Source organism: Psammomys obesus, unplaced genomic scaffold (genome assembly GCF_907164565.1).
Source record: "Psammomys obesus unplaced genomic scaffold, mPsaObe1.curated_primary_1811, whole genome shotgun sequence".
Classification (NCBI taxonomy): domain Eukaryota; kingdom Metazoa; phylum Chordata; class Mammalia; order Rodentia; family Muridae; genus Psammomys; species Psammomys obesus.
Genome location: NW_026593286.1, coordinates 12,800,924 through 12,873,012, shown reverse-complemented (window position 1 = coordinate 12,873,012; position 72,089 = coordinate 12,800,924). Strand labels below are relative to the sequence as shown.

At 38.9% G+C, this 72,089-nt stretch overlaps 1 long non-coding RNA gene across 1 annotated transcript; it reads left to right on the top strand.

Moving 5' to 3' along the window:
* The first annotated feature begins 22,245 nt into the window (after positions 1–22,245).
* On the top strand, positions 22,246–48,033 carry LOC129683572 (uncharacterized). The gene is made up of 3 exons (XR_008721177.1): positions 22,246–22,306; positions 25,303–25,475; positions 47,869–48,033. It is a non-coding gene; the product is annotated as an uncharacterized LOC129683572 (long non-coding RNA).
* The last annotated feature ends 24,056 nt before the right edge of the window (positions 48,034–72,089 follow it).

Below are 72,089 nucleotides of genomic sequence, written 5' to 3'. Positions count from 1 at the left end.
TGCATATGGAGGAGGGCAATAAATGGCTCTTAAGAGGGAGTAAAGATTTCTCAAGATAATTTGGCTTTGTCCTTAGAACACTGCAATTGTTCCACATCACTGAAGTTCTAATTAGTCTATCAACCACTGTAACCCCAACTTCTGTCCAGAGACTCCCTTCTTCCATCCTTCTCTCCTTTCTCCCTTTTTCCCTCCCGATGGTAATCACTATCCATGGAATATCCTAACTTTTCACTGCCTCCATTTTCTTTACATTTTGTCTCTCCTCTCCAAGGCACCTTTCTTCTTTCTCTTAGAACTGCACACAATAGTATTCTCCAACTTTGTACCTACTGCTGGAGGTAGGATTTTTTTTTCTTCACCATGAAATCAAAGGACCTTGATGGCAATGTTCTGTGTACCCTTCTGGGCAGAAATGGAATACACAGCCACGAGTTTAAAGAGGCCCAAGGCTTGGCACACTCTATAGCGAAGGGAGCACGGTACAATCTTTAAGGCTGAGTGTGCTGCAAGTGGAAGAATCTTGGAGACAGACCGGTGAAAGTGCCATCTGTGATAAGAATGATGCTGGAACTCAGAAGGTTGAATGAATCCTTGTCTCATGGCCTCTAGGACAGGGTTGTTTGGTTACTTCCTGCAAGGCCAAGATGGAGGGATGCACAGATAGGCCAGTGTTTGAAAAGTACAGGAAGGGACATGATGTTCTAGGCTGCAGAACTTGGTGCATATTTCTGTGGACTTGCTGTTCATCACAATCTCTTTCCGAGAGTAGCTTTTAGGTGTTCTTTTTTCTGTTTTCTCAATTTCCTCCCACTTATGGAGGCAATTTCACTTTTAAGAAATAACCTTGTTTTCCTGTGCCTACATTCATACTATGATCCATTTTCCTAAGAAACTGCTTGCTGGGGGCAGTGGGGTGGGATGCTTCCATTAAATGGTCCTCAGATTTCTTGCTGCCTTCCACATCTATTCCTACCCGTGTTTGCTTGCCTTTAATGTCTGCACACCAACTTTAATTTTGTTGCTTTTTTATGTGAACAAACATTTGGCCAGAATTTACCTTTTAACAATTCTGCATTTGATCCCAGGCTTCCTCGTGCCTTTGAGGGGCACTGGGAAGAGATGCAAAGTGCCAGAGAATGTAACCTTGTGCAACCATCCTGTGAGATCTGGCAAGGTATCCAACAGCCTGTCCCCCCCCCCCCCCCCGAGAAGCCCCTCGGGAGTGTGGACAATCCAAACCAAGACAGATGGAGCTGACGATGGAATTATTAGTGAAGATTAAAGGAATTTTTGTAGGACAGAAAAAAAAAATAGGGAAATGTGTAGACATAAATACATACGTGCAGATCATTTTTTCCATACTTGAGATCAGAGTACATGATATGACACACTCTTAGTCTAATAAGAGAAAGAAATATTGGAAGGCAGGGCTTTTCCAGACAGCAATGTGTGTGTGTGTTTGTGTGTGTGTGTGGGGGGGTTAATTTGGCAAACATTATATAGAAAGGGAAGTAGAAATGACAGGCCATGAATCTGATCAGTGGGCAGGGGGAAGGAGAGGATGGACAGGAAAACTTCTCAAATGCTAATATGTAAAATGATCTCTGACCATGAAGATTTTTATTTCATGGGTCTAAGGTAGTGTCAGGATTTTGAGTTTCTAGCAGGTGATGTTGTCTTTATGAACACAGTTGGACTACTGTTGGTCTTATTCATTTTTGTACTCTAAATACCTAGTAGCAGATGAAAAGGATATTTCCAGGTATTTTGCGTAAGCACAAAGTTACTTAATCTCCTCACTGATATCTTCCATGATCTAGTTCTCAAGCTCCCTCCCCCCATCTTAAGAAAACTTCCCTTTGCAACAAATGGAGACTGTAAGAAAACCACAACCAATTAAAATACAGCATTGTGGAGCCCATTCATACATACACAAGCAAGCTGTGTTTAGGAATACATATGTAAGAAATAATAATTAATGCAAACTGAGGCCAGAAATTTGAGAAAAAGCAGGAGGTATATGGGAAAGTTTGGTTGGAGAAAAAGGGACAGGGGAATGATGTAATCATATTAGAATCTCAAAAAGCAAAAGAAATATTTTTATTTTAAATTTATTTTTTTATTAATTATAGTTTATTTACTTAGTATCTCAACTGTAGCCCCTTCCCTCATCCCCTCCCAATCCTACCCACCTTCCCTCTTCTCCATCCATGACCTCTCCTCACATGGTATATATTCTCATATAAGTGGATATTAGACATATAATATAGGATAATTGTACTAAAATCTGTATACCTAAAGAAGCTAAGCAAGAAGGAGGACCCTGGGTAAGATCATCAATCCTCATTTGGAAAGGCAGATGGGAGAGAACAGGGAACAGGACAGGAGCTTACCACAGAGGGCCTCTGAAAAACTCTACGCTGTGGGGTATCAAAGCAGAGGCTGAGACTCATAGCCAAACTTTGGGCAGAGTGCAGGGAATCTTGTGAAAGAAGGAGTGATAGAAAGACCTGGAGAGGATAGGAGCTCCACAAGGAGAGAGAAAAAAAACAAAACAAAACTGAGCACATCTGAGACTGATACTCCAACCAAGGACCATGCATGGAGATAAACTAGAACCTCTGAACAGATGTAGACCATGTCAGCTCAGTGTCCATATGGGTTCCCTAATAATGGGAAGAGGGACTGTCTCTGACATGAACTCTGTGGTCTGCTCTTTGATCACCTCCCCCTGATGGGGGACCAGCCTTACCAGGCCACAGAGGAAGACAACGCAGCCAGTCCTGATGAGACCTGATAGACTAGGATCAGATGGAGGGGGAGGAAATTTTTTTTAATCTCCTTACTATTATATTAGATGTCAAACACTTAGTGATCCAGAACTATTGGAGATTCTACAGAGAACTGGGTATCCTTGGTGCTCTGAACTCAAATCATGTCAATTCTTTCTTACCAACCTTATGATCTGGATAACCTGGAGGAGTCACTGTGCTGAGAGTGAATGCTGAAACCAGTAGGTCACGTCTGAAGCTCAGTCACAGCTCTTTCTAGCTTACAACTTGAGCAAACCACAGACACTTAATTTACTCTGTGTGGAGAATGACAGAAATTAAATGACTCCCTTGTATGAAATAGCAAAAACATGCCCAGCATATTTTGTAAGCCCAAGCAAGGATTTGACAATGGCAAGCCAGGAAAAGAGCTACTAAGGTCAGACAGAGAGAGGGGCACTGCAGCACTTTTAAACATTATGCATTTTTTTTCCAAAAATGTGCCCCGGAATCTTTTTGTGATTTAAAGTTATCTACTGGATTTGTTCTGTAAGAAAATTGTACTCATTTTTTCCAATGTCCTTCAATCAAACTGACTATATCTGAATTTGAAAAATAAAGTGGATATTTAGAAATGCACCAGACCATTACTGGAGAGATATTTTCAAAGGTAAGATTAAAACTCTAAAAGAACTCCATTTTGAGAACCTAGTCCATTCTGCTGTAGGAGTCTTGTAAGACCCTTCCACATCCCCTACTTCCATCTAGAAGAGATGAAACACACTAAGCTACCTCTTCTAAGCCTTTTACTTCTGGCAAGAGCACATTATATGTTTCCACCCACTGGCTTTTAATGACACACCGAGAACAGTGATTCATCCCAGCCAACATTTTAATATTATTGAAATACCTCCCTTAGTCCCTAACCTAATTTTCAAAGCACGTGAATCTAAGCGAACAAAAGGTATAACAAACTGTCTTTGCTCAATCATTTTTCCATCTCCTCCCCTCTGCTCAAATTCCCTCTGAACTGTAGATATTCAACTAAGACAAACATTGAAGACAAATTCCTAGTTAATTCATCAAGCACCTTGCACAGTCACTTACTAAAACCCCACGTTGTTTACCAAAGAGCCACACTGGGGCTAGTTAATGGGCCTTCCTGGATCCAGTTACACTTTAGCTGTGTGCAAAGAATGGATATTAAAGCCATGTCACCCCAAGTTATGTTCCTAATGAAGCGTGGCCTCATTTGGATGTTTACATCATCTCCCAACCATTCCCCCAGTATGAGGTAAGGAACTACAAGACCCCCAGCGGCTGCTTAGCGGTGCTGGTTCTGTCTTGTCTACCCTTTGAAATAGAAAGTCAGAGGTTTCCAAGGACTGCAGCAAACTCCTTCACCGAGCCACTCAGTACCAAGGCGATTGTCTTTCAGCATCCTGCTGGTGCTCAGCCTGTGACCTGAACTTAAGGGCTTTTTAAAAGAGACACTAATGGGGTTGGGGATTTAGCTCAGTGGTAGAGCACTTGCCTGGCAAATGCAAGGTCCTAGGTTTGGTCTTCAGCTCTGGAAGAAAAAAAAAAAAATTAGCACTCCAATTTTGGCTTCCAGCCCTGCAGATTTTTTTTAATGGCTAAAATAGTTAGAAAGTTAACATTAACAATTAATTTGTGCCGGCCCACGGCCCAAAAAAAGATTTGGAGGTCGGTGAAAGAAAAAAAAAAAAGCTAGATACGAGTAAAACAGTTTAAAGCTCGGCTCTGCAACCACTGAATCCACATTCCACTCCTTCTGTCTTTGGCAAGACAGAGTCATACAATTGTGTGCCACTTTCTTCCTCTGTCCCTCCTTCTGCTTCTTCTTCCTTCTTACTCTCACTCTTGCTCAGAATTCAAGATTCTCTGTCAACATTTTTCGTAGTTTCAAGAAAAGCAATCTAACTATCCACCCATCCATATATATGTGTGTGCGCGTGCGTGCGTGCGTGCGTGCGTGTGTGTGTGTGTGTGTGTTTGTGTGTGTGTGTGTGTGTTAACTCATTGAAATAGATCGCTTTGGAGGCACACAAGTAAAAAAAAAAACAATATTACTGAAGCTTTGAGAGCATTTCTCAAGGAAATTGCGTAGGAGTCTGTCTGACTGCTTTCCTGACTTTTCTTTCTTTTATATTATGTTTCCACTGTGGGAATGTAACAAGAATGCTATCAGTTTGTGCCTAAAATATTTAGAATAGGAATAATGGAAACAAAATAAGGTAGATTTGCTTTTCTTTCTTTGTAAGTCTTAGCAAAGATATTCATCCTATTGGTAAAATATGAACACTAGGTGCTAGCCACTTGCTGTGTATTACATGATTAAATTTTTTTGTGTGTTGATAAACCACATTGAGGTATAATGATTTACAAAATAAACTGCTCATGTTGTAAGTATAAGATGAGATTATGTATACATATATATTATAGACGATATCCCAGATAACATGCAAACCATCCGTATTACCCAAAAGGTCCTCAGAACCTTGATAATTATTTGCTACTTCCTGACCCCTACATCTACCACAAGAACCATTTATGTTGATCTATGTTGTATAATCACTATACCGTAGATTGCTTTGTTTGCTCTAGTATTTCATAAAAATGAAATTGTCTAGTATATTCTCTGTACAATATAGGCTTTTCTAGTTTGGTATGATGCTTGTGAAATACATCCCTTTTGCTCTGTACATCAGTCACTTGAATTTTTTCCTTTTTTACTCACAGAGAACTATTCCATTAGAAGAACAAACCAGTTTGTCTACTCATTTTTGTGTTGCTGGATATTTGAATTGTTTTCCAGGTTAGAACTAGAATGAATAAATTTTTGATTCATGGGTACCTGTAAGCATTTTTGTTGACAAACACTCATTTCTGTTGCATAAGCCCCCAGATCTGGAAGCTCTGGGTTATAGGTAGCACAACCTAACTTTACAAGTAGAGATTGCGGCTCTCCCAGAATGGCTTTAGTGTTCATACTCTTGAAAAGAATGGTAAGCTTTCCAGATGTGTCCCCCCTCCCAATGGTAACTGTAGGTTAAGCATCTTAAGCATCTTAATGCACATTGAGCTTGTAGTTTGTGAGCTGGACCTTTTAATGGTTAATACTGCTGACCGCTTTTGACTATGCTTATTAAACCATTCATGGTGTTATTTTAGGAAGAATTTATTCATAGAACAGATTCTTGAGTTGCAACCATTTTCCCTATGCTCCAGAGAGCTGCGTCTTTTCACTCTAACCCTTGTCTTGCCTTTTTTTCCTAATGATCTTCTGGTTAAGCATGTTTCACCACAAAGCTAATTTTTAAATTGTATTGAGCTCACAGCACGTATTTCCCACCTGCCCCTGCTTTCACCAAGACTGCAGAGATTTTTTTTTTCTAGAAGCTTTGTTTTAGAAGGCTCTTGGAGGATGCTTTTAAAATAAGTTTACTATTTGTCTCTCAGACCTCCAATTTAAGTAGAGTCAGTCATGTTTGGAGTAGAGGCTGAGACTCTGGCTTCCCAGTACATATTCAGTACATATTCATTCATTTTTTTCTGTCAAAATCAATTCATTGTGAGAACTATTTTGTCCTAGTGATAAAATAGTAACATATCCCACATCTTAACAATCCAGTGCCATCTTGAATACCGAAGCTTTAGAGTACATCTTGAACACATGTAGGTGTTTTGTATTTTTATGTTTCAATAAAGCCCGCTGAGATACAAAGTGGGGTATGATCCATTTATGGATCAGTTTAGAGAGAAAGGACATATTGGCGAGACTGTGTGTTCCCATGACCTTGACAGTGCTCACATGGTCCCAGCTTGCTTAGGGAGCACACATCTGTGTCCTTTCTCACATTGAATAAGAACATGTCTAATATTGAATTATTGCGTAAGATGTTAGCTGTGGATATCTCGCGAGTGAAACAAAGTTTTTTTATTCTGATGGGCATTTTTATGAAGTTGATTGATTTTGGTGGTCTCTTAATGAACCAATTCTTGTTTTGAATGATTTTTCTCACTTTGGGTTTTCTGCTTTATTAATCATTACCCTTACATTGATTATTTATTCTTTCTAGTCCACTTTGGGCTTAATTTGCTCTTCTTTGTTTCACTTCTTGAGGTAGAAACTTATTGATCTTAAATAACATGTTTCTCTAGAATAATCAGTTAAAGCTATGTCACAGTATTTGCATTGGAAACATTTATGTTATAGAATTGCTGGAAAAGTGTTTTATAAATGACGATTCCATAACAGTCTCCTTGTCTCCTATCTCACGGTGGGGATTTGGAATAGGTAAGGAGTGCTGTGTCTGGCTGTCTGTGGAAATTTGGATGCACATTCTCACATTTGCAAGGAGAGCACTTTACCCCACTCAGCCGTCTTCTCAATCCATATTCTCACACAATTTTCTCAACTTATACTGAGAGAGAATTGCTAAAATCCCCGCCTGTCATTGTAGACTGACATTATTTCTTCTTTTTTCCTCCTGTGTTTTCAGTCCTTGTCATTATAAAACTACTCATTTAAGGTTGTTAGGTTTTGTCACCTTATCATTATGAATTCACTTTTCTTTTTTCTTCCTTTCTGAAGCTAACTGTAGGCATGATCTATCTTTCTCAACCTCATTTTAACATCTGTATCTCATTTATAGGCCACCTTAAGTAGCTACACATACCAACCTCACCTCACAATCACTTTCTTTTAATTTGAATGCTTATTTTATTTACCTCTAGTATATTATTTACTGTCAGTAATTATTGATATGGTTGGATTTAGATCTATTTCATTGTCATTTGTGGTCCATTTGTTCCATCTGTGTTTTGTTTTATTATTCATTCTCTTTTGTTTTCTTCCATACTTATTTGGCTCAATTTACTGTATTTTAAACCCATGCTGTTCAATTTTAATGGTTAGGGCAGGTATCATTGTACTATTGATACAATAAAATATATTTAGGTTTGCTATTTTTTTCTTTTAAATTTACTTTCAATACATTATAGTTTATTCATTCATCTCCATTACAACCATTATAATGAAACAAATCTATTTTTACTTACTTTTTTTCTGTTCTAGTTTTACATTTTGCTTCAACATATATTTTAAATATCTCTGTGCAATGACTTTCTTTCTTTCTTTCTTTCTTTCTTTTTTTTTTTTGTCTTTCCATGTGGCATGATTTTTTTACAGCATAGAGAATGCTCTTATCTATTTCTTGTCATTCAGGTATATCTCTGACAAATTACATCAGCTCTTTAAAGTCAGGGAACCGTTAAAATTGCTTGGCCCAATACATGAAGATTATTTGGCTATAGGAATCCCTGGTGGATTTTTTTTTATTGTTTTAGAATTGTCATTTTACTGATTTCCTCCCATGCTATCTCTGGTGAGGAGTTGAGTTTAAATGAAGCATGCTTTGTTTTTTAATAATATACCATGTTTTCCTGTTGATTTTGTTTTTCTTTTGTGTTTTGTTTGTTTTGTGTTGGACTATGGTAGAGTTTAGTTGCAGAGTGTTTTAGCTTTTTTTTTTTTTGAATGACTAAGCTTCATTGAGTTCTAGGTCGACATTTTCGCCATATTTAGACAGCTATTTCTTCAGGGATTTTCTTGTGCCATCTCATTATCCTCTCCTTCTGTGGCTCCATTTTTTCATGTGTGATGCAATGTTTAGTTTCTCATGGGTCACGAAGACCTCAATATTTTTGTTTCACTTCCTTTGATCTTTATTTTTCACAATAAAAATTCTATAGATGTTTTAAAGTTAACTGACCTTTTGCTTTGTCCTCTCCAATTTTCCATTAAGTCCATCCTTTGAAAATTCCAGTTCAGATACTGAACTTTGTGCTGTTAGAATTTCATTTAGTTATTTTATTTCCTGATTGTTTATAGAGATTCAAAATTTGTTCTTACGAAAGTTACATTTTCCTGTTGTTAAACAATCTCTGAGTAACTACGTTTGGTTACTGGCATCTTTGCAAATGTGAGTGACAGTGTCGTGTGTTATGAGTTGACTACTTCATTTCTTGAGGGTGAGTCACAGCAGTAGCTGATTGTTCCTCTAATTTTCACCATATTCTGGGATGTTACGGGCATATTACAAGATGTGTGAGTTATGGTTTCCTCCTTGAAAACATTGACTTTTAAATTTCCAAGATGTTAGTTTCTACCTTAAGTTCCTATAATTCTACCAAGGCCAGTTTGTACTTTTAAATTAAATTTGTGTTTTCTAAATGGATCTGATTTCCTCTTCTGACCACTCTTCCAAACTGGAAAGGTTGAGTTCCTTCACCTCCAAGTGCCTCAACTAAAATAAAATCTACAAAGCTGCTTTCTCTTGACCCAATGCCTCCCTCTCCTGCTGGCATTATCAGGCAGGATCTTCTCAGTGGGGCTTTTCCAGGTGGCTGCACTTCAAACTCCAGCATCTGTCTGTGTTCCATCACCTCTTTTCATTATCTTTTTTATAATATGTATCATTATCTGACACACCACATGATTTTTGTTACAAGTTTCATGATACAGGCTAAAAATACAGTGCTGACATCTAAAGCTCAAAAAAAATGTTTTAAGGAAATAGATGATAACTGTACTTGGAGACTGTGATACAGACAAGTTATAGCCCCAAGGAAAGAAACACTCTGCTAGGCTGGGGAGATGGCTCAGTGAGCAAATGTACTTGCTGTACAAGCATCAGGGCCTGGGTTTCGATCCCAGTACCCATGTGGAAAACCAAATGTGACTGGACACAGGCCCGTAGCCCCAGAAGGTGGGGCTGGGGTTGGACACATTGGGACGTGCTGACCGCCAGCCTACCTCCAGGCTCAGTGAGAGACTGACTCAAAGGAGTAAGGTGGAGAGTGTTAGAACAGGACAGCCAAGTGTTCTTCTGGCCTTATGCATACGTAAGTGTGTGGAGATCACACACAGATGCACATGTAACAGGCACAGAGACACGCGTGGAACATTTAGTAAAAACAACAGGTCAAATTCTTTATCTACAATAAAGTTATCTTAAAAAAGAACTGAAAGAAATTAAAACGACTATTCAAAGTATAGTAGGATAAAGGAAAGAAGCAGGAAACAGGTGGGGTGGGCTGGGGTAGAAAACGATTTCCTGGTTCAAGCAATTAAGTGATAAGGATAAACCGGTCCCTCAGCTGAGGTTTGAGAATAGACAGGGTTTTATAGATGCCATTATAGAAAGAGCAGGAGTTGGCAGAAGGCGTACTGAGCAGAAGGAATAATAATGTTGATGCCATATGATGAGGACATGGACCAGCTTCAATATGAGAATGAGACAGTATGAAAAGTGGGGCTGGGCAGAGGACTTGGATAAAGTCTGGAGGTGGCAACAGAAATAGGGATCCCTTGAGAATTATGTCAGAGATATTTGATGATTTTAAAAACCATTAACAGAATTCTTTTGCAAGTCTACCTAAAAGGAACATTACTGAAATGCTCTGTGGATCTGGTGAACTCAGCAAGTGGCTTGCCGCTCTGACTTGCAAGTGTCAAGAGAACCTTCTGTCCAGTGCTTCTCCTGGGAACAGGAACCTAGTGCCAGGACTCAGCCAGACTCAATGTGTTTCTTGTAAAAACAGAACTGAGGTCCTCCTCCACAGGCTCAGGATGCAGAGAGGTTAGTCAGAGTTTCTGGCTCATTACTGACTACTTAATTCTCTCATTAATAATGGAAGGAAATCAGATAAGGAAGATCAAAGACAGATTTATGTTTGCTGGCACAGAATGGGTAAGATGCTTGTACTTGCTGTACAAGCATCAGGGCCTGGGTTTCGATCCCAGTACCCATGTGGAAAACCAAATGTGACTGGACACAGGCCCGTAGCCCCAGAGGGTGGGGCTGGGGTTGGACACATTGGGACGTGCTGACCGCCAGCCTCGTAGTTAAATTTTGTGCACCTATCTCACTATTACTTTAGGATAAATAATTAGCATGAAGGCTATGAACATTTTAAGACACGTGACATTTGTTTCCGAGTGGTCCTCTTTCAGTGACTCTGTGGCTATTTTCAACATCACCCCATGCACAAATCCTGCATGTTGAAAATGTTTATTTACTATGTGAAAATTTTATTTCAATCTTTTTCTTTTTAAAGAGTTTCATTTTATTTTTAATTGTGTATATTTGGGGAGTGTGTGCCTGTATGGGTGCAAGTATTCATAGGAGTCAGAGGCAGGTGTCAGATCCCCTGGAAATGAAGTTATAGGTGATCGGAAGCTGCCTGACATGAGTTCCCAGCAAGAGCATTATGTCCTCCTAACTGATAAACCATTTCTTTAGCCCCTGAGATTTGGTAATTTTAAATGTGTACTTATAACATTTGACTTTTAGTGCTATTGAACACAATTAAATTAGTTCTGGCATACTCATAAAGTGAGATATTATGTTCATTCATTCAGCTATGATTTTGAAGATTATGTGTAATCTAGACTAAGACATTCCACCAGCTTCTAAATGAGACATACTGCAGGCTAACAACAGAATTCCACAGGTGATCTTTATATTATAATCAGCCCATACATAAATTTTATATTTTAGAATTATGTCAGAATATATTGGCATACATGTGTGTTAGTATGACACAGAAGTGGTTCTTATTTCAATATATGAATTTGAACCTCTTAAAATTTAATATTTTTGATGCCACTATACTTGAAATTTTCATTTTATGCAAATACCTACACTAAAATTCTGCTATCGAAAGTGGGGAAAGTCAAGTTAAAAGCAACTTTAATGGAATTATGTAGTTATGTTTATGTTTACAAGAGAGTCAAGGTGCTGGTCTGAAGCCTAACATTACCATTCCTCGCTGTGACATTCTCGCTGTTAGGTTTTATTGTCTTTGACTTTGAAGCCAAAGCTAGAGTGTGAGCAGCTAAGATACGGTGTTTCATATTCTGGCTGGCAGGGGATCAATCGATCAATCGATAGGCTATTGCCACAGAGACAGGCACGACACCATACCATGTGCAATCCCAGCACTGGGGATGGGGAGGAAGAAGGAGTTCTGTGAGTTCCAGGCTAGCCTGAGCTACAAAGTAAGACTCTGTAAAAGCAACAGCAGCAACAGAAGACAAAACAAAAAACACAGGAAGTGACTATATCACTTCAAAGTCTATCATTTCCCTGTCCCCACTGCCTTATCAAACCCAAATGAGCATGGTCAACACAATGTGTGTGTATTCGGCAGATATGTACAACTAAAAGAACCAAAGGAAATGCTTTGGGGCCTCAAACCTGTATTGAGAGTGAGATGCACTCCCCAAAGTCCTCACAATTAAAGTGAAATAAGCAGTTCTTGGTATACTAAGGAGTAAAAGTCTTCCTGTGGTTTAGGTGTCAGGGAGACTGGCCTCATAGAATGAATTTGGCAATGTTCCTTCACTTTCTACTTTGTGGAATAATTTGAGGAGTATTGGTACCAACTCTTCTTTGAAAGTCTAATACAATTCTGCACTAAAACCACCTGGCCCTGGGCATTTTTTGGTTGGGAGACTTTTAATAATTGTTTCTCTTTCCTTAGGGGTTGTAAAACTATTTAGATTGTTAACCTGCTCTTGATTTAGCTTTGGTAAGTGGAATCTATCAAGAAAAGCTCTCATTTCGTTAGATTTTCCAGTTTTATGGAGTACAGGTTTTTGAAGTCAGATCTAATGATTCTTTGGATTTCTCAAGTGTCTATTATTATGTTCCCCTTTTCATCTCTGATTTTGTTAATTTGAATACTCTTTGTCTTTTGGTTAGTTTGCCTAAGGGTTTGTCTATCTTGTTGATTTTCTCAAAGAACCAGCTCTTCATATTACACAGCTTGGTCATCATGTGGGTCCCCTAACAATGGGAGTAGGGGTTGTCTCTGACTCTGTTGCCTGCCTTTGAATCTCTTTCCCCTAGTGGGCTGCCTTGTCAGGCCTCAACGGAGAGGATGCACTTAGTTCTGCTGTGACTTGATGTACCAGAGTGAGTTGGAACCCCTTGTGGGCCTCCCCTTCTCTGAAAAGAAGGGGTGGGAGGATGGGAGCAGGGGAATAAGAGAGCAGGTCTGGAAGGAGAGGAGAAAGAGGTGGAATCAGACATAAATAAATAAGTGGGAAAAAAAGAAAAGAAAAAGAAGCAAAAACCTTTCTAGCCAAGTTTCTTCAGCGTTTCTCAGGGGAAGGCAAATGCTTCAGCTCAGTACGTGTGCAGCTCACGTCATGCTCCATGGCCCGGCAGTTGCTTCCACATCACACTTGGTTCCAGTGGACCAGAAAACTTCCCGAGAGTGCACATACAAAGAACGTGCATCTACAGTAGGACAGTTCCTGTCTGTGCCACAAATGGTAGGATACTGGTGTAAGAGATAAACAAAAACCTCCCCATCACATGATCAGCTCGAGGGTCAACTTTTTCAGATAAACAGTTTAGATTAGCTCTTGTAAACTTGACGGAAACAAAAATTATATGGGAAGAGAAAGCCTCAGTTGAGGTACCACCTCCATCACATTGGCTGGTGGGTATGTCTCTGGGGTATTTTCTTGATTAATTATTTATATATATATATATATATATATATATATATATATATATATATATATATATATATATATATAGGCCCAGCCTACTACGGTGTTGTATAAGCCAGAGGAAACAAGTACATGAGACTCTTCCATGTCTCTGCTTCTGTTCCTACCTCCAGGTTCCTGCCTTGATGGACTACAATGACTAGACCAAATAAATTCTTTCCTCCTTCAAGTTGCTTTTGGTCCAAGTTGCCTTTATCACAGTGTTTTAGTTAGGAATATGATTACTGTGATCAAGCACCATGAGCAAAGAAACTCTGGGAGGAAAGGATTTATTTGGCTTACACTTCCACAGCACTGTTTATCACTGGAAGAAGTCAAGGCCGGAACTCCAACAGGGCAGAATCCCAGAAGCAGCAGCTGATACGGAGGCTGTGGAGGGGTGCTGCTTACTGGCTTGCTTCCATGGCTTTGCTCAGCCTGTTTTCTTGTAGAACCCACGACCATCAGCCCAGGGATGGCACCACCCATTATTGGCTGAGCCCTCCCCCATCAATCACTAATTAAGAAAATGCTTTACAGCTGGGTCTCATGGAGGCATTTTCCTCAATTGAAGTTTTCCTCCTCTCAGATGGCTCTGGCTTGTGTCAAGTTTTCATAAAACTTGCTAAGGTGCACAACAATAGGGAAGCCACAATAGGACAGTATTCTCTATACTGATGTTACATTTATTTCTAAGCTACATCCTTACTACATACCAGACATCCTCTTCATATTCAACTTGGTCTGCAAAACTAATCATTCAGCTTCATCCACTAAAGAGGCAGGATGTTGTTTACACTGACAATAATTCAACCTAATATAATCTCTGTCAGAACAACAGTTATTAAATGGTTATACCTGTAGGACAATAATTAGGCTGGGAAATGACTTCCTAACTGACATTGCTGTTAATAAGAATTAAGGAGTGTGGTTTCCTTTCAAGGCAAAATGTCTTAATGTTATACACAGCAATTGTGAAAGAGTGGGCAGAGACAATAATGTATCACGACTCCTGCAAGATTATCAGAGCTCTTTTTTTTTCCAATGAGAGAAGAAATATGTATATAGAATCGAGATATGATACTTCATTTTCACCTAGTAACTGTGATTAATATGCTAAGGCAAAGAAGCGTCAAGACTCAGGAACAACACATGATTCTATTGTGATATCATGGTAACAATTCGGAAATAAATTCTTGTATATTCTAATAAGTCAGTAAGTGGAAGATGTGAGAAAAATGCTCCATGAATAGCTCTTGGGCTTTGAAAAAGCATTTTATAACAGGCAAAGTTTTTTTTCCTGAGGTCAAAACAGATGAAAGCAGAAGGCATTCTGAGTATCCTCAGAAAGGCCAGGTACTCACTATTTTTAGAAGAACCTAATTCCGTCATCACAGCGACAGCTGAACAAGTTGACTCAAGAAATCTTATTTTCACATTTATCTACTTTTCTTGAAGGAACCTGGCATACAAAAATGATGTGACCTGCCTTTGAAAGGCTTTCTTAATAATAATAGCTATTAATACACCTGAGGCTTGGCGTTCAGGGTCTATTTAATATTAGCTGGGAACTAAATGTGCTTTTCCTCGTTGTCAATGGATGGGCGGCTATGGAGGGAGTGGAAAAACATCAGTCTCAAACCCCAGCTGTTGTCAATCTTGAGAAGCATTAATGTTTTAAAGACTTTCTTCCCAGGACAGTATTGATTGGCCGTGAGATGATTGTGACATCAATAGTCATCTCAACGCAATCTTTCACACTGAACTTTCACACCCGCATAATTTGTACGGCAACCTGGGTCTGTGTATCTGTATAAGAACTCAAGAGCATCCTACATGATGAATGCTGTTCAATATTTCTTCACTATTTTCCACTCTAGGTGAAGTCGTGGTTCTAGATTTCAAGCCAATTGATTCATTGACTGGATCTGGGGAGAATTTTGCTTGCATGTCTTAGATCTAAGATGTTTTGGAATCTTAAGTCTGTTAAGGAATGGATGGGGCACATCCTTTAACGGTGTGAAATATGTTTCAAGGTAAACAGAGTCTTTTGGGTTCCCTTCTGATAACTACTGGAAAATTTAGGAAGCAAAAATAAATAGTCACAAAATAGCTGCTAATACTGGGTACGCAGTGGTCAGTATAATCTAGTCTCTAACAGGGTTCATGGAGGTCTATGTTGGGCAAAATTGAGCTTGAGGAAGTATTGTGAAAGGGCTCTTCATTTACTGCTGATATTCTTTCAGTCCCGTAGTAGTGGTCATGTCTAGGGATATAACCAATATTTCACAATGCTACCTAATGTTCATGACTACAGAAATTCCTGTGCTTCCCTGGAACTTACATGAACTTATCCATGAACTTACACCCTTCCAAGGCTCACTTGAGCTACTGCATTCATAGTGGTCGTAAATCTATAACCTAAAAAGAATGCTGATTGTGATAACTACTCTTAGTTGTGAATTTGGCTGGATTGAGGCATGCCCAGAAAACTAGTAATGAACACTCTACCAGGCCCACAAAAGTATTTCCAGATTGGCATGCAGATCAGTCAGAGGAATATGACCCACCCTGAATGCAAGTGGACTAGGCACTGGGATGCAACAAGATGGGATAGAAAATGGAAGTTCAGGTTTGCACAGCAGAATTGCAGCTTCTTCATGAATTTATAACAGGGTTTGCCCAGACCTTGAGTTTCTGTGCTGGCTAGGTTTCTGTCCAGGTGATACAAGCTAAAGTCATCTGAAAGAAGGGAATCTCAACTGAGAAAAATCCCCTCATGAGATTGGGCTGTAGTCAAACTGTAGGGCATTTTCTTAATTGGTGATTGATGTGGGAGGGCCCAGGCCATTGTGGGTGGAGCCACTCCTGGGCTGGTGCCCCTGGGTCTATAAGAAAGCAGGCTAAGCAAATCATGTAGAACAAGCCAAGAAACAGCATTCCTCTGTGGCCTTTGCTCCAGCTCCTGAGTCTAGGTTTCTGCCCTGTTTGAATTGCTGCCTTGGCTTCCTTAGATGGGCTGTGATTCGGGATATGTAAACTAAATAAACTCTTTCCTCTCCATCTTGCTTTTGGTCATGGTGTTTCATCACAGAAATTATAACCCTAAATGAGATTGCCTCTGAGTGGGCTATATTTTTGACCCCTTTTGCTCCAGGGCTCCCAGTTTCTTCAGCTTTTGAGTATGCAGATGGCCACTGTGGAGTCATTCAGCCACGGAGTATGAAAGTCAGTCTGGTAAAACATCCCTTACAATCATATTTACACCGTGTTGGCCCTGTTCCTCCAGGTCTCCTGACTAAAAGACTGCAAGTGTGAGAATCACTCTGCAGACATTCACACAAATGCACCTCCAGAACGGAACCCCTGTCTTGTCACCCAATGCCCTAAGTTCATGTGCTTTGAGTGGTTGTTAGTACACAATCATTCATCTCTGGGGCTTGTATACACATGTAACTACTTCTCAGGAAGTAATATAAAACAGACACGTTGCCCTCAACACCACTTAAACGAAGAGATGATTTACATTTTTAAAATTATTGCTGGGCTTTTAATTTTATCTTTATTTTCCCCAAAATGCATATACTTTTAAAAGTAGTTTAAGGTGCACAGCAAAACTGGTAAGAGGTGACAGAGAATTCCTGTCAGATAGGTCTCATGTTCCTTCCATCCTGCTTCTTCTAATAATAGCATAGTATGGGATTGTAATCATAACACATTATCAAAACCAGGAACCTGATATTAGTACATCCTTAATTAAGGTGAAAACCTCATTTCACCAGTTTTTGTAATTTATTATTTTGGGTAGCGATATATAATACATGAATATTGTACATATAGATACAGGTAACCTGAACAGTGCCTCAGGGTACAGAGTCACCTCACGTCTCTCCATACCACGCACACCTCCGTTCTCAGTACTCACACTGCACCCCCCCGAGCCCCACACTTGGAAGCCACTGATCTCTTCCCCATCATTATAATTTGGTTTCTCTGAGAATTTTTTTATAAATTAACATTATAATAAATAGTATAATATTGTACACTTTAAAAGTTGCCAAGTGTGATATCCTTGAGATTCTTTCAAGTGCTGTGTACATTAATAGTCCATCCTTTGTAAAAGTGAGTAGCATTTCATTCTGTGGTTATAACATCTTTTATGTGTTCATCCGTTGAAGAACGTTTTGGCTGGGTTCTTGGTTTGGGGTTTTACAAACAAGGCTGCTATGAACATTTGCATAATTTTTTATGTGTAAAAATAACCTTTTATTTCTTCAAGATGAAGATTATGGGAAGTAAATGGCTGGGTTGTGTTAGGGAATGTTTAGTCTTTAGGAAATCTCTAAACTACTTTCCAAAATGAATGTTTTTCGCACAAGTGATATATGAGAGATATAGCTTATTGCCAATGTTTGGCAACGTTCTATTTCGCATTTTATTTGTCATTTTTATTTTGTATTTATACAGTTATGAGCCAGTAATCTCACTGGGGTCTTAATTTATATTTTCCCAAGAGGCAAGCAGTCCAACTTCATTTGCTTATTCTGGGATTTATATCTACATTTTTTGGTGTGTTTTTGTGACTTTTTACCATTGGTAATTAGTTTTTTATTTTTGTTTTTGTTTGTTTGTTTGCTTGCTTCTGAGTCAAAATCTCACACTATAGCTCATGCTGACTTTTTTTTTTCTTTTTCTTATTTTTAATTGATTACAATTAATTCACTTTGTATCCCAGCTATAGCTTCCTCCCTTGTCTACTCCCAATCCTACCCTCCCTCCCTTTTCTCCTCCCATGCCCCTTCCCCAGTCTACTAATAGAGTCTATCCGGTCTCATCAGGACTGGCTGCATTGTCTTCCTCTGTGGCCTGGTTAGGCTGCCCCCAACTCAGGGGGAGGTGATCAAAGAGCCAGCCGCTGCGTTCATGTCAGAGACAGCTTTTGTTCCTCTTCCTAGGAAGCCCATTTGAAGATTGAGCTGCCATGGGCTACTAGAAAAGATCATCCTGAGTGAGGTATCCCAGAAGCAGAAAGACACAAATGATATACACTCACTTATAAGTGGATATTAGACATATAATATAGGATAATCATACTAAAATCTGTACACCTAAAGAAGCTAAGCAAGAAGGAGCACCCAGGGTAAGATGCTCAATCCTTACTCAGAAAGGCAAATGGATCATAGAACAATGTAAAAGAAATGCCTATTAAAAAGCAAAAAGAAAAACAAATGGGATAGACATTAGAAGAGGGTGAAAACAAGGAACAAGACAGGAGCTTACCAAAGGCTGACTTCTAACTCACTATTGCTCTGACCCATATTATATAGTGTGGAGGTCACAGACACATTCTACCAAACTCATCTTAGCTTTTGTAAGCTTGTGGTTGTGAGTAATTTTGAGAAGTTTGAGGGTGATTGACAAAGATGGAAAAGAGTGTAGTAAAAAAAAGTCTTCTTAGTGACTGATACTAGAGCATTTGGACAACAAAAGGCAAAATAAAAGACCCAAATTTAACCCCCAAACTTCTCAAAATTACTCAATAATAATAATAGTAGCAAATAAAAAGAAAGAAAGAAAACAAGACTTTTATTTCTTAGCAGAAGGGCCATTTTACACTCTGCTATGCTACTCTGTTAATATGCCTGATCTTCTGCTAGCAACACAATGACTTGATTATTAGAGTCATGTAAGCCTGAAAATCACATAGTGTGAGATTGTTCCAACTACCTTCTTTTCTGAATTTGTTTCAGAAATGTTTCCTTTTCTTTTACCTGCAAATATTAGAATTATTAATAGGATTAATAAGCTCAAAGTGCACTCTCGAATTTTTGTTAAAAGATGTAGTAAACTCTTAAGATAATTATAAAATAAAGATAATTGAAGTGTTTATTTGGTTGAGTATTCTAACTCCTGATCACAATGTGTCTCTTTTTTAGTTCTTAGTTTACCTTATTCGATTTTTTTTAGCATGAAAAATTGGTAAACTTAAATCCAGGCACTTTGTTTAGTGTAATGCGATGTACTTATTGCATTCTGTGTATAATGTTAGTTTCCTGTTGCTGAATGTTTGCCCGTAGGAAAATGATTGACTCTTGCACGATCTCATATTCCTCACTCTTGCCATTTTCACCAGCTACATCTAAGAGTATTTCTGTAGTTCTTTATGTTTTCATGTGAATGAAATCAAGTCACCCACAAATAGGATTGGTTTCATTTCTCTTTACAACTGGTGTAGATTTTAGCCCCTTGACTTTTTTTATAGACTTTTAGTTAAACAAAGACCATGCCTGTTTACTGAACCTTGAAATAAACCATACATGTTCACCTAATAGGTCCAGAAAGGCAAAATTATTGTGTAACTGCTCCCAAGTGACTAATAACATAGGCAAGGATTATAAATATGTACAGAACTTAGTATTTATTCTATACTGTCTATATAATTGTTAAAATAGAAGCATAAGAAAGTATTCCGAGAGACAGCTATTTTGAAGAAATTGAAAAGGTATATATCTGAAGTGCACATCAGAAACTTGGATGTACGAAGCTAAACTGTGTGGTAAAGTTGACCGGAGCAGTAAAGTCGGCGCTGGAGGGGATTACTGAAAGAGATGGTGAAATAGAACCAGGAAAATGATTCTAGCAGATTCCTTAGGGGCTTATTACATAAGAGCGGTGTCCTTCGCAATTAACACTAAAGATATGTGCCATCCTTTAACTGCCACATAAACAAGAGCAGTTGTCTCTCTCCTAGCTCCACCTATTCAAAAAGAAGTTGCATCTCAGGCTTGCTGATAGCTTCTGCACACCTTGAGTAGGTCACAGCCTGAGCAATCTAATGAAAACGCATTTAAGCACGGAGCCTCTGGGCTCCCGCGAGGCTTCCGCACTTATCCTTCAGGAGCCGTGAGCAGTGTCCGTGAATATTTGAAGGGGATTCTCAACTTTGCTGCCAGTCCCCGGCGAAAGCGTGTTTACATCCGTTAGCACGCAGGACCACACCTTCACCAGCCATCTAGGGGACTGACCTCTCTCTACACAGTCTACATAATCATCAGGAGTCCTGCAGAAACTAGCCTCTTTTGGATTCAGGCCCTGTTGGGTCTGAGCGCTCTGAAACTTTTTCTCTCCTATTGGCATGATGAACCAGAATATCCCTTCACTTTCATCTTAGAAACCTTTCTTGGACTCACTTCTACGGAAGTCAGGATAGGGAAAACAACATCCAACACTAGGTAATATTTTTTTCTTAATTTAACTAGCTATAGAAAGAAATCTGATTAGGGCCTTCATGGGGTCAGTGTGGGTGACATTGAAGATTTCTCCCAACCTAGGAAGATTGAGCATGGGTGCTCTTGCCAGGATGAGGGCTCTAGACGGTGTCAAATGGGTCTTTGAAATGTATTCCTTTAACATTTCTACAGCTTTGTTGGTGCAGAGATCTCAATGCTGCAAAGCGGTGACATCACTCCCCATTCCTGCTGGCTGGTAGCAGGAAAGCAAGTTTCTGTGGCATCTGTTTAGATTTTTGCTTCACGATTAAAAAACATAAATCTGAAAATGAATTCCAAGAAGGAATTTGGCTGATTGCAAACTCTCTGCTGTCCTCAAAGAGTTCGTGTTAGCAAATTCACATAGTTCATGGTAAAGTACACACAGACGTGCTGATGGGGGGCCTGCATAAATAGAATCCCTGCCATAGTTCGGTTTTCTTTTCATATATTTTCATTTTCCTCATTACAGGGTGATGATAGGGTGGAGTGAATAGTAATTAAGAATCAAGGATTTCTATCTCAGTCATTTAATTTGGCAATGATGATTATGAATGACAGAATACCAAAAACAAAGCCAGCAAAACCTAAATTTTCATCCCACTAATTGACCCAGAACTGATAAGTCTCTGGTATGCCAGGAACTGAGATTTCTATATCTGGCCCAGGTTTTTGTATCTAATCAGAACTTCCGTATAAGATCCAAACCCTTCACCTCCACTTATCTGCACTAGAGTTGTCTCCGTCTGGCACATCCGTATGTGATCTCCTTCCTCCTTCGTCCCCACAAAGCTTTCAGAGGATGGCAACACTGTCCTTCGAGCTGACAGGCCACTCGCCCCTTCACAGCTGCTTAAACTAAGAACTGAGAGGCCTTGGGACTGAGCTACCCCTGTGCCTAGGGATCGAAGAAATCACAAACTCACCTCTATCTAAGGATTTATCACCTCAGCCCTATTGAATGCTGTCTTTTTTATTTCTCAAGTAATTTACAAAAGTTTCTTTTAATATCTACTTCACGATGATTGTAGAATGCCACTGTATACCTTATGAAATTTCTATTATTTCAAATAAGCTTGTTGCATTTTTCTTTTTAAATTTTGTTTCTAAATACATTTTAATTAAAATATGATTACTTTGTTACATTTTTTTGATATGTATGGTTTATCTCTTAGCACAACTCATGTCTTTTCAATTTTGCATAAAAATAGAGTTATGAGTTGATTTTACTAATTCTTTGAGAATTTTGTATTGCACTTTGGTTGATTTTGCCCACTCTAACTCCTCCCAGTTTCATATCACCTTCTTACCCACCTGTCCTAGTTTGGTTTCTATTGCTGTGTTAAAAAAACCATGACCAAAAGCAACCCAGAGAGGAAAAAGCTTATTTCATCTTACAGCTGTAGTTATCATGGAAGAAAATCAGGGCAGAAGTCAAGGCAAAAGCCTGGAGGCAGAAACTGAGGCAGAGGCCAGGTAGGAATTCTGCTTACTTGACTTGGTCTCTGTAGCTTGCTCAACTTATACACCCCAGGATAACCTGTCCAGAGTTGGCACTGCTCACAGAGAACAGAGTCCTTCTACGTCAATCATTAATCAAGAAAATGTCCCACAGAACTACCCACAGACCAATCTGGTGGCACAATTACTCAACTGAAATCCATTCTTCCCAGGTATGTCTACATTTGTGTCAAGCTGACAAGAACAGACCAACGCACCACCAAACTTTGTGTTCTTGTGTTTAAAATACTAATTGAGTCCAGTTTGTGCTGCCCGTGTACTCTTCAATTTGTGGACAGCTACTGGAGCATGGTTGATCGATCAGGGACCATACTCTTAAAGAAAACTATGCCCTCCCAGCAGCCATCACTGCCAATAGCTCCTCCGCTGGTAGTAAGACTTCATGCCCACTTCTCCTTTTTTGTCTGTGTTTTGTCTGTCCTTTTGTCTGTTTTGTCTGTCCTTTGTGTTTTGTCTGACTTGAGATTTCCCAAGTCCTGTGCATGCTGTCTTAACTGCTGTAAAGTTATAGGTACAACTGCCCTACAGTGTCTAGAAATCATTGTTTCCCGGTGATTGTCCACTGTCTCTGGCTCTTACATTCTTTCTGTTTTTCTGCAATGATTCCTGAGCCTTGGGAGGAAGGCTGTAGTACGTATGGTCCATTTGGGGCTGAACATTATGAAGTATTTTACTTTCTGCGCTGTGGTCAGTGGTGGATCTCTGTGTTAATCTGCCACAGCAGGAAGCCTTTCTAAGAAGGGTTGGGACATGCAGTAATCTATGGGTATAATAATAAGCCATTAGAAGTTTGTTTAATGTTGTGCACAATAATAGTGGTGAGTTCTACTCTAAGGCCTATGGCTTGTTTAAGTACACAATTTTGGTCCAAGTAACAGTGTCAGCGATGGGTTCCATCTTACGAATTGGGCCATAAATCCAACTAAAAATTTGTTGGTTACCTGTGCTATTGGTGCACCAGTGGTCCCATCGAGCCCAGCTGCTTATTATTGTAGCTTGCAAATTTCATAGATGGGCACATGCAAAGCACCTTCTAGCATCCAGTAGGTATGAAGCTTCCAGTACCTGATTGGTTTCTCCACATTGTATGACTCAAGTTTGAGGTGTCTTTGGTGATATATCTTACTGTCAAAAGCATTGATATTAACCTGTGATATTTGTGAGATAATGGGATTACATTGTCTAACCACACCCCAGAAGATACCTATTCCTGTCACTGGGCTTTTTGTTAGCCCAAGGGCACTGTTGGCTTCTTACAGGGTAACTCCATGTAAACTCTATCTGTATATGTATCAGGCCATTGCCACTTTTGACCTGTATTATTAGGAACTCCTGTCTAGTTGCCCTGTTGTTACTGTTGCTCTCTTATACTCTAACCTCAACCAGCCATTTAGAATGAAATCAATACAATCCTCTAAGTGAAGCCATTTTTTCCTCCACCCCCAATCCTTGGCCTCCTTTCTTTATTCAGATTAAAAGCCAAACACCTTCCAATAGCCTAGAAATCTTCACCTGCTTTGCCCATCACCGGCCTCACCCCTATTAATTCTCCCCCTTGCTTACAACCTATGTCAACCAAAACTTGCTTGTTTTCTAGAATATTAAAAACACATTGAGACTTGCAGTCTTATTCAGTGGCACTTTCCCCTCAGATGAAAAGAGATATGTGTAACCTAAGCAGCAGATGACTGAACCAATCTCTGTAATTCTGAAACTTCCAGTAACCAATTCCTTCTTGAACTGAAGTTTACACCAATGTCATCCCTACCCCTAGGGCTTATCCTTAATATTTCATGTAAAATCAGCAATCATTCCCAACACACCCAATAATCTCATTTATCTTGTTATATATCTTCATTTTGCATACAACTTCCTACCTTCAAATACAGCAAAGATTTATTCATTGTTTTCGTATTTATTCTCTGTCTACAAAAGAAGAAATTTTTAAAATGTATTTTACGCACTGGCTTTACCTATGTATCCAGAAAGTTGTTAAAGATGGTGCAGATATGATAAATATACTTTGTTACATGTCATTGTGACCAATAAGCCAGCTCTTCGAAGACAACTCAGCAACTTCAAACACATGAGGTGGTAATTATTGTCATTTTTAAAAATCATTAACACCACTTCAAATTAAATAACTGCATTTAATCACTGAAATAACCATGGCATACAATTCAAAGCTTATGAAAGTTCATCAAAACTAAATACTTGATTTCAATAGGTTATCCCTATAGCAAAGTAAGTCTGCCCCTATAGAAGAGCGTTTTGTGATTTCTGTTTTAATTTCAATTTCTTATCCTAAAAAAAAAATTCAGGTGCATTTTCTGCATGCATTGTTTAGATAACTGACATTATTAGATACATGGAATGTGCTGATACATTGCTGTTGCCTCTCTTACATACTTCCCAGGTACAGCTGAGCCCAGCAGCTTAAATAAACCTTGATTGATGACGTTGCCCGAGCCTCTCCTGACTAGAAAAAGAACTCAGTTTTAATAAAAATATTTTCAACTTTAATGGACAAAAGCTCTCAATTTTAATAAAACTTGCACTTGTGTCTTTTAAAATTATTCTTTTCCTTCATATCTTACATGAAGAAAGGTTAAAATTTGCTTTTCTGAAATGCACTTTGAGATTTGATTGAGTCCTATAAAATATTTATTCACTTATAGTTAGAAATGTTTTCAATCCATAGAAATCCTACCAACAGAAAAGAAAGCAGGATTTTTGTTTTTATGTGTTTTTAATTTCTACTTTTTATTCTGACATTATGCATGTAGTCAGTGTGTTATGATATATTCAACCCCTATCCCCACCTTCTATTTCCTTCCTACTCTTGTTGACCTTCTTTGTCTTCCCAACCAGTCTCTCCGCCTTTCATGGACCCCCCCCCCCCGCCCGGAACTGTGTGTGTGCCAATCTTTTACAGGTAGCCATGGCTACCATGTGCTGAAGATTGTTACAGCCATGCTATGTTCAGAAGACAGAGTTTCATAGCATCTCCCACACCATGAACCAACTCATAATGTCCTTCCTCCTCCTTTTCCGTGTTGTTCACTGGGCCTTGGAGAAGATGATAGAGGTATCCTGTTTAGGGCTAATGACTCAACTGCTAATTACTCATCCTTTTCACTTCAACCAGGTGTGAATCTCTGTATTAGTCCTTGCCCACTTCGAAGAGAAGCTTTTCTGACTGAAGCTGACAGCAGCACTAGCCCACAAATATAAATGGAAGTATGTAGAAGGCAAGGTTGGCTGCGTTTCTACTTGGTAAAGCATCAATAACAAGGAGTGGGTGTTTCCAACTCTTAAAAGGTAACTTTCTTTAAAATTAAATAAAAAAGTAAAAATCCCACCGGAAAATTAGCTTGGATCATGCAAACGTTAGCTTCTAAAATATACGTGTCTTTAAGTTATAGCCCTATTGCCATTGTTTTCCAGTCCCAAGGAGAATTTATCAATACTTAATTCAGATTACTTGGACTTTTCTAATCAATTTTCATTCTCAATTCATATGTAAGTTCTACCATAGCTATAAAAGTCAAACAGTAATGCAATAAACTTGATTTTCTTTATAACAAAGTTGGTTTCCATGTTAGACTCCATAATCACTAGTTAATAACTACTTAATGATAAGTGAAAAACAAATACATGCTAAATTTAATTAATGTTGTCTATGTTGTTGGCTGCTAAGAACACAGTATGTTTTGCTGTTATAACATTGTGCAGTGTGAATTAAGTAAAAGCAATTAATCATAATCTTCATTTTATTACATGTATTTTTAGTTCAGTAAGTTTTTTAAAACTAAGGAAAGCCACAAAATTTACAGTTTAACATCTGCTTGACTACAAGCTATTTTAAAACATAAGTATCATGTACTAGCTTTTTTTCATATACTCTAACAGGCACAGTTTTGAGTAGCCTGTGAGCTCAGATATATGCAATAATGATAACTCAACACCATTATGAAGCAAAATCACTTCACACTCTTCTTTGGCTAAGTTGTTAATGCTGGTCTTCTAGAAAGATTTTCACCAGACAATGTTAGTCTCTAAACTATTGAGATATTAAAACAGCATGTTCTTTAAGCTTTTGTCTTTATTCAAAAATGCTCCTCGGAAAATTACTAAGCGTAAATAATTAGATCAAAGGTCTTGAGTAAAGGGACTAATATTTTCCAAATCCCTGAAAAGTGCCAGTCATTATCCTGGCGTTATACACCCCTAGCATTATAAGAACTTCATGTTCTTATCAATGTCTATACAAACATCTCAAGGGAAGACCATATCTGACAGAAGAAAGTTTTATCAGAGGAAATTAATTATAGAGATAGGTGATTTTAGAAAAGATCTTCTGACTTCAAATTTTCACTTTTGACTCCTCTCTTTTATTTTTCAGTTCTAGGCAAAGTACAAGAAAAAGGCTTATGCAGTCTATTTAATCTTTGCTAAAGTAAAATTTTAAAAGTGCTCTTTTGACTCATTTCCTATCTTTCCTGAGGCACAATTGGAGTAGGCTCTTTTCTTCTGATGGAAAAATACACATTTTGTTTTTAAAAAGCACTATTGCATAGAGACTCTTCAGGTATCGAGTGGATCTATTGAAAGGAAAAGTCAGGTTGATGTGGATCGCTGACATGGTTATGTTGCCTTGTGTGGACCTTGCTCCAGATCTGTCCTTGGTATCACTATAGCAACATAAAGCCGACACTCTCAACTCTGAATGCATGCAACTGTGTTTATTTATCTTCATGGCTAACCACGATGAACAACCAGAATCATCCATAAATTTTAGCCTTGGAGGGTATGAGAGCTGAAGATAGAAAACAATAAATTTGGAAGCTTCATGTTAGAGATGAAGAAATGGACAGTCATAGCAGAAAAAAATTATTTGGTTACAGTTACTTTCTGAAGGTTAGGACAAAATCAGTGTATCATATTTCACCTCCAGGAAAACATGTGTATTACAGAAGAACTGCAAATGCCTAGAGCCACTTCTCAACCTCTCATTTTATGAGTATAATTGTTCATAATGATGCCATAGACATATTGGTATATTTTGTAAATAGACACTTTCTTTTGAGCAGTGCCAGGAAATGTGATGATCCAAATGTTCCCAAGGAAGCAGGTTGCTGCTTCCAGCTCCCTGGGACATTTGTCAATGCTTTCAGAATTGTGGGTAATCTAAAACGAGCTAAGTTATTCTTTCCTGATTGCATCCTATTGACTTGTAAGCTGCTTATATGAGCTGATCCCGATTCAAAATGACTTCCCTAAATATCCTACCTGTTGGCTTAGAACTTAAAAGTGGAAAGACAGTATCTAGAAGTTACTGGGTAATGAACCACTCTATTGGCGACTCTTCAGCATCAATAGCTTGTCCCCTGCTCAGCTGTCCAATGTAATTCTTCTGATTGGAGTTCTCATCATCCCTGCTGTTTAAATCTTCTCCTCTTTTGACCTCCCTTTAGCTTTAATGATTTGCTTCAAACATATGCATGAGATCATCTCTCAGTCAAAGGTTCTCTTCCACTAATGCTCTAATCTTGGATGTCATATGTCACAATCACCCTCAGTTTCTCTGAAGGACCAGAAGCACCTGAGAGTTGAAAGTGTCCCATTCATTCTTCTCCCTTTCCTTCAAAGCTTGTATTTTATCCCAGCTTTCCTGACAGCACTGGTAACCTAGGATGTGCTGTTTAGGGTGCTGTTCCAGGCATTTTTCAGAAACAAACACGGCCTCAGCACCTATTTTTGGTGAGATGCTTTCATTATGCTATGTTACTAATCCCTTTTGGCAATCTTGCAAAGTAACTGTTATTATCACTACTCTGCACAAACAGAGAAATCCAGGACCAAAGCAGCAGGGGCTTGCTAAGGCTAAACAATTGCTAAGAAACATAATTAGAATTCAAATTCAGAGCTGTCTCATTTAAAATTTGACCCCAACATACTCTTTTACTCTATCCAAAAAAATTCTTCCAGTACCTATAATTAAAAGTGATCAGGGCCACTTTTAATTATAAATCTGGGCCTACGGGTCTTTTCTGAGACTGATATTCCAACCAAGGACCATGGAGATAACCTAGAACCCCTACACAGATGTAGCCCATGGCAGCTCAGTCTCCAAGTGCATTCCCTAGTAAGGGGAACAGGGGCTGTCTCTGACATGAACTCAATGGCTGTCTCTTTGATCAACAACCCCTGGGGAGTGGGGCAGCCTTACCAGGGCACAGAGGAAGACAATGCAGACTGTACTGATGAGACCTGATAGGCTAGGGTTAGATGGAAGGGGAGGAGGACCTCCCCTGTGAGTGGACTTGGGGAGGGGCATGGGAGGAGAAGAGAGAAGGAGGGTGGGGTTGGGAAGGGATGAGGGAGGGGTTACTGCTGGGATACAAAGTGAATAAATTGCAATAAATAAAAAATAAATTAAAAAAGAAGAAAAAGACAGAAATGCTGATGCCACAAATTCCCAAATTTGTATGCCTATTAAGACAATGAGCCTTTTGGGATTAAGGCAAAAAAAAAAAAAAAGTGACCAATTTAGGAATGTGAGGCAAAGAAAGTCCAGCAAAGGGCATCTTTAGCTTTAAGTGGCTCTTTACATACACCTACTGCAGAGTACCCATACCACTCCTATCTAAAGCCAAGTCCCCTTTTCCATGAAAAACCAGGTCTCCAACTTTATAGCTTTCATCACATCCCAGGCTAGCTTTAATTGATCCTGTCTCCCACTCTATTGATGAAAACAGACCTTCACTATGCCCACAGGCTGAAGCAGAAGCCCTGCAGGTCACTGAAATACGACCCTGATTCGCTTGTATGAGTATTTATAATCCACACTTGAGTTTTAACTAGGCTACAAGTAAAGCAAAAGAGAATCCTGGCTAGTACTTTCCTCACACCCTATGTAAATGAGACAGCATCTGGAGAGCCTCATGTGTGTTGTGAGAAACCTTTGACACCTATCTTGAGACCATTAGCCAGGTTTCTGGCATAAAATGTTCTTGCCAAATAAATAATATCATCCATCCTTCCATGGTCTGTGTTTCCCTACAGCTGCTTTAATGTCAAGGGCATTGTGACATGGCTGTGTTGATCTATGAGAGCATTTTGAACTGGTGTATAACATCACTTTTAAAAACAGCAATATACATTCAGTTATAGTTCATATTACTGAGCTTCTTCATCACCTCCAGGTTGAAACTTACAACACAATTTCCCTGGAGCAAATTACTTGAATGTGGACTAGAAAGTTCTCACACATGTGGTCTTTAGTTGCTAAGAAAAAGGCTAGGGTCTTCCCATTTTTAGATTATTCTAGAAGCACATCACTCTTACCATAAGCAACTAAGAGAACAAAAGAAAAATCATTCCTCATTTCAGAACTGTATGTTTGTAACCCCAGACAATATGTACACAACAAAATCACATCTTGGTTAGTGCAAAGTCAAACTAAGCCTGACCACAGAGATGGTGGAAGTTACTTTCAAAACTATGCCTTCTGGAACAAGAGAAGCACAGGAATTTAGTCCCGGAGCCTAAACATATTCTCTCTTTGAGGGTGAGCACATTCCTGAGCCTGCTCAGCTAAAGAATACACCTATAAGCATACTCAGTTTAAGGTCATAGTTCAGGATGGAGCATGTATTGCAGGACACGTGGAACTCAAGGTAATGGATCACATATTTGAAAATTTAAAATGGCAGAGAAGATAATTTTAGGCACGCTCAGTTTGCGACATAAAGATGAAAGATAAGAGTGCCTCTGGGCATGGTCAGATTTTTTTCAGTAAATATATTAACTGGAATAAAGAAAAATGTACTTGAACTACAGATTAGTATGGAAGTTTAGTCTAATGGCAACTACCTTGCTTAGCAGCTAACAATGAAGGTGAGGGGCTAAGCGCAGTGAATATGCATCAGAGTGAGGGAGCAAGCCACCTGCTCCTACAGACTTAGGGAAAGGGCCTGACTTCTGTCCATGAGCCCTGCTTGAAGTCTAAAGGGGGAGGAGGAAACGAGGCTCCAAGAAGAGATGGAATAGGGTATCTTTGAAAGGAGGCTGATGGCAGGGTGGGGTGGTGGTGGGTGCTGTGAACTAGTCAAGTGCGCTTATACACAGACTTGAGCTTGATCTAAGGTCCGCCCATCCAGACTCAGAATCAGCTCTCCGGAAGGAGAGTATTTATAGGATCTATTCATTAACAGTGAACCAATCAACAAAAGCCAAAGCCTCTTGCCACTCTAGATGTCTCCAATTCTACTCTCCTGGAGAGAGCTTACATCCAAATGCAGGAAACAAAATTCACTAGTTCAACAAGCAAGAAATGTGACAAGCCAAGACAAAGTAATGCGCAATCTGAATCGAAAAGATTTAATTGAACTTCCAACAGTTGAAGTCTTTTAATAAACAGTTATTCACAAAACTTGATAAGTTAAAACAAACCAGAACTTCCTGAAAACAGGAAGTAGAGAGAGACCTGTGATTTCCTGGGAAACAATTTGAATGATTACCAGTTTCAGAAAGATTGGTTAAAACCTGTTGACAAAGATGCTAATGATCAGGTGCCTTTTCCTAATGAATCAGGGATTGTTCCATCTTGTGATACATTTACAATGTCCAGTTTTTCTTTGACAACTTAGAACAATGGCTTTGGCTGTAGTATCTGTGATTTGATGTGTATTATTTTATCAGTACTCAGATGGTGCTAGTGGTGTTATGTTTAATAATTTTCAAGGAGATTCCTGTTTTTCCACAATAGGAATATATTGATATTTTTTCAATTTATATTTAGTTGTAATTTCTGAATATATTTCATTATGGTTGTGATTAAGAGATCAAATTGGGTCCATGTCATATGGAACTCTTAATCTTATTAAGAATGTTTTATCATCTAGTATGTGTATAATATTTTAGTGTCTCCTGTGTTTATGAAGTTTTATTTGAGGAGTAGAGTCTACAAAGTCCCCACTTTTCATTCTTTTTCTCTTCTTAGCTTTCAGGGGGTCTGATTAGAAGTTGTAGTCAATTTTATCTGAGAAGGGAGGAATGAGAAGAAGCAGCCTATGCTTGAGAACTAGTTGCAGAGGAATTTGTATAATTTTCAATAGGGATAGTGTTCATAAGAGGGAAGAGTGGCTATCATGGTTACATGCTATAGGTGTTGCTGAGGGGTAAGGACAGAATGATGTCACAGTGTCACAGCAGAGGAAGAAAAGTCTACCCAGTAAATAGTCCCTAGATCTTAATTCAGGCCTTTGGCTATCACTTAGAAATTTCCAACATGAATATATAAATATATATGACATATATACATATATATACACATATGTACATATATGTAACATATCAATTAAGAAACCTTATTTTAGCCCATTAAGTTTGTCCTTTAAAAAAAAAGTTTATGCTATTCCAAGGCAAATGAAGAATTAAAAGAAAGCTTTGGGAAGCTCTCTCCTCCTCCTTCTATTGAACAGATTTCTTCACGTAATATAGCCTTATTACAGTTTTCCCTTTCTTTACTCCTCCCAGTTGCTTCCCATTACCCTTCCCATCTGGATCTGTTCCATCTCTAACTCTCATTAGAAAACAAACAGGTTTCTAAGGGATAATAATAAAATATAACAAAATAAAATATAATAATATAAAATAAAAACAATCACATCAAGGTTGGACATGACAAAGAGCCTGGGAGAAGGCACAAATATCAGATTCACTTTGCTTGCACACTCACGAATCCCATAAAACCACTAAACCAGAAGTCATAACATGTATGCAGAAGACGGTGCAAACCCATGCTGGCTCTGAGTGTAGAGCCTCAGTCTGTGAGTTCATGAGCTTTGGTTATGTTGAGTTAGAGGGTCTTGTTTTCTTGATGACCTCAATCCCCTCTGGCCCTGATACTCTTTGTGCCTTTTTTCCTCTGGAATCCCTGACCGCTGAGGGGAGGGATGTGACAGAGACATCCCGTTTAGGACTCAGTGTTGCAGAATCCTCACTCTCTGTATAATGTCTGGATTTTGGTATCTGTGTTTGTTTGCATCTACTTTGGGAAGAAGTGTCTCTGATGATGGATGAACAAAAGCATTGATCTATGAATAAAGCAGAATGTCATCAGAAGTTAGTTTATTGCTACTTTTGTTTTTTCTAGAATAGCAGTATTTGGTTTTATGCCATGTCCTTGGACTAGTTAGTCTCTGGTTCTTGGCCACCCAAGCAGTGATCAAGTTGGATATGAATTCCTCCTCATGGGGTGGGCCTTAATCGAACAGATATTGGTTGGTTACTCTCACAAGTTTTTGAAACCAATGACCTAGCATATATTGGAGGCAGGACACCACTGTACATCAAAGTTTGTGGTTGGCTTGGTGCTTACATTTCTCTTTTGGTAGAATGTATAGTACCTTTCTGTGCCAAAGATGAGGGCTGTGTGTATGCACCAGTTCAACTTCTCCATGTTTAATTAGTTGTGTAGATGCTATCTTCAACAATAGGGCCTTACTGTCCATTTCTGGAAAGTAACCTATTATCTTGGCGATAGCCAAGTTTGTTTGGGAATTACTGTGAGACCCCTTCGGCCAACAACTCAATTAGATGTAACTCAATCCCTGTACTGGAAGACAAGAGATGGCCAGATGGGACTGTTTCTCCCCCATTATTTGTTGATTTCATTTAGATCTCTTCATATATGTATATATTTTAGGAAGTGTCTATTCTATTTGGTTTCTATACTAAGCCTTAAATTGCCCTTAATTTTAAATGCCTTTCCTTGTATTCCCTCCCTTGTCCCAGTCTTCTCTTCCTCTTCCCACCTTATCCTTTCATTCCAGATCACCCCCCCATCCACACAAAACTATCTATTCTATTTTCCTTTCCTAACAAGATCTATCTCTTCTCTCTAGTCCCCTACTCTATACCTAACCTCTGCTGTTCTATAAATTGTAGTATTGACTTAACAGCTAATATCTACATCTAACTGAATATATAATGTCTTTCTGGAATACGTCACTCAGGATGATTTTTTTCTAATTCCATCCACTTAACTGTGAGTTTCATTATGTCATTTCTTTTAATGGCTAAGTAATACTCCATTGTATAAATGTACCACATTTTCTTTATCCATTCTTTTGTTGAAGGGCATATAGGTTGTTTCTAATTTCTAGCTATTGTGAATAGAACAACAACAAACATGGCTGAACAAGTGTCTTTGTGGGAGGATGAAGAGTAGTATAGCTGCATTTTGTTCTATATTGATTTAGGGAACAAACACATCTTTTGTTTTTGACACTGTATTATGTGAACCACAGAACTTTCTGATGCTCAGAGTGTATTGGAGGTCAATCCGTGTTATTATAGATCAAAGAGAAGATTCCTATGTATAGTTTTGCTTTCTTGGCTCACTCAAAGCTGACACAAATTTGCTGGGATATGTTCCAGTTTTTAAATATATTATTACAGGTGTACTTTATCATAAAACCCATTAAGGATTCAGCTTATTTTTAAATGTCCAATTGAATACGATGGCTTAGCATTCTTTTCTTAATTTTAGAAAATTCGCCATTCATCTAAAAGTATATCAGAAAATCCTGGCTGGTTCGGTGTCCTCATTATCTTAGAAGCATACAGTTTTCCCTGTGTACAAAGCTTATCAGATTTGTCTTTCTAAAAATCTAAACTAAAGTAATAATGAGATCCTGACCCAGTTAATGTATAAGACAGTGTTTCTGTTGCTCGGTTTTGTTTTTTAAGATTTCACACTGAGAAGGGAGTGAGAACTTGAATACAGAAAGTAAGGACTATAGATAGCTCAGAGTATCCAGCACTAAGCTCATGCTGTGTTAGCACCACAGTAAATGTACCGTTCCCCCAAACATCATCCGTGTCTATGTAATTTAAAATAGCGTCTATGTATTTATTATAAAGCTTCATAGGAATGACACTACAGCCTCTACAGAGTAGTCATAAAATAAATACTGCCTATCAATCCTTTGTCTGATTCCTAATGATTATCATTTTCTGAAATTATGTTTTATTATATTTTCTTTGGAGGCAGAATAGGGATTTAATGATTTTGCTAGAGCCAATTTGCAGTTGACAATTCTCTATAAAGGGTGTGAAACTCGTATTTGGTTTTGATTTATGGCAGGTTCAAAAAATGGCATTCATCCTTGGTCTAGAGCCTAAAACAATTGAGCTGAGGGATAACTTTCCTGATGGCTGCATTTTAGAAGAATGTTGTTTTGCAGGGTTGCAGATTAGGGAATCACCCTATAACAATAACAGCAATGCTTTTTCTGGGAAAGCCCCGTGGAGAGGAGGTGTGCCTAGAATCCGCAACACTTGTGTTTTTATTACAGTGACAAAAGCAGTTATTTGAGAGTAAATTTCAAATTTACAAAAAATATTTCACAATCTTTAATTTCAGCTTCCCAGATAGAACGGAGGAGAGATGAGCAGCTTCACTGCTCAAAGCTGGGAGTTCGTGGGATGTCAGCTTTGCCAAGCACAACTGGGCTGGCGTTCTGAAGCTGCTTCTTTGTGTGGTCAGGATGATATGGTCATATAAACACGTCATTGCTGTCAAAATGTCATGTCAAAATGACCTAGCCAAAATGTTCTACTATATGTAATACTGCTGTCCTGTCCTTACTCTTTCAGTTCTAAAATATCTTCACTATGTTTTTTTTTATTTTTAAAAAGTGTGCTGTAAAATTACCTTAGCTTCTGTGTATACTGTACATCCCCACTCCATTTTCTCCTAGTTTACACTTCAGTCTCTGGAAATTTCTAGATATCTTATGTAGGTTTACTTATTTTTAGTAACAATAAAATTAACAAAGCATACAGCCCGTACCATATTTCAGATACTTTAAGCATTCACATGTAAAAACTCATTTAATTCTGTACGATCTGTAAGACGGAGATTCCAGTTTTATTTTCGCTTTGAAGGTTGGGAGGCTAAGAACACAAGAGACTTACTTGTTACGTATATGGCGTAAGAGTGCAATTACTAATTCATGAATATAAGACTTATGTCTATACAGTATTCTGAATCTTACTGTCTTATGATGTGCACCACAAAACAATGACCGAAGCGTCTTGTCTTCTCCACCCTATAGCCTATTTTAATTCGTTGGATCTAGCTACATGTCTAGTGTAAGCAAATCTTTGCCTGTCTCTTTTTTGAATTATTGTTAATAGCATATATTGCTTTCAGGTGGATTCGCTTCATCAGCTCTGAGATTAAATTGGTGCTGAGCCCACCCATTTATATGTTGATGTTTTAGCTTCCCAGATTTTAGATTGTATCTATTCTTAAAGATAGACAGCCTTTAAAGGGATAATTAAGTTTTAATGAGGTCATGAGAGGGCCCTAATCCAGTCTGTCTTCATAAGACTAGGTAGGATATCAGACAAACATATCAGAGATTAATTTTGACAGTAAACGGACCTACAGAGATACCACCAGAATTACCACCTATTAAAGCATAAATCTTGGACTTGGAAAATAAAAATGAAGACCTGTTAAGCCTCCCCCTTCCCCTGTGATATTTTGTTGTGACATCTCTAATAGATTAATACAGTTGACAGATCTATTTATGGGCCAACATGTTCATGTAACATACATTTTAAAATACATCAGTTTTAGACAGGCACGCTATAAAAGTTAAGTTTTTCTGGTCACTGGTAAGCAATATTGGTCCATATTACCTAAAGTTTTGATCATTGTGTGTGAGTACAAGCACACGGCCATGTAAATCGGAACAACATTCTAATAATGGCCGTTGTCTTTCAGAGAGTGATTTCTAATGTATGTAGTTAATAGATTAAATGGGCTTCTATTGAAACTTATAAACAAAGCTTATACACAGCTTCTTGAAATGACACTTTCTTTCAATTTCTTTGCAAATCTTTTGCATGCCTTTAATATTGTGGCGATGGGATAGTGCGTGCCAGTGTTTTACTTGAACGAGACAAACATATCTCTCTATAAATATAAATAACTGTATGCACACAAAAGTATTATGTTTCATACTTAACTTCCAGAAAATACCACCATACATTTTAATTGCTGTACTCTAAAAATTCATTTGATAGCAATTAAGCAAATTATGATTGCTGTATCAAGACTTGCCAAAGTATATGTGACATTAAGTAGCTAAAACTTCCGAGGGAATACTCAGAAGCCGTCTCATGCAAACTAGAAAGAAAAATGAATCACCGAGCTTAGATTTGTGTTTCTAATCGTTATTTAACTTAGAGATAGGGATAAACTAATGTCAGGGACCTTTATTTATTGAAGTTAAGAAAGACCTTTTCATGTCTACAATGTAATAATGACAATCACAAAATTCCACACGTTACTCTCTAGACTCCCCGGCAACATTTGTTGAAGAGGATGTTATTTTCTAAGTGTATATCTGGTAAAAATTCGGTAGCTGTTCCATGAGCTTACCATGGGCTTTTCTGTCCATTTCATTGATTTATATGTCTGCTTTTGTCCCATGCTGTTTCAGCTGCTATGGTGCTATGTCATAACTTGAAATCTGGCGTGATGATATTTCAGGCAATGTTACTTTTATTCAGGATTTCTTTGAGTATTTTTGATCTTCTGTGCTTCCATATAAATTTTGAGGTCTTTTTTTCTGTATCTATAAGAAATAGTCCTCAAATTTTGCCTTGAATCTATAGGCAACTTTTGACAAAATGACCATTTTCACGTATTAATTCTTCTAATCCATGAGCATGAAGAATCTGTTATATTTTTTTCTCTTTCTTTAGCATCTCAAAGCTTCATTTGTAGGAGTTTTGTTTTTTTTAATTAGGTTTATTTCTAAGTATTTTAAATATTGTAGATATTGTGAGTGGGGTTGTTTCCCTGATGTATTTTTCAAGGTATCTAACATTGGTGTATATGAACAATACTGATTTTTGTGTGTTAATTTAATATTCTGCACTTAGCTGGAAGTATTTATCAGTTCTAAGAGTTTCAGTGGAGTCTTTAAGGTCTCTTTTGTATAGAAAAATATGATGGACAAATAAAGATGTTTTGAAATTTTTTTTCTAATTTGTATTCCTCTTGTTTCCTTATCTTATTGCTGTAGCTAATACTTCAAGAACTGTATTGAAAGGAATAGCGAGAATAGACACTCTTGCTTTTGATCTTTGCGGGATATACATTACCATTCCAAAGGTGGAGGAAAGAGAGCATAGTGAGAAAACACGGAGTCAAAGCAAGATTGAAAATTAGCAGAGCAATTTCGCATTCGGAATCTCTAAGTCCTATGTCAGTGTAAACTCTTAACTCTTCCCAGATTTGTTGACTGCAACACACTTTTCTCTCTTGGGCTGTTTTTTTACACCTTGTTAGCAGCTCCCCTTGGCAGGTATCCCATGATTCTGGCATCTCCAACATCTTGGTGTCTCTTAACACAGCCTAGCATTTACTGTGATAGCTTTACTCCATGGCTTTTCCTGAACCGCACTACCAAATGCTTGGCCTCAGTGGCTTTCCGGAACCACAGAGAAAGATTCATTATACCGTTTTTGTATCTTTCTCAACTCTAAATTCCAAATTACATGGCAGAAACTGCCAAGATCTGTTGTCTACTTGGGCTGACACAGCTCCTCCATGACTTGCATTTGCATAAGTTCACTTGTTGATTGTTTCTAGGCCCAGGAAATCCATAAGGCTTAAGGATTAGATGGATGGGGTCTTGCCCCAAGAATACCACTCCATTTATTCATTTTGAATCTGATCTTTCTTTAAACCCTTTATCTTCTTGAACACAGAACTTGACTCCAACATTGTATTTCCTGATGCTCTTTTTCTTTTCAAACTATACATTTTGTATTTCTTTTGCCTTACTTGCTCTTTTTTATTGTACATCTGTATAAGAGTGGTCACCAATAACCACAGGATACAAACAGTGCTAGGCTGTCTTGAACTCTCCTCTGCCAACTTTTAAATTAAAGTTAAATTAAATTAAAATTTTAAAAATTAATCAAAAAATTTCAATTTAGCCTCCAGGAAATTTTAAGGACAAAGGCAAAAAGCAGCCACATTCTTTGCTCAGCTATCCCAAGGCCAGCTGCTAATATTCTTTCTTTATGAAAGCTCTTGAGCTGGGCCCACCTTACTCTCTGTACTTCTATATCCCCAGCTCCTACTAGGATGGTCCAGTAAGCCCTGCTAAAGTGTTAACTATGTTTTTAGGTCGATGTCCCGAAGTCTTCCCATGTTCTGCCAATTAACACCATGGTCGGGGCTTTCATAGCAATACCTCACTTCCCGGTACCAACTTCTATCTTCATTGCTGTTCTATTGCTGTGAAGAGTCATATAATCACAGCAACTCTTAAAAGGGGAAGAGTTTAAACAGGGGTGTACTTACGGTTTCTGAGGGTTAGGCTATGACCAACATGGCGGGGAGCAGAAAAGCATGCTCTTACAGTAGGAGCTGAGAGTTTTATACTTGATATACAGGCAGCAGGCGGAAAGAAAAACACAGACAGAGACAGAGAGAGAAAGAGATTGGTCTTGTTTTGGGCTTTTTAAACTTCACTGTCCACTCCCAGTATCATATTTTCTCTCACAAGGACATATTACTCCACCAAACCATACCTCCTACACCTTCCAGACAGTTCATCAACTGGGGACTAAGCATTAAATGCATAAACCTATGGGAGAATTCTCATTCAAATCATTATACCTACCATAATGGACTCCTCCTTTCGAACTGCAAGCCAAAATAAACTCTTTTCTCCACAAGATGCTTTTGGTCTGGTATTTTATCCCAACAATGAAAACTGACTAATATGGGATGTTATTTCAACTTTCTTATTTATTTATTTATTTACTTACTTACTTACTTACTTACTTACTTACTTACTTATTTTACTTTTTTTCTTTGTTCCTTAATATGTGAGAAAGTACCATGAACTTCTGAGCAAATGTGTATTCTTTAGGTGCAGTGTTTAGGTAGAGTTTTCTAGAGATGTCTGTTATGTCTGTTTGATTTATGGTTTCACTTAACCCCAATGTCTGTGTTTAATTTTTGTTTGGTGAGCTACTGAAACGTCCCATCATCACTGTGTTTTGGTTGATTAGGGGCTCTATATCCAGTAGTATTAGGTACACCTGTGTTTGGTGCATTCGTGTTTAGGTTTATACCATCTTCTAAATGAGTTATTTCCTCCATGGGCATGAAGTGACCTTCTTTATCTGTTTGGACGAATTTTATCTGATGCTAGTTTGTCTGAGATTAGAACAGCTGCCTGCTTGTTCCCCACTTCTATTTACTTATAACTTTGTTTTCTATCCTTTTACCCAAAGGTGATGTCTACCTCGGACTGTGAGTTGTGTTTCTGAAAGACAGCAAAAAGAAACCTAGATACTAACCCAGCCTGCTACTCTATGATCTTCTATTAGTGAATTGGTTATGTTTTAATGATGGGACCAGGATCTGGATTTAGGATGTTGTGTGTCTGTTCATATGAGTTTTATCCCTGGATATAAATGTGGGGTGATGCCTGGGTGGCTTTAAGGAGGCAGAGCTGAAACTGGGGTAGTTTGGGTGGTGGGGTGAGAAAATATCTTCTAATAACTTGTGGAGCAGTTGACATGCATGCCTGGAAATGTGGAGGGAGAGGCCACAGATGAAGTTTCTTAGCAGGGCTGGGCTTGAAGAATTACTTGGAGCAGTTATGGTGCACAAAAGTGGTAGCAAGGCTGGGCCAGGGTCTTGGGGCAAGGGTGGCCTCACTTAATGGGGCCAGAGAGACTACAGGGAGCAGCTGTAGGAAGCAGCAGTGGAAGCAGAGCAGGTTGGTCTCTGGGTTACTTTCCAGGGCTATTTAGTGAGTGCATGTAAATGGCTGCTGTGAGTAGAATCAGAGGCAGGGTAGGGTCCGAGGTGCGGACAGCCACTTATTATGGTAAGAGGGATGCAATAGAATGAACACATCTTATGCTTTCTGACCCAGAAATGTCTCTCTATCCTTGGGTCTAGCAAATTTGTTTCATAAAGAAACATGGGTATGTATACTTGTATATAGAGAGATATATGTACAAAATATGAGAATGTTCACTCAGGTGTTTCTCTGCATTCTTGAGTAATTTGAAAGCATTAAGCATTTTGATCATTGTTCTTTTGAGTTCTTTCTTGAATTTGTTTCTTCTCCTTAGGCAGTATTGCTGAAGGTTTGGGGTTTGGGGTTGTAGTTAGAGCTAGGGAGATATTTCTAAGACCATGAGAAAGAGCAAGAGGCGGCACTTCTAATGTAGTTCCATTTCTTTTATCTGAAAATGTTAACCCTCAACTAAGCATGTTTTATTTACTGAATAATCTGATAAATGTCAACTGATACATAAAGCCTAGAAATTATGCATATTGATGAGATAAGGGGCTGTTTTGGTGCATGCATTCATTGAATAATGTTTTAACCAAGTAACATATATATCTACTGAAACATAATTTATGGCAAAATTTTTCAAATTGCTTTCTTTAGCTTTTTCAATTACCCTGTTGTGTCTTTCATATAGTTTAAAAAAAGAAAACATTAAATATTTTGACTCTGAAAGACATGAACAATTTTCTGTGATTTTTCTGAAATTTACAATTAGAGATATTAGTTAAGAAGTGTCCTTAGAAGAGGAGAATGGAAGAGCGAGAGAAGAAGGAGAGCTCCTCAGTGGCTACTTTACCTTCTCATACTGCTTGAGTGTATTACGACGTGAGTGCATAGTATGATTTTTTATTATCAAGTGACTGTTCCAATATTGAGTGGATGAGCATCTATGTTTATTTCCTTTCAGCCATGTTTTTTGTGTTTGAAAACTTTAGAAGTATCACTTTAATATATTTTGAAGGCAGGGCTTCTCTTTTTCTTTAAAAATAATATTCAATTTGGTGGCTGTAGAATCCAGTAATAAAAATGGGGCTTTGTTCTTTTTGGACAGTAGAGGGAGTGTAGAAATGAAATGAGATGCTGAAGAACCAAGATGGTTCCTGGGACTCTTACCGTGTTGCCTTAACATGCAGAGAACTTCCATTCAACTAAAGCATGATTGTATCACAATTGGCTCCTTAGAGGTATTCCTAGGAACTTGTGTGGAAATTGAATCATATTTTAAGTTCTCCTGGGGAGATGATTATTGAAAGGAGTCCTGGTGTGAATTGTTTGGGAAAAAAATGAAGCTTTCATGAAACAGATAATCATTGTTAATTTATTATTAGAAGATAAAACCGGAGTAGTTTGTAATCTTCTATATAGGCAGACACTGTAAACCTGAGGTGTAATCCATTTTGCAAGCCTTGGGAATGCAGGTACTCAATAAATGTTTAATTGTCTAATTCTCCCAGGCTAAAGAAATAAACAGTTGTTGTGTCTGGGGGTGTATTTCTTTTCCTATTAACCTAATTTAAAGGATTGCTGTCTGAATCCCATTAGACAACTCTCCATTTCTATCTATCCATTCCTTGGACAATATTTTTGAGCACTTGCTATAAGGTAGGCTGAGTTAAAACCCTGGGCGCTAAAACAAAAATTTAGACACTGAACTCAAATGCTTGTTTATAAACAAATGATGCTATTAGGTGTTACATGTGACATAGGGATAAATATTAATAAATATTACTAATAAGTAGCCAGTTCTGTGCTTTTTGACTGTATGTAGATTATATTTCTTTACTCTCTCAGAGTTACTCATAGATATTTTACTAGCTCTGATCAAAAACACTTAAGTGGAATGGCAATGTGACAGCCAGACCTAAGTGTTGGGTCACTAGGATTCAACTCTACTCTTTTTTTTCCCTTTTGATGTAGCCATCAGGAAAGTATATGTGACATGAGGTATCATGAAGCAAAGAGAGTCTTGATTCATCACCTTGAAGGTGGCTAGCTGGAAAGACTCCTCAGTTCTACAGAAAGTTGCTGTCATAGTTGATTTTGGTTGTCAGCTTGATTGGATTTATAGTCCACACAGAGGCAAGCTGCTGGGCACAGCTGTGAGGGATTTCCTTAATCGGGCTAATGGAGTGAAAAAACGCAGCTCACTAGTGGCGGAGTTTTAGGTGAAAGTTTTTGCATGCTTGCCTTCGTGTTTTGCTGGTGGGTTCACTGCCTTCGTGAGTTTGCCTTCCGGGTTTCCACTCTTCGGCTTTTGTTGCTACTGTTGCTGATTCCTTCCCTCATGAAACACAGATTCTTTGGACTTCCAGTGTGGACTGAAGATCTATGGCTCTCCAAGAATCACTAACCTGTAGTGCTAGCATTGTGTCTACAAAGACATCCAGCCTCAAGAATTGAGCAGCTTCTAGGTTCTCTACCTCCAGAGTGAAGACAGCTATTGTTGGGCTATAAACTATATCAGGTATAACAATAAAATAAATCTTCTTTAATTATATATTTATTTTTATCACTTTTGCTCCTCTAAGATAGCAACTCCCAAACTGTGGGTTGTGACCCCTTTGAGAGTCAAATGACCTTTTACCAGGGGTCACCTATGACCATTGGAAATGCAGATATTTATAATTCATCACTAGCAAAATTACAATTATGAAGGAGTAATAAAAAATCATTTTATGGTTGGGGTCATCATAGCATGAGGAACTGTATTAAAAGGTCATAGCATTAGGAATGTGGAATGCCACTACTCTAAGGAAACCCTGATGAACACAAGTGATATAAGGATCAACAAATGAAGAAAAAAAAAAAAAAAACCCTCAACATCTTTTTGTGTGTGTTTACGATGATTTTTTTTTTTTGGTTGTTTGTTTTTCAAGACAGGGCTTCTATGTGTGTATCTTTAGCTGTCCCAGAACTCACTCTGTAGTACAGGTTGGCCTCAGACTCATAGAGATCCACCTCCCTTCACCTTCCAAGTGCTGGGATAAAAGTGTGTGCGACCACTGCCCAGCAAGATGATTTTTTTTTAATGGAGGCTACTAGTTATCCTGCCACAGCCAATCCTGTCACAGAGGATTGGGAGTTAGAAAGTGATATGAATGCTAGTTAATTATAATGGTCAAGGAAGACTTACTTCCCTGACCAAATGTCAGTATCAAGACAGTTATTTTTATTTAGGCATGAAGGTGTGAATGAAGAGGGGATGGACATAAAGAAGAATGTATTTATATTTTTCCAGCACACGCATTGCTTCAGAGTCATTGAAGAATATCCACAGCTCGCCAGCCTTGTTGCATTTGCATTTCCCGGGAGTTCTTTATGTTACTGAAATTATTGTCAGAGTTTTAAATTATATGCTTTTTGGTAAGTTTTTTACTGAGAGATGGGAAAAAAATAAAGAGAACTCTCTAATTTTTGATCCTCATCAAAACAATTTTTTCATAGTTCTGACATAATATGATTCCATGTGAGTCTATGTAGGTGTGATGGACTTGGTTTTATTAAGTCACCAAATCATAGTGATATAAAATTAGGACTTCACGGGATTTGATTGATTTGTATTCACAGAATTAAATAATAACTTGGAAGATATCATTTTGAGAACAGAAAACAACAAAATCGTATAGATTGTATTTGCCTGTGGAATCTGAAAAATAAGGATAACTTATTGAATATTTACCTCAATTCATGCATTTTCCTGTGAAGTAATATATATTTCACAATATAATTTTATTTTCTGAAAAAATAATACTTTAGCTTATTTTGCTTGTTTCTTTTTTGTTTTGTTTTAATTTATTTTCTTATACAATGCATGCCAACCACAGCCTCCCCTCCTTCCACCCTCCCCTACCTTTCCTCTCTCCCAGATCCACTGTTCCTTCATTTCCCACAAGCTTCCGAGTGTTATCAACTGAACATGGCATAACAAGCTACAGTAAGAGTAGACACAAACCCTCCTATCAAGGCTGGATGGGGAAAAGGGTCCCATGGGCAGGCAAAAGAGACAGAGGCCCTCCGCACAATGTTTAGCTTGGGAGCTAAACCACCAGAGCATGTATGCAAAGGGAAATGATATAACAGAAAAAAAATATTTTAATAGCTCTGTGTATAGGGTGAATTGAATAATTTATCATTATGATTCTTACATAATGATGAGTTTGGAGTCTTCATTCTTGCTCTTATGCATGTAGAAATTGAATGACTAAACCTTGTGGCCTGGAGTGATATCTCAGCAATTAAGAACATTTGCTGCCCTTTCAGGGGACAAAGGTTTTGTTTCCAGTACCATCACTGGGCAACTCACAACTGCCTGTAACTACAGTTTTAGGTGACCCAACACCCTGTTCTGACATCTACAGGAACTAGTATGTACACGGCCCACAGACAAACATGCAGGCATTCATATGTACATTAAAATAAAACCAATAAGTATTGAAATCTAAACCTTGTTAAAGATACTAAATTTGTGTGGCTCCTGTTCCCTCTGGGTCCTTTTATCTCCCCCTTCTTCTATAAGACTCCCTGTACTCTGCACAAAGTTTGGTTGTGAGTCTCTGTATCTGCTTTAATCCCCTACTGTTTAGAGTCTTTTTTTTTAATATAACATTTACTTATTACAGTTTATTCACTTTTTATCCCAGCTATATCCCCCACCCTTGTCCCCTCCCAATCCTGCCCTCCCTCCCTCTTCTCCTCCCATGCCCCTCCCCAGTCCACTGATAGAGAAAGACCTCCTACCTTTCCATCTGACCTTAGCCTATCAGGTCTCATCAGGACTGTCTTTCATAGTCTTCCTCTGTGGCCTGGTAAGGCTGTCCTCCCCTCAAGGGGAGGTGATCAAAGAGCCAGCCACTGAGTTCATGTCAGAGACAGCCCCTGTTCCCCTTACTAGAGAGCCCATTTGGAGACTGAGCTGCCAAGTGCTACATCTAATTTGAGGTTCTAGGTTATCTCCATGCATGGTCCTTGGTTGGAGTATCAGTCCCAGAAAAGACCTCTGGGCCCACATTTTTTGGTTCTGTTGTTCTCCTTGTGAAGGTCCAGACCTTTCCAGGTCTTTCTTTCTCCCCCTTATTTCATAAGATTCCCTGCTAGAAAAGATCATCCTGAGTGAGGTATCCTAGAAACAGAAAGACACATATGGTATATACTCACCTATAAGTAGATATTAGACATATAATATAGGATAATCATACTAAAATCTGTACACCTAAAGAACCTAAGCAAGAAGGAGGACTCTGGGTAGGATGCTCAATCCTCATTCAGAAAGGCAAATGGAATAGACATTGGAAGAAGGTGAAAACAAGGAACAAGACAGGAGCCTACCACAGAGGGTATCTGAAAGACTCTACCCAGCAGGGTATTAAAGCAGATGATGAGACTTTGTTTAGAGTCTTTTAGAGGACATCTGTGGTAGGCTCCAGTCCTGCTTCCTCTCTTCTACTACATCTTCTTCTACTGCTTCCAGTGTCTATCCTGTTTTCCCTTCTGAATAAGGCTTAAGCATCTTCCCTAGGACCCTCCTTGTTGTTTACCTTCTTTATGTCTGTAGATGTTAGCATGTTTATCCTATATAATATGACTAATATCCACTTATAAGTGAGTATATATCATGCATGTCTCTCTGCTTCTGGGTTACCTCACTCAGGATGCTCTTTTCTAGTTTCATCCATTTGCTTGCAAATTTTATGATTTCCTTGCTTTAATAGCTGAGTAGTATACCATTGTACAGGAGCCACACAAGGAAAGCAACAAAGCCAAAACAAAACAAGATAAAACCAAAACAAACAAACAAAAAACAGGGCCCAGGAGAGTGCAGAGACTGATGCATCAATCAAAGATCATACATAGGGAGGATCTAGATTCCCTGCTGAGATGTAGCCCATAGACAGCTCAATCTCCATGTGCGTTCCCTGGTAAAAGGAGAAGAAACAGTCTCTGATATGAACTCAGTTGCCTGCTCCTTGATCACTTATTCCTAGTGGGGTGGGCTAGCCAAACAACAGAGGAAGCAGATGGGGACAGTTCTGATGGGACCTGTGAGGCTAGGGTCAGACAGTAGGGGAGGAGGACTGCCCCTATCAGTGGACTGGGGAAGAGAGTTATGGGAAGAAGAGGGAAGTATGGTGGGACTAGGAGGAGATGGAGGGAGGGGGCTACAACTAGGATATAAAGTGAATAAATTGTAAATGATGATGATGATAACTTTAAAAAAATTCTAAATTTGGAACTATACAAGAAAAAATAGTTCTGAGGGGAGAAACACTTATCTTAGACAATTACTATCTAAGGAAGCCTGTACTGGGGTTTAAGTGACATGTTTTTCAAAGCCCAAAACAGTATTTGTAGCCAACCTGGGCTTCTTTGTCACATTGTTTTAAAATCTATTTTCAAAAGCATGTGCTTTAAGATACACAAAGCTGGATGATCATCTGTGTTTATTTCTACTCCATTCCAGAACTTTCTTTAATGAAAGAAAATGTATGTACATAGCCATTTGTCTTTTACACAAAGTCAAGAAAAAAAAAAAAACAACGCTGATGGCTGAGTGTATGGAGATGCTGACGGCAGTTAATCTTGCCTCCAAGTACGTGGGACGACAGGAGATGTCCATTCTCAAGAGCTGTGATGGTGATGGAGCATATCACCTCTTACCCCTCAGCAACACAGCCTCAGCCAACAGGACGTCATCATCCTTAGCAGGGCCACCTGTGGTTGTAAAAGTAGCTCTTATTCACCCGACTCAACTGTCAAATCCAAGGCTTACTGCCTCCATTTGCTTGCTAACCTAGGCTTAGTCCTGGAAGCTTCCATAAGGCTTCGCTCCATAAAGGCTCCATAAAGCTTCGCTAGGCCTAGAATATTTTCAGCCTCTGAGACTTACTGCTGAATAAGCTCAATCTTTCTAGTTCTTCTGAAATCTGGTTAGTTGTTTGGTTCAATTCAGCTGTTCTGGCTCAAACGCCTCTCCAAGCTGACTGTTTCAAACTGGCTTCCCTTCGCTTCTGACTGAATTGTTCTGCTTGGCCTCACCTCAAACTAACTCTAGCAATCTATTCTAATCTGCTGGCTCCTTCCCATTCTCTGGCTTTTCCACCTTCTCGTTTTCTGTCTTTACTTGTGTTTAGCTTATTCTCTTTTCAACCTTTCTCTGTAAAATTTTCCCAGTAAAACTTCCTCTGAATTCCATGAACTGAACTGCCATGAACTCAACTCCACTGCAATGCCTCTTAACTCACTGACTCAGCTGAACTGACTAAAACTCAGAGATCTGCATGTCTCTGTCTCCTGAGCACTAGGATTAAAGGCGTGCACCACCACACCTGGACCTAAGCTTTTCTTTACCTGAAACTTGTTCTATACCAGGCTGGTCTTGATCTCAGAGATCTGCTTGTCTCTGTCTCCTGGCATTAAAGGTGTGTCTGTATTCCAGCAGCAACACACATACCTGGAAGGTGTTTGGATGTGATCTCTTGCCAGAGCAGCCATGTTCTGAATTAAAATTTCTTTACACTTGGTGACTGAGTGGGTAGGTCATTCTAGACATTTCAGAGAGGTGCTAAACAATAATGCAACTTTAAGTATACTTCTGACTCAACTCTTCAGGTTCCTGGAAAACAAATGAATAAATGTTCTTTGTACCTGATGCTTTTCCTTAAGGTAGACAGTGTTCTGTCTACACAGATTCATGCTGTCCTAAGAGTCCTGGAAAACAAGACAGAAGCTTTAGCCAATCATGAACTTGTTTTCTGATTTATGTGTGTATTTTATGTAAATGGATGCTTTGTCTGCAGGTACATCTGCATATCATGAGACAGCATCAAGACAGTTGTGAGCTGCCATGCGGGTGCTGGAAGTTGAATTCAGGACCTTCAGGAGAGCAGCGAATGCTCTTAACCACTGAACCATCTCTTCAGCCTTCATTTTCTGATTTATGACCACTTTTCAGGCTCTGTGAACTTAAAAAAAAAAAAAAAAGAACAAATCCACCTAGAGAATTACATTTTCTTCATGTGTCTCAAAACTCATTCTGTTTTTATGTGTACTTGTTCAATTTTACTACATTTTTATAATGAAATATCACATCAGAACTTTCTGGAATCTTTGAATCAAAGTACAGAGAAGCGATGTTTAGAGAAAAAAAAAAGAGTTGGCTGGTTGATGACACAGTGTTATTAAGAATCTTGGAGGTCTCAAATCCAAGTTAGTAACACAAGCTACATCTACCTTGCATACTACCACCTGTTAGTATTAAAGTATAAACAAACACACAAAATTATATTAGAACCCTATTCACTAAATTACTTAATCTATAACCAAAACCTCTTTTTAAGGTGTCCGTTTTGAGGCTTGGGAGATGGCTCTGTGATTAAGAACACTTACAGCTCTTGCAGAGTTCTGGCATTCACTGGCAAGCGCCCACAAGCCTGCTTACAACTGCCTATAACTTCAGTTCAGGTGTCCAAAACCCAATTCTGGTCAATATGGCCACCTATAGGCAGGTGGTACACTCAAATGCAGGGAGGCACCCACAAACATGCCCAGATAAGTAAAAATTAATTAATTAAAATGTTGATATCCTTTTTTGTGACAGTTGATAATATTTGAAAGTAAAGTGATATCAAGTTCTGAATTATTATTTTTTATGATTTTTTTAAAAAAATCTACACGTCAAAAGCAAGAATCCAATTTAAGTTCTTTTAACAGCCAGAAGCAAATATATGCCCTTTAGAAAGGAGACCTATCAGCCATGAAAAGTATTTGAACACTATAAATGCCCAGTGCTGAAGAGAAGGATACAGTATTTTATTATTTAGTTGCTTCATTTTTTATAGCGCATGTTACCATGGCAACTAGGTGTTGCAAATGACGCCAGTGGAGGCCACACTTGCTATTTAACTAAATTGCTACTGGGAGCATGTAGTCTCACAGATTTTTCTGAAACATTCTATTAAGGACATTTTTTTAAAGACATTCAAAAGGTAAGAAATGGCATTTTTGACCCAGAGAAGTAGAATTGTTATGTGTGCACTGTTCTCTGCAGGTAATATAATAGTTACACACAGGCTAAAGGATTTTCAAAACAAATGGAGATCTGTGGATAAATAAGGCCCACTGATAGTCTACAATTATTTACTCCTTACCAGGACCACTTTCCATAAGTACGGTAGACAAAAGTGCATAGCTCTATGACTCTAGCTAAAGAAAAGTGAGCAGGAGAGGAGGTGAAAGCAAGCCAGAGTGACAGCAGAATTGCAAAGGCTGGAGAGTGGTGCGGTGAGTCAGTGTAGTGGTGCAGCAGAGCAGGGATGCTAAAACCAAATTGTCTATTGGATGTGGAGAGAGTGACTATAATGAATAAGGTGATTCATCCACGGAACCCCAGAGGAACAGTAATGGAAGAACTGAGATCCTCTCAAATGGAGTCTAAGCTAGAACTAAGATGGAACCTTACTCACAGCCCCATGTTTGCATACCAGATACAGAGTTAGCTAGCTCCCTTGTTGAGGCAAGCTGAAGAAGGAATGTGCCTGGGATGAAAAGAAGAAGAATGAACAAAGAGCTCGATAGGAAGGAGCCAATACCCAGCCAGTTTCCTGTCCACTGAGCTCTTGGGAAGCTACTATTGAGGTTGGATATTGGATGTTTGTTTTTTTTTTTTTTTCTTGGAAAATAGGTAATTTAAACTGCTCCATGTGATAGTAGTATTAGACTTCCAAAACTATAATTCTATTCACTGAAAATAGAAACAATTGATCAGGAGCAGCAAAGAGCTGCTAAAACCCGTGCCTTCAACTCTAGACCTCAGATTTAATACACAGTGAGAGACTCCATTGTGCACCACGCCATTCCATTATGCACCTTTAGGAGCATGTGGTTGAGCTCATCCGGTTGTCTTGGAAGTAGACGCAGAGAGTCAACGTGAGTTTGGAGAATCTGCAAGTAACCCTATATTCTAAGAAGAGTTTCAAATAATTAGGACCAAGCATACTCCCCAGGACATACCAAGATATGATGAGGTGGAGTCTGGCATTCTAGCCATTATCCCAATCCAGTCTTTTCTTTCCCTACCCCCCCTCGAGAAGATTACGAACTGAGATGTCTTGGAAGAAAGGGGGAAAAGAAGAGGAAATTCTCGTTGCAATACAGAGCTTCGACCCCATGCCATCTAGAGGGAAGTCCATAGCTTTGAGAGGGAGTCTTTATCCTGCTTATAAGCTAAGGAAGAACACACGAATTTTAAATAGCTGCCATAACAACTAATCATAAAATTTGTATTTTAGAACAACACACATTTATTATCCTCCAGTTTTAGGAATGAGAATTCTGTAATGTCTCATTAAGCTGCAATCAGGGTGTTCACAGAGTTGCAATCCTTTCTGAAGGTGCCAGAGAAAAATTTTTCCTGGCCACTGTAAGTGTGGAGAAAATTCCTATATTATTTTACTTATGTCCCCTTTCTCTGCCTTCAATAGCAACAATAAAGCCTGCATAGGTCTGTGCTAGGTGCTCTGCATATGTGTTATGGCTGTTAACTTAGTGTTTTTATGGGACTCCTAACAAAGGGAGTGGGGGTGTCTCACACTCTTTCACCTGCTCTGGAGACCCTTTCCCTCCTACTGGGTTGCCTCATCCAGCCCTGGTACAGAGGTTTGTGCCTAGTCTTATTGTAACTTGTTTTGCCATATTTGACATCCTTAGGAAGTCTGCTCTTTTTTGAAGGGAAATAGAAAAGTAGATATTGGGTAGTGGAGAAGTGAGATGAGGGCTGGGAAGAGAGGAGGAAGGAGCAACTTCGGTTGGGATGTATTGTATGAGAGGAGAATGAACAAACTAATAAATGATACTTTCAAACCAAATCCAAAAACACTTCAAAAAGATAACTCACCTTAACCAAGTAGGCTTTATCCCAAAGATGCAGGATGATTCAACATACATAAATCGGTAAATATAATCTATCATATAAACAAATTGAAAGGTGAAAACTACATGAATATCTCATTAGAAGCAGAAAAGTCCTTTGACAAAATTGTCCACACCTTCATGATGACAGTCCTGGAAATAGGGCTACAAGTGACCTACCTCAACAGAGCAAGGGCAGTTTCTTCAAGCCCATAGCCAACAACTTAAATAGAGAGAAACTCAAAGCAGTTCCACAAAAATTAGGAATAAAACATGGTTTCCCGCTCTCTATATACCTATTCAGTGTAGTACTCTGAAGTCTTTTTATTTTGTTTTATAGAGACAGCGTTTCTCTGTCTGTAGCCCTGGCTATTGTGGAGCTTGCTCTGTAGACCAGGCTAGCCTCAAACCCACAGAGCCTCACCTACCTCTGCGTCCCTAGTGCTGGGATTAAAGGGGTTCATCACCAATCCCTTAGCTAGAACAATAAGAAAGCTATAGGAGATCAAGGGGATACAAAAGGGAAAGGAAAAGAAAACTAGCTTTCTTCGCAGATAATATCTTTTAATGTATCTTTCTTTGCAGATAATCTGATAGCATACGTAGGTTGCCCCAAAAATTCTACTAGGAACGTTCTACAGCTCAGAAATACCTTCTGCAAAGTAGCTGGATGCAAAATCAGCTCAGAAATATTAGCAACTTTCCTATATGCAAATGATAAATAGATTGAGAAAGAAACCAGGGAAACAACTTTCACAATAGCCTTAAATAATATAAAATATTTTGAGCTAACTCTAACCAAGCAAGTAAAAGACTTGTATGACACTGAAAAAATAAATTAAAGAAGATATATGAGAAGATAAAAAGATCTCCTATGCTCATGGATTGGTAGGATTAATATAGTAAAACTGGCCCATCTTACCAAAGGCAACCTACAGATTCAATGAAATCCTCATCAAAATTTCAACACTTTTTTTTTCCCACAGACCTTGAAAGGACAATTTTTAGCTTCACACAGAAACATAAAACAAGCCAGGATAGCTAAACCAAACCTGAAGAATAAAAGAACTGCAGGAAGTATCACCGTTCCCGACCTGAAATTTTACTACAGAGCAATGATAACAGCATTGCATTGGCGCAATAACAGACATCGGATCAATGGAACTGAACTGAAGCCCCAGACATAAATCCACACACCTATGGACTCCTGTTTTTTTTATATTAAAAAAAATCCAAAAAATACACACTGGAAAAAAAAAAGACTGCATCTTCAATAAATGGTACTGGTCAAAATGGATGGCTACATGTAGAAGAATCCAAACAGATTCATACTTATCAACCTGCACAAAATTCAACTCCAAATGGATCAAAGACCTCCACAAAAAAAAAGATACACTGACACTAATAGAAGAAAAAGTGAGGAATTGTCTTGAATTCACTGACACCGTGACTTTCTGAACAGATTACCATTAGCACAAACAAGTAGATCATTAATTAATAAGTGGGATCTCATAGAAGTAAAATCTTCTGCAAAGCAAAAGACACTGTCATTTGGACAAAGTGACATCCTAGAGAATGGGAAAAGGTTAATATCCAAAAGGTATGCTAACTCAAAAAACTATGTCAAGAGAACAAATAACTCAATTAAATAGTGGGGTACACATCTAAACAAAAAATTCTCCAAAGAGAGAACTCAAAAACTGATAAAGCTAAGCAACCCTGCACAGGCCATTTGACTAACTGCTTCTATGCAGTTTCTGTGTAACCTTTTGAGAGCATCCTGCCTTAAGGCCTTATAGGGGTTCTTTATATACTATGAATAAGAATTCAGCTATCTGTAGACAGTGACTCTCCTCTCCTTTTTGGTAGGTCACATTTTCTAGCATGTTTTGGCAATGTTTCTTGATGAACAAAGATTCTAACCAATTGATATCTTAGATTTTCTACCTTTTAGGAATCCTTTCAGAGGACCAACAGAGTCAACTAACCTGGGACCAAGGGGTTTTACAGAGACTGAAGCACCAACAAAGGACCATGCAGGGACTGGACCTAGGCCCCTACACATATATAGCTGATGGGCAGCCTGATCTTCGTGTGACTTCCCTAGTAAGTGGAGCAGGGGCTGTCTCTGACATGGACTCTATTGCCTGCTTTTCCATCACTTCCCCTGCGTGGAGCTGCCTTCTGAGCCTCAGTCCTGATGTGACTTGATGTGGTGGGATGAGTTGGTAGGGGGGTGGGGCTCTCCTTTCCTGAGGAGAAGGGGAGGGAGAAGAGGGGGAAGACAGTGGAAGGGTGGGACCAGGAGAAGAGGAAGGAAGAGGCTACAATCTGGATGTAAAGTGAATAAATAAACTTATAAAAAAGAAAGGAAAACTTTGTTATTTTCTTGTCGGTGAAGTAATTCAGAGACACCTTTATTAGTCTGAAGTGGTAATTACTATAGACTCTACCTAAGATGCTCATTCACCTATATGTGGCTTAGGGCAGGGAATAAAGAAATATCCAAGAGCATCACATTTGTAGCTCACCTGGTTCAGGATATTTAATAATGTATTTGAAAACTGTAGTTTTAAGTAAAAAAAAAAATTTTCTGAGGTAACCTTCCTCTAGATTGGCAGAGAATAATTTTGAGGAGGTCATTAAAATCTGGCAGATAAATACTTGGTCTTCCTTTTCAATTCCCTTCATTCTCTATAAACAAGAAGCCGGCTGTATCCTTCTGCGTTCACATAGGCAAGTGTGTTACATTCAGACATACACATCCAGCCCCTGCCATGATAAACAAGCCTGCTAGTCTTAGCAGCCTTAGGTAGCCCCTTTGGTAGAGCCAATGGTTCTTACCACTTTCAAATAAATAAATTCATTTACTTAAAAAGAGCAAAATTTAATAACCTTTGTTCATAAAAAAAAAAAATTACAAAAATGTGCTTGAAAATGTGATCTAACAAACAAGAGCCTTTATTCACTGTCTATGAATAGCTGGATTCCTATTCACAGTACATAAAGAACATCCCACTGTAACTGACTGTAGACAGAGGGCTTGGGGTCTATCCCCTTTCAGGATGCCTGGGTCTCCTGCTGACTCAGCCCACCTGAGCCCTTAGTACCTTTTCAGGGGTGAGATGACACTTAGTTAGCGCCATGATTATCACCAAGGAATCAGGAGAGAATCTAGGGTTTGAGTTACTCAGCTGCCCTCTTCCTCTTGCCGTTAGTGCTCCCTCGGTCAGTACTACTGCATCCTCCCAGAGATACAAGCGTAGGCAGGAACAGGCTCTGTCGTTTCTTCCTCTCAGTCTATTTAACACTGTTCTTCATTTTCATTCCAAGGGGAAAAGGTGCTAGGTCAGTGGTTCTCAATCTGTGGGTCGCGACGTCTTCAACAAACCTAAACCTCTGTCTCAAAAAGTATTTACACTATGATTCGCAGCAAAATTACAGCAGGGAAGTAGTAATGGTATAATTTTATGGTTGGGAGTCAGAACAACACAAGGAACTATATTTAAGAGTTGCATGCAGCATTGGGAAGGTTGAGAACCACTGTGTTAGGCAGTGGGCTGATCACAACTTTCCGGAGAAGTGGCCCCCAACGGCTCTTCCTTCTCAAGCTCCTTTGCAATGTGATCTTCTTCAAGTTCTACCCTCCAGGTGGGATTTTTTTTTTCTCCTCCTTGAGTCTGTCTGGCTTCTGATTCACTTTGATCAAACTGCATCTCTCTGCTTCTATGCTTCAAAAGGCTGCTGTTCCTCTGTCACTCTTGGAGCACTGTCACCACCTCAGGAGCAAGCCCAGGACAGCTTGCCTGAGGAGAACGGACCTTGAAGATAGAGACAAACCATTGGTTTATCTGAGGCCACTGTAGGCCAGATGGCCACTGGTCCAGGCAGAAGTTGATCACACTGACAATGGCAAGCCCAGCTCAGGCAAAAGTACCTCACTCAGATAAATCTGGTTAGATGATCTGCAGATCAAGAGACCAACAAATGGGACTTTAGGAGACTGGTTTTCTGAAGTGGCTTGGAGCAATGGGCCATACTTTCCTTAACTCCTTTTTCTTTCCACATGTCTCTTATGAGAAAGGCAGGTTTTCATCTTCTCTCCCTTCACACATGGATCCTGCTTAAATGCTGGCCATTATCTCTCTTTCTGGGACCATCAGTCCTCACGGTGCAATCTGAGTAGCAGAAAGAGCCTTGTCTCTCCAATCTAGACGAGACTCTGAGTTAAACAGGCTCAGTTCATGATATACCAACGACAGCTAAGGGAGTTGAAAAGTTGTCTTTCAGTAAAGCGTGGCTCCTGAGAAACAACTCTGTGGTGGTTACAGATTCAAACAAACAAAAAACCAAAAAAAAAAAAAAAACTTACTCTGTATGCAGGAGTTGATGGGCTCTGTATGTTTTGTAATAATTAATTTACTTGAAAATAAGCAAGTAAATTTGTCCTAATCCTCTGTGGGAAAGGTGTAGATCAGGAAGTGGGTGTGGGAAGTAAGTGGTCATACTGAAGCTGAGACACAAGAGAAGCAAATGCTAATGACATTTTTAAACATTATCTTCCCAGCAGGTGTGAAAGCTATGTGTGGGGACAATGCGGCACACTGTAGATTCCTCAGTGCTCCAGGGGAGGATTTGAATTCATGGTCTCTGGCTAATCTGTGGACTCAGAGGCTATTTCTTGCCTTGTAACAGACTGAATGTGCCATAAAAATGTCCAACTCTACCAGCCATGAAGCACAGGGGACACCTACCTCAGCTCCACCAGACTGGAAAACCAGCTTTTCAGTTCCCTGTTTGCTTTCTTTGGAGTCTAGAGCAGAGAGGAACAATGGAAAGAGAAAAGAGTAAGCTCAAGATAGAGCTGTGCTCTTTCGAAGCTCAGACTATGCGAGGACTTGGGTTTCAGAAGGTTGTGGAGGTTCTTGAAGAACAAAAAGGATAGAAAAAATACTGACTATGGGAGTCACAGCGGCGCAGGACACAGTTCCAAGCCTGTGTACCAGGAATTCTCTACTTACAGAGGTGGCAGAAACAGTTCAGTGAAATGATTAAATGGGAAACTTGACATTTTCTCTATACATTAAATGGACATGCTGGGATGTCCATTTGGGGCTCTCCTCCCCCTATCCCATTATTTGGTGAGTTCATGTAGATCACCTTCATATATATACATTTTAGGAAGCTTCTACTGGATTAGATTTTAATGCTACCCCACAAATGCCCCTTAATTTTAGCTGTCTCTCCTTGTATTTCCTCCTTCACCCTCCTTTTCCACATTCCTCCTCTCTTGATCTTCCCATGTAGTCCTCCCCTTTTCCTAGGGAGATATATCTGTCTTGTCCTTAGAGCTAGGTGGTAACTCATACCTGCTTGCAGTTCCACAGGGAATCAACACACACACACACACACACACACACACACACACACACACACTAAAAGATAAATATATATACTTAAATTTTATATACACTTAAATTTTTATATATTTAAGTTTTTCCTTTCCACCTGGTGTAGGATTTTTGTTGTTTCTTGACATTGGGCAAGTCATCAGTTTGCTCCTTTTGTTACTAAGTCGTATTCTACAACTCAGATACGTGACAGCTCCTTCCAACATTAGATTTCACCTTCAAGCCTGATGGAAACTTTCAACAAGCGCCTTTTACCCATTTCTTACCTACCCCAAGTCAATGAATTATTCTGTTTCCTCACAACCTTAATGTGGCCTGAGGAAGGCTCAGAGTTTTCTCTCTCTGCATTCATTCAATTATTTATTTTAAAATTATCTTTTTTCTGTCTTTGAATTTCCCTGGTGCCATTGTTAAAAATGTGTTGATCCTGAGCTGATTTGTTTTGGAATTTTCTGTTCTTTCACACTGCTATTCCTCTGCTATTAAGCCAGTATCATGCTGTTGTAATTACAGCTTAATGGTTCATCTAGAAATACAACAATGAAGTCTTATCTGTGATTTATAAAACATTTTTATTGAAAACAATTTTTTTCATAATATATAATTTGATCATGTTTTCCCTCCTCTAATTTCTCCCTACCTCCCTTCCCATCCAACTTTATGTTCTTTTTTTCTTCTTTCAAACAAAAACCTAAGAAACAAAACAGGAAAACCAAGATACACATATAGCAAAACTAACACTCAAAAAAAAAAAAAAAAAAAAAACAAAACAAAAAACCAAGACAAAAAAAGTGTTAAAACAAAACAAAATGAAATTTAAAAGTCCATGAAATAGCATTGACTCTCTTATGTGTTGGCTTTGTATCCAAGTATGCTGAGAGATAGACTCAGGCCTCTAATGCCAGCTATTCAGGAGCTGGGACAAGGGAATTACAATCTGAAGGCCTCCCTGGATCTTAGTGATAACCTGTCTCAAAAGAAAAAAGACAGGGCCTACAGTGTAAGTCAGAGTGCTTGCTTAGCATTACCCTGGCTCTGGTTTCAACGCTCGGGACTGCAAAACCGGGCTGCAAATCATTTTGTCTAGTTTAGAAATGTCCATGTGTATTTTAGAATCAACTTGTCAACATCTAAGCACAATTCCCATGAATCAATTTAGAGAAAATTAACATTTTAATAGTACTCAATTTTTCACATGATCAGAATATATTTCTCCATTCACTTTAGTCCATTTTGTATTGCTCTCATCGACTGTTTGAAATTACCTATAAAATACTTTCTACATATAAATAATTCAAATTTTTACTCATGAATATTTTGTCTACTTGATGCGTTTATAGATTAAATCTTTTGTTTCTTTTACTCCTTCACCCCTCATCCATAAACACAATAGCTGTTCTATGTCCTTGTGACGTTCAGGAGTTTCACTCTGTAGCTTAGTTCTGTTGTGTTAGGATTTTACACAAATACAGTTGAGCACACTGCAATTAAATATAGTTTTTATTTTCATTTGGATGCATACGTGTTTTTTGTTTTTCTCTTCTTTTACATTCTTGGGTTGGAGAGATGGGTCAATGGTTAAGAGCACTGGCTGCTCTTTCAAAGGACCAGGGTTCAATTTCCGGTATCACATAGTGGCTCACAACTGTCTATAATTCCAGTTCCAGGGGACTAGGCAATCTAGGGTATTTAAAGCAGTACTTCCTGGAATCAATGCCAGCTTATCCTTAAGCTTCATTTCAGTCTTATGTGGAAAGCAGATGTGATAGTAGCTACAGGTTTTTTGTTTGTTTGTTTGTTTGTTTTGTAGTATCCTTTAAGCTTGGAGGGATTTGACTACTATTCCAAATTCACTGAATTTTCTTCTGAATGCTGATCTTAACCAAATGTATTTTAATATATGGCATTTTACATTTTAGATCCATTTTTCCTGTAGTATTTCTGCTTGTCATTTTTCATTTCTTTCATTTCTTTTCTCATCATCTCCGTATTTCCCGTAACCCTTTGATCATACTTAAAATGGACCAATTTTTATCTTAGACCTCAGTTATTCATTTCCTTTATTTTGTAAGATGTACTTTTATAGAGAGAGAGTGTGTGTGTTTGGGTGTGTGTGTAATGTGTGGGTGCCCACGGAGGATAAAAGAGGGTGTCAGATTCCCTATTGTTATAGTTATACACAGTTGCTAGCCACCTGACACGGGTTCTAGAAGCTGAACCGTTGTCTTCTGGAAGATCACCCAATCCTCTTAACTGCTGAGCCATCTCTCTATCCCCTACAGCTGTTTTTTCTTCTGCCTACCAATCATAATGAATGGCTTCTACCTGATAATGTGTTTGTTTACAATTTTGTTTTGTTAAAGGAAGCTATCTTCAGGATTTTCTTTTGGCCAACTACTAAGTTGCTACTTAATTAGTCTGGGTACTTCAAGCCTTGCTTAATTTTATTAGGTAGGTTGTAGATCAGCACATATGTTAGGGATGAACCTTCTGGGAGTCTCTACTGAGTGCCCAGGGTGACTGCTCAGAATTGAGGACAGTCTACTCCAGCGTCTCAGTATTCAGTCACTAGCTAGAGTGAGTTCTAGAAAGAATTCTCCTCATTGCTCCCCAGTCATTCTTCTCTGTACTCGAGGTACTTTTTCATTTGACTATGTAGTCTGTTGCTTAGCAACAGATTCTAGGATAACACTGTCTAGATTATAAAACTCTTGTGTGTGTGTGTGCGTGTGTGTGTGTGTGTGTGTTTTCCCATTTGAGGATCTCTGTTCTACAAATTCCAACTAACTTAGGGTCCTTGAAGTACAACCTTTGCTACTGAGTCTACTGGTCTACTGAGGGAGACCAATGTCACCTGCTTTAGTGAGCTCACCTGGTGCTATTCAAGAAGCACATTCAGCTGGAAAGTCACATGATGCTAAATCGCGCCACACACGCGGTTCTCTTCTCTTGGGATGCAGCCCTGTGTTGCCCGTTGTTTCATTTCTAATAGCAGTCGCTTGGTTTTCATTGTCACATTTTCAACTACTTGTTTGGGCCAGCTGTCAAGTTCAGTTCTTCGCCATAGGAGCAAGCTCGCCCGACTACTGCCCCACCTCTCCTGCTGCCTAAAGACCAAGTCCTTCACTGATATGCAGGCTGTTCCTCAAGCATGTTTCCTGGGGGGTGGGAGTGGGTTGAAGCAAGCAGACATAAGTTCCGTTGAATTGCACTGTGCCCAATTGTTCAGCCCCATGGATATTTGTGAAGAGCACACAGGTAGGGCAAGCCCAATGCCTTGAATCTTATTGTCTTTAATAGGAAAACACAGAGGCTGGTGTGAGACAGATTTTAGACTGACCACACAGAGGAGCTGGGAGGAGGTAGGGAGCTGGACACTGTGTCTAGACAGGGTCATGTAGTTTTGTTTCTGGTATGAGAAAGTCCATCTTATATTCAAAGGAGACATCAAAGAAGTCAATACAGGTTTTAAAAAATTTGCTCTGATAGTCATTGCCTTTTATATAAAAACAATTAGGCTGTTTAATAAAAACATTGATACTGTTACATTTAAATTATTGAAAATCTAACTTTTTGGATTTTATTATTTCTATCTACTTCTAACCTCAGTCATTCTTTTCCTATCTTCTTATGAGTTAATTTTTTATCATTCCATTTTAATATTTAAGGGTCTTTTAATAATAATTCTTTAACTTGCTTCTTGCAGAAAATGAGCATTGCAAATTCTCACACTCTAGAATTAATAAAACTAACACCTTGAATTAAATATAAAAACCTTGCAAATTTATAATTAATTCTATTTGCTTAACCATCATTTAAGCTGTGTGTCACAAGTATTTCATGTCAACGTTAGTTATAAACTTCCAACACAGCGTCTGGAATTTTACAACAGTTATTTTCATTTCAGAATTTTATAAAATTTAGTTTACTTTTACTTGTATGTGTGTGTGTAAGAGAGTCCTCAGAGGCTAGAAGAAGGCAAGAGATCCCTTGGAGCTTGAGTTACAGGCAGCTGTGAGCCACCTTACCTGGTGCTGGAACTGAAGTTGGGACCTCTAGAAGAGGGGCAGGTATTTCTTTACCCCTGAGCCATCTCTCTAGACCCTGGAAAACTTTTCAAAAGAAAAAGGTTTTTTTTCTTTTTTTCCATTGTTTTTTTTTTCCATGTTTGGGATTTCTTATCTTCATTTCCTTCTATCCGAGGAATATTCACTCAGTATCATTTCTCTTTAGCCCTGAAATCTGTGGGTTGTGGCTATAGTTCAGTACATTCACCTGAAAACATCCTTAAGTCTGTTCATGCATCAATTTCTCCTGTATTGTCCCTGTTCGTGCCTTTTTCTTTTCTTATCTGTGATCCATTGTTTTTCTGCCCTTGTTTGTGGTGCATTATCGGCCACGATCTGTTTTTCTTACCTGCTTGCACTTGTTTCTATTGAGATTTTCATGATTGTCACATGATTTCAGCAGTTTGGCTATAAACTGAACAAGTTTGGAATGCCTTGTGTGTACCATGCTCAGCATCTTTTGAGATTCCTTGATGTATTATATTAAATTTTTCATGAAGTTCAGAAAGATGTTGTTCAACATTATAGTTTTTATTTCATTTCTGTGCTATTCTTTGTCCTCTATAATGGAATCCCAATTTTACATAAACTAAAACTTTTGGTATTTCCTCATATGCCAGGTATTTCTGCCCATTTAAAAATATCTCTATGTCCTCATTTAGATTAATCCTTATGATTTGTTCTTCAGTTAAGCTACTCTTTTCTCTGCCTTTCCCATTGTACGGTTTTACCCATCTATTGAATTTTTCCTATCAGATGAGGTCTTTTATAATTCTAGAATTTCCACTGTGTTTTAAAATGCACTTTTATTCCTTTAGGGGGAAGACACCTGCTTGCTTGTTCCTTCACTACAGTTTTAAACACAGTAATTGCAGCAGTTTTAAAGCTACAATTCTTATTTATTAATTACCATATACTACCCCTCAAGGACCTTTTCTACTGACTGCCCTTTATCTCCTGATTTTTTTTGTTAGATGTTTCTCTTTTGCCTGTTTTAGTAGCATTTTATAATATGCTAGGCAGTGTAGACAATAGTGTGTAACATCTCTAGTTTCTTTATCTTCCCCTGAAAGTGATTGGATTTTGCTCTAATACAAAGTTGAGTTACTACTGATCACCTTGGATTCCTGGAAGGCTGAGTCCACACACTGCTGAGACGGGTCTGTCTTGGTGACTCTCTTCCACACCTCATTCCGGGAAACTGGATTTTTATTCCTTTGTCATCTGCCTTGTGAGCATTCATCTGACCTCCACAATCCCTCATGGCGGGGAGCACTTTGAATCCCTGCTTATCCTTGTAAGCTCTCTGTTTCTCCTCACCCCTCCATGTTCCTTGCAGTAGCCTACACGCACATGTAGCGACTGCGGCAGACAAACACCTGAGGCAAGATCTTAACAACTACTTGCAGCTTTCCTTTGGTTCCTACTTTTCACGTTTGTCCATGCCCATCCTTTCTGAGACTGTGTTTCCCGTTATTCCAAGCCAGCAAAACTGCAGCTTTTTGCAAGAATTTTTGCCGCTGCACATTATAAAGCCCCAGAAGCCTTCATTAGAAACCTCAGAATTGGAGAAGTTACCCTGCATATTTGCTGTGATAACACTCAAACCCCTTCCTTCCATGTTTCCCTCTTTACCTTACCTTTCCAGCTTTTTCAGATGAGGTTTTCAATGCTTTTTAAAACTCGGACACTGATTTTTTTTTTTTAAAATTAGCTTCTACCATTACTGGATCCCAAACTCTTCCCCTCGTTGTCCTGGAACCATAAAAGGTGAGGTGTCCTGTGCTAGAAGCAGCCTGCCACTGCCCTGAAACTTCACACAGATACGAGCTCTCTGCAGGCTGCACCTTCATCAGTCATCACAGCTGGGCAGCTGCTGGGTACAGACTCCACCTTGAATGAGTCATCTGTAATAGGTATCTAGAATGCTCAGTCATAATTCTCTCTCTTCCTCATTGAGCAAGAAGGATGTGATCAACACCCATATATTTTCCATCTCTGTTCAGACTATGTAAATAGCAGTCTTTGGTCTTTTGGTTGTTGTTTGGTTTTCTAGACACAGTTTTCCTGTGTAGTTTTTTCGATCCTTGTCTCATTTTGGAGACCAGGCTGGCCTCGAACTCACAGAGATCCACCTGCCTCTGCCTCCTTGAGTGCTGGGATCAAAGGCGTGCGCCATCATGCCCAGCTAGTCTTTGGTCTTAGAGATTGAGTCATAATAAAACAGTGATCTGTCTTACAGATGAGCTGATGGGATTTCCCCTCACCCCCATCAATATTCTTTTTATAATGCATTTTGCTCCCTATATATTTCCTTCAGTACTAATTTTAATTATTAACAATGTTGGAAGCCACGATATTTGTATCATGAAATAAATAATTGTCTTTCACAATTTCATCTCTAGGACATGTCTTTCAAAGCACTTCCATCTGATACAAACCTTAGAAACGATGTTATCTTACTCATTTGACTTTAAGAACAGATGATTATCTGGTTGGGGCATTCCTAATCAGGAGAGTCTTCCAAAATGTGAGCTTACTAATGATGTCCTCTCACAGCAAACTCCCTGATCCTCTTATTTTCACAGTCTTTCCACCCTCACTTCCACACTGTTTCCAGAGCTGTAGGTGCAGTAGCTGTGTTGTGGATATATCCGTTGTGTCTGGGTTCCAAGGTACAGTTGGATTGGTTGTACTTTTCGGTAATGGTCTTCATCTGTTGCAAAGAGAAGTTTTCTCACTGAGGAGAGGGGACTACACTTATCTGTTGGTATAAGGACAAATATTTAGGGTGTATTTATGGATTATGGTGGAAAGCAATGATGTAATTATATCATAATCTCAAAAATAAAAAATGAAAAAATGTTTTTTTTTAAATCAAGATTTTGCAGGCAAGTGGATAGAACTAGAAAAGATCATCTTGAATTAAGTAACACAGACCGCCCTCCCCCCACCGCCCCCCGAAAGACACACATGGTCTGTACTCACTTATAAGCGAATTTTAGTCATATATTACAGGATAGACACACTGCAGTGTACAGATCCCAAGGAGATAAGTCCGATGGCATCTTAGGCTTCATGTCAGAACACTAGTTAGGAGAATGGGAGATATCTCTGACATGGACTATGTTGCCTGTTTTTTGATCATTTCTCCCTGATGAGACTTCCCTACAAGGCCACAGGGAAGGAAGATGAACTCAGTCCTCATGTGAATAGACGAGTTGGGCTCTCCTGAGGAATAGGGGAGAGGGGATGCATGAGGGAGGGTGGGACTTGGAGCAGAAGAGGGAGGGGCCTATGACTGAAATGTAAATTGAATTAATTAATTTAAAAAATCAAGATTTTTTTCCCCAAATTAATAAAAATATGAGACAGCGTATAGGAAGGAGCCACTTGGCAAAGAAAGGGTGTTCTCTGGGGCTGAGAGCCTTCTCTGCCTGACAGCTAACATCCAAGTGAGGTCCGGGGTCCAGGAGTTACAAGAGCACTGTTGCTGAGTGACCCTGAAAATAGCTTGAGTGAGCATACAGTGAATTTGTGGTTATGACCTCCAGAAAGGCATATGGCACAGACAGCACTTTGCAGCCTGTGAAGTTAGAGCAGAAAACCTACCATGCCTGAATTTTTGCCTCAAGAACTGAGCTAGTACAGAGGTCTGTTTTACGGCAATGAGATTATAGTCATTTGTATGTAGCATGGGGAACAAACACATGTATCATGTATGTTTATTGCTATTGTTTTTATTGCTGTGGGAGGCACCAAGTTACCAGGACTAAAACACTTGACGATAAAGGACCTGAAGTGATGATTACCAGACTACACTAAACATGAAGAGCTTGGCAGCACAAAGAAGTCCACACACCCTGTCTGACCAGTAGAGAAAATGTGAGTTACCACTTTTCATGCCTTAATCTATATGTGCAGCCACATTCTTCATGAACTTCATAACACAGTTTTCAACTACACTTTGGCTATTTTCTATGGATCCTGTACATGATCAATGAAACTCAAATAACAGTGGCATTTGGTTTTAGGACTCTTGTGAAGATCAACTGATTTAGTCACTCCCGTTCTATTTAACAAATGCCTCCAGATATTGATGTCAACATTTCATAAACTAAGGACATGGGAAGTCACGAAGGTTAAATGATTCACTCAGGGTCATAGCATAAAGAAGCACATAACTTGAACCCAGTCCCAGAACTTAGAAGCAACAATCCCCCTGTACAATATGCTATTGATTATTTTATTAGCACCCCTTAAAGCAACGTGCTATGGAAGATCATTGTCATGCGCACAGTCACAGTCTCAGGATGCCACGGCAAATGGGGGAAATGCTATAGATGCATAAACCCTAAATTTTGCTACTCGGAGGAGAAAAAGGATGTTTGAGAGGAAGAATCCAGATTCTTGTCTCCTACCGAGGACCCACAGAATCCTCACATTTACAGCATGCCTAGAGGACTCATAGGCATTCTAAGCTTGAGGAAAGCAGTTTAAAGTTATTGACTCAATCAAATAATCTTGGTCTTCCTCTTATTTGAAGTCTTCAAGACGCTTAGTTTGTTTTAAGTTTTTCTCTGTATACTAACAGTAACATTTTCCATATACCCGTGTTCTAGCCACTAAAGCACATTTCAGTTCTGTGAACATTTCCCAAAGAGAAGGGTTAGCCTCACTCAACATCAATTATTTTCATATTTAATATGTTTAAGCAAATGTTAAAGCAATTAAACTTTCATAAGCACCGTTTTATCCAATATTTAGGGTACCTTAAACCACAGTAATCTAAATGATAAAGAACCATGAAAATATAAGTCTTAAGTTTACTTGGGAGAAAAAAAAAAACATAAGATGGGGTTTATTAAGTTTGTCTTGTTTTTTAGTTAATACCATGAGTTCTCAGCTCAGCTCTTCCTCCTGTACAGCTTAGTTCCTAGAGCTATTCTTGCTCAGGATGCCAGCACAAAGTGACAGGAGGATGCTTTGAACTGCTATCCAAAATCCTCCAGGGGTGTTCGCATGTGCTGCTATCTGCTCTCACACCACAGATGACGGGGCTGGAATGACCTTAAGATATAGCCAGGCTGTTCCCCTAATTGTGTCTGATAATTGTTCAAGAAATACAGTCAGTTCTGATACTCCAGCCATCTGGTTGTAATATATTCCCTGCATCCAGTAGGTGAAGATGCGAGTTATAAAAATGGGAGCAGAGGTGTCCTCCTGTACTCAGCAAAGATCTTTCTTCTTCTGAGATTGAATGAGCAAGGGCAAGGGCAAGCTGAGCTTTTGGGACAGTTTTTGGAGAAGAGTGCATTTTTCTATGGAGAAAATTGGAGGAAACCTCTTCAGGTTTCTTTTCTTTCCTTCCTTCCTTCCTTCCTTCCTTCCTTCCTTCCTTCCTTCCTTCCTTCCTTCCTTCCTTCCTTCCTTCCTTTCTTTCTTTCTTTCTTTCTTTCTTTCTTTCTTTCTTTCTTTCTTTCCTTCTTTCTCTCCCCACCTTTCTGTTTCTCCCTGTCTCTGTCTCTCTGTGTCTTTCTTTTCTGTCTCTGTCTGCCTGTCTGCCTGCCTGTCTGTCTGTCTCTCTCTCTCTCTCTCACACACATACACATACTCACTTAAGACAGGAAGAGATGTTACTATCAAATGTCTTTTTTGAGCATCCTGGTATTCTCCCAGTCCACATTCCTGGGTTGCAGAGAGGTACTATAACTGTGCAGTATCTCCCCAGCTTTGAAGCTTGTCCAAGCACACTGAATATTTTCTTTAAAATAACACCAACAATGGGTGAAATGAACTCCTTTCCATGAAAAAATCATTTTAATTTTTTGAAATATATTAAGAGAAACTAAAAAAAACTGAAATCTTATAACTAAATGGTTATAAATTAATTTGCATTCATAGGATGTAATACTACATCGTGCCTTGCTCAGCCTTGTTTGCTAGTATGCTAGTGTCTCACTTCCGAAGACCTATCATGTGCCCTGATTTCTCTCTTCCTGTGTGGTTAGAATATTGGATATAGCAAGTTACATTTTATACCTTCTACAGTTCCAGGTTGATGCTTGGATCCTACATCCCCAACGCAAATATCAATGGCAATTTTTCCCCTAACTTGAAAAAAATGTCAAACAACAAAATGATCTCATGAACCACACCCTCTGCCATGGTAAATCCCTCTCATCTTCACTAGGTGATGGCACTCACAGACATGATTAGAATTGTCTGTTAAACATATGCCCTTACTTTGTAGCATTAAGGAAAAAATTAGACTTCCAAAGCCATTTTTTGTCTTCTTCCCTGCTCGTCAGGACCTATATCCCCCTTTACCTGTTTCTCAACTCCTCAGCCTGCGCCATTCTTTGTGCTTGGTTCTCTGAGAGATCAGCACAATAGGTTTGACATTTGAACCTCTTCGTAGGAAAAAACTTTGCAAATTACTTTCCACATTTGCTTAGATATAAAGCAAGTTTATTAGGCTTCAAGAGCCACAGTTTTCATCATAGTGATCTGTCTGGTTCTCTCAATATTTATTGCGTGGTTGATGCAATGCAGTTTAGGACATTACATTGTCTGGAAGGGAACCCCCTTGTTTGGTGTTTCCATCTTGAGTTTCATCTAATATTCTTAATTCATTTATCTTTGGGTGTTTACCTAAGTTCAGTTTAAGTTCTCTTCTACTGCCTCTCTGCTGATGTTCTCTATTTTTAATGACACCCTTGCCTAGTACTTCCCCCACTGTGTCTTAGCTGGGGCGCAGAGCTGGAGCTGAGCAGCTGCTTTTATGTGTGTGATGGTTTGTTTTGAACAATGAGAACCATTTGTGAAATAGCTCCTCAGTGCATCTATGCCTCATGCACTTCCAAAGATGGGCTGCAAGCTGCCGAGTCTCTACAGAGCCTGCACTTTCCCAAATGCCAGCTTCTCAAATTAAAGAAATATAATCTTATTGCAACTGGATAACCCTTCCTTTCCAGTGAAAACCCAACATTTTACTGTCACATTAACCTTCCTGTAACACTGCAGACGCTCTCAATGTGTTTTTTCCTTCCCCGTGGTCACCAGCCCAGTCTCTTTTACAGCATAAATCCTTTCTCAGTCAATCACTGACTACAACCAGGAGAAAATTAGTGTTCTGGGGCAACAATTCTCTAGTCTTCTTACCTTCTAAAAGAAAACCTGCCATTCTACATGGTCTCAGAGAAGTACTCCAGCAGGATTGAAGCAGAAATGCAAAAGCCATGACCTGCTCCCTTACGTAGCCTCTATAGATGTTTTTGTGTTTCCTTCCTTACTCCTTGCTTCACTCCCGGGATAACTTTGCACACGGTAAGAATCTTCTTTGGCTCAAAGGGTTAGAAATTTGTCCAAACGGCTAAGAAAACTGACAAGTAATGAACTCTAACCATTCAGCCTTTCACCATTACTAGGTTGTGGTCCAGATCTGAAGAAAAGAAACGTTTTCCTGACCCCTCTCTATTATGGGATGTCCCTGCTGCTGCATGTGTATTTAGAGGTATGTTCTGCATGCTTTATTTGTCTCTGGTGGTACTTTGTTTATGGAGTCAGTGTGAGGATTAAATATGATAACATGTATTAACTGTTTAGCAGAGTCTCTGTCTTCTTGGTACTATTTTATAGATACACAAATTGAAGCTGAAAGAGAGAGTGTGTGTGCTGGTGTTGAGTTGAAGGACACAGGTCTGAATCATCCCCAAATCCACCATATCCTCTGTGGTTTCATTGCACTGGTAGCTAGCTCCATCCACGAGTATTGAAAAGAACAGTTTAACTTACAAGTGTAAATGCTTCCCCACCAAGCTGTCAAATTTACTTCTAGTCTCTTTTCAGCATTAAAATGATGCCTTGTCCTAATTTAAACAGGCAGGCACCCTCAGATGAATCATCGCGCAACATGCTTTCTTTAAGATTTCCACTGTAAAAGAGCAGCCTTCACCAAATTCTCCATTGGCAAGGATATTTTTTAAAATGTCAAATCTCTAAGGAAAGAAAATAGATCCATCTCTATTTCTGTCTCTTAGCCTAACAAAATCCAGTTATGGTAGTGGGAACTGCTCATCTGCTTACCATCAAGATCAGCCAGGGCTGAACTTCAGGATGACATGTGACTCAGGTGTCCCCATGTCATTTTTAGAGCAGGGCCTTTCTAAGTTTTGGCCAAACTTTTGAGTACTTATTCTGAACATCCAATGATTTCCACCAAAACTCAAATGCATTTCCATTTTTATCCTGGTAGGCTACAAGTTGATCTGATAAGATCATCCCACTGCATTATTTTGTTGTTGTTGTTTTGTTTTGTTTTTTATTATAAATATTCTATAATAGAGAAGAGTTGATCCTACATGCTTGCTCAGGAGTACCTCTTCACTCCGTGACGTTTGTCTTTAATTAAAGCCAAGACTTTCAGAGGAAAGATGTACCTAGCCCAGCTTGGGACTTAGCCAACTTGCGAATCATCATTACACTAATAATTAATTTCCATTTCAAAATCAATACTGGCTTATTAAAAAAATCTGGAAAATGTAGACTGTCAAAGTTTATCATTAGTGAGTACTGAGATAGCTCAGTTGTTAATAGTACTACTCACTGTTCTTCCAGAGAAGCTGGGTTCAATTCCCACCACCTACATGAATGCTAACAACATCTGTAACTCAAACTTCAAGGCATCTAATGCCCTTTTCTGATCTCTTCATGTACCAGGCATGTACATGACACACAGATAACATGTTGTCAAAACACCCATAAACATATTTTTTTAAATACTTTTAAAAGTTAATCATAATGCCAAGCACCAAAACAAATTAACTTAACCCAGTCTGACTTGTTCCCTACCCAGGTGCTAATGAATTACGTAAAAACATTTACTCTGTATTCCATTTTCTATCCCATATTTTTATTCAGAAAAGAAGAGACGTGAAATACAACCATTTTTCAAACCCACACTGGAAAAGAAATTTAAGACGGGCATCTCTGTGTTATTTATATTGTATTGTATAACAAAAATGCTCAGCCAGCCTCTGGCTATAGCCACCTGTTTAACAGGCTGGTTTTAAAAAATGTTGACTTCTCTGGGATTTCTCCTCTTCTACATGTCTCAGTAGCATTTAAACTATGAGTATTTTAATTCTTTGAGTGGCAAAGAGACTGAGACACATAATGTCCCTTTAGGTGTTCCCAAGTATAACCAGTGATTGCTGTGGCTTTCAAGTCACCTTACCTAACTTTGACACATAATATACCATTGATGTACTTCTAAGCTCTCTCGAACATCAGAAAATCTTTTGGCTCCTATTAGGTTTTCCTTTGTAACAAATTGTTTCTTACTTCTCTCATCCTGAAGAACAAAACCAGAAAATGAAAATACTGAGTCAATGCCTGAAATTTGTTAGTATGCAGCTAAGGTCATTTCCAGTACTAGACCAGAAAAAATAAAATAAAATAAAATGATAACAGTAAAGTGTTATGGTGATTTTCAGACCAGAATATTTGTCAGAGTGTGAACAGAAATGATTTCCCTATCTATGCCCTGTCTAAACTGTTCTCAGATCAGTTTACAGTCCAAAATGTTAACAAATGATACAGAAGAGCACATTCTATTATAAATCACACCATTAAAGATGGAACAGCCTGTGCTTATCTGATTCAGTTGCTAAGTACCCACACTTTATGACTCAGGGGCCCATGGAGATAGAAGCTCCAGCTGCAGTTGAAACATAAGATTCGGGAAGCAGCACTATCAACCCGCCGAGGATGAACGCAGGCACAAAGCTGCCCCAGATATGTTTAGGTGCTTCAGACAAATGAAGCGAGGAAAAACTTAGTCAACATTGGACTGCTGTGAGGTAACAGCCCAGTCAGAAACCATCTGGAACTTATCTTGAGCTGCCAAAGGGTATTTCAGGCACAAAACAATTAATATTTCCCAGGCTGTGCAAGTCCACTTTTCTTTCTCCTTATTTCCAAATGTCATTTATGTAAAGGGAACACAAAATGAATAGGTTATTTAGCTTGCTGTAGTTTTCAATGTGTGCGCTGTGTGTGTGTGTGTGTGTGTGTGTGTGTGTGTGTGTGTGTGTGTGTGGTGTTTGTACAAGTTTATATTATCCTTTCTTCTTTGGCTACCAGGTTGCTTTGCTTGCCTTCCTTCTTATGACTTTTGTTTTAGATCCCTTCCCTCATATATCAATATATATGCATACATGCACATATATAATGTGTGTGATATGATTTGGTATGATGTCTCAGCATGGGTCCAGAGAGTAACCTCAGCTCATGTCTAGCTTGTGAGTCAAGTTTTCTATGCATCAGATTTTTTTCTCTTATAAAATATGTTTCCTGTGAGCATGGAAGTCAGGTAAAGCATGAAAAGTATATTTTATTGTAGTGACTTAACCCACTTTTTGGCCATTTGTAGTAGCTAATATTGGCTATGTCTAAAGTCCTTTCTAGAGGTTCACAGGTGGTTAACATCAGCCGTTTGATTCAGTTGTATCTCTCTGGACAGGACAATTCTGAGAAAGATGCTGTATCTACATTTTGTGCGGTAAAGCTTGTGCTTTAGAATGGCCTGCCACCCTCCTGCTTTGTCATGAGTTTTGACATGAATGGCTGATTTTGAAATAATAACAAAGAAAGTGTGATGGATAAAATCTATTTGAGCAGTAGTATAGATTCAAATGCCTACTTTTTCACTTACCATACAAGCAAGTCACTTTCTTCTATTTCAAGTCTATCATCTGGAGAATAGATACTAATAATGGAGCCTATTCTACCTGGTACAAACTTCAGGAATGAATCTGCCCAGGAGGTGCACGGCATGGGGATTGGAACACGAGTCTTCCACAAGCGCTTGCAGTTTGCAATATTAGGAACTAAAGAACGGAAAGGAAAAACATAAACGAGGGAGACTATGGAAATCTGAAAATCTCACCCCAAATGTTCTCCGTGCTTTAGACTCTCAGATGCTGGACTTACACGATATACATCAGTCAAATAGAAAGCCTTGATATATGCTGAAGAAAGGTTATTATCTTCAAATGCTTTCACAAAGTAATGCCAATATACATTTACCCAAACATTTATGAATTCACGGTTCCATTATTTTTCACTGTGTTTTCTCCATGCCTCATACGTATGTGAGAAAGTCGGAGCCCATGACCCACTAATTCCTTCTATTTTCCAAGAGATGTTAGCTGCAACTTTCAGGACCTATGGTGAATAAACTGTGACTTCACCTTTGAGTTAGCTGTATAAACTTGCACTCACTCAATGTTCCTGGTTTCCTTACTACTCCATATTTGGAATTGTCTCTATTTTGTCTCTATTATTGATTTTTATTTCCCATCTTCTCTGTATTTGTAAATTGAGGCTGGGAGTGCTTCTGCCAATATAAAACTCTCAAGAAGCCTACGGGCCTCCTATGTATATTACTCATGTATATTATACATGAGAGGCTTCTCTAGGATCTGTCCAAAATAATCCCATTTCAGCTTTTAGCTTCTTTTGAGACACCTAAAAGTACCTCTGAGAATTCCCCAAGTCGTCAGTCCTGGTTACTTGTTGGAGACATAAACTTCCTCTGTCACTCCATAACCCTAGCTCTCCCGGTGTTCA